Source organism: Pseudopodoces humilis, chromosome 7, assembly GCF_049639895.1.
Source record: "Pseudopodoces humilis isolate 2021_Gansu_Grassland_sample_001 chromosome 7, ASM4963989v1, whole genome shotgun sequence".
In the NCBI taxonomy this organism is placed as follows: Eukaryota; Metazoa; Chordata; class Aves; order Passeriformes; family Paridae; genus Pseudopodoces; species Pseudopodoces humilis.
In genome coordinates, this window is record NC_142206.1 from 39,252,569 (window position 1) to 39,313,637 (window position 61,069).

The following is a 61,069-nucleotide window of genomic DNA, read 5'->3' on the forward strand; positions in this document are numbered from 1 at the left end:
ACATCTCTGTGTGCAGCAAAATGGAAACAGTTTATCATCATTACCTTACACAAGTCAAATATTCAAGATGAGACTGAGCTCCCAGCTTAGCACCATTTTTGCACATGCTTAAAAGATGGTCTGTGCTTAGATACAAGATCATGAGTTAGCCTCAGTTCTAGTAATTATTGACCTGACCTAATGCTGTTTAGTCAATGGGAGCTTCTAATGGGTTTCAAAGGACTTTGGGTCAGGATTTTTCTGCATAGGAAATCTAATGATGCATTAAGACACCCAATAAATTTTGCTTTAAAACACTGACATTTGGAAAGGTCAGTCTGAAAGAACCTTTGAACTCATGATTAAGAGTAAGCAGAGCTAAAATAATAAATTATTACCTCACAAGGATCTTGCTGTATGCTTTAACATATTCAAAGTAAGATATTTGCATTCTTCTGGCTGGTAAATGGAGAAAAAACATACCTCATATTGTTTATGTTATACCTCTGTAAAGGTTTCCAGAGTGTTGTTGCAATTGTTGAGTTTTTCCAAGTACAATGCCTTAATTGCTTTTAACTTCAGTGATTGTTGGAAAAGAATGATTCAGTCCTACAGCTAGTACTTTTCTCTGACACATTTAAGGAGTTAGCACAGCCAGGAAAATTAGAAAACAACATAGCTCAACTAGGGCACTTGCTAGTCATTGCTCAATGAGAACAGCAGGCAAAGACAGAGCAGTTCTCACTACCTGTGAGATTTTCTAACATTTATAATTCACTACTTCAGTTGCAGTTCAGTCAAGACCTCCCATTTTAAGTTTCAGCACTTACTACACTAATGTATCATGTTGAATTCTGTAAACTCCCGAAATCAGCTGATTTTGTTGCTGTTGTGGTACTGGGACATGCAGTTACTGTGCCCTGACCTAGAGAGCATGTGAAAACATGCTCATCTGGGTGAAAAAAACAGTTTGTCTTAGGTCAGTAAAAAGCACAAGAAAAGTGATCAAATTCAGTCCCTGGAAGAATGCAAAAACTCCAGCAGTGTTTGTACTGAATAAAGTTGTCTTTCTCACATAAATAAACAATCAAAGATGATAGACTCCACATTTGTGAACATCACTGTCCAAGACAAACCAGATAAAGCAAACCCCATATTTTAGTTGATGTTACTATGCAAAGGAGAATAAAACAAGTTTTTAAAGCTTGCACATGGTGTGATTCTTGAGCTGTTCTGTGCAGGGCCAAGAGTTAGACTTGCTGATATTTTTGCATCCCTTCCAACTCAGGATTCTGTAATTCCAGTTTATACTCAGTTACTCCTTCAATTCCATCTGTAACAAGAGTGAGTTTGCTGTTAGGGAGAGCATTTAGTCGCATCTTCAGCCTCGTGGCTGATGGATACCTGGAAGTGAAGGTATAATGATGGCATGAAAGTGGAATTAAACTTTTTGGGTGACAACTAAAATCATATTTAATTAACTTTTAACTTTCTGTAACTTAGTGTCCTGGTTTCAGCTGGGATAAAGCTCATTTTCTTTTTTGTAGCTAGTACAGCGCTGTGGTTTGGATTCAGTATGAGAATAATGTTGGTAACACACTGATTTGGTTATTGCTAAGCAGCCCTTACCCTCTGTCAAGGATTTTTCAGTGTCTCATGCTCTGCCAGTGATGAGGTACACAAAAAGCTGGGAGGGAGCCTGGCTAGGACAGGTGATCAAGCTGGCCAAAATGATGTTCCATACCACAGAACATCATGCCCAGAATATAAACTGGGGGGAGTTAGCCAGGAGCAGGATTGTGATTGTGGTTCAGGGACAGGCTGGTCATCAGTCAGCGGGTGGTGAACAGCTGTATTGTGCATCACTTGTTCTTTGGTTTTATCTCCCTCTCTTGCTCTCATGTTTATTACAATTATTGCTATGTTCGTTTCAGTTATAAAACTGTTCTTATCTCAATCCATGATCTCTATTTTCTTTTCTGTCCTGATTCTCCTCCCCATCTCCTTGGTGGGGGTGGGCAGGGAAAGGGAAATGAGTGGGCAGCTGCAAGGTACTTAGGGTAGTTATTTGCCAGCTGAAATTGAACCATGACACTTAATTGCCTATATCATTGTAGAAAGCGTGACCTTCTAGAGCAATAAACTGGATGCATTCCTACAAGTAAGCTGTGCCTGGTAATAAGCATGGCCTCTCAGTCAGGCTGAAGATTGCTGCGTTGCTGTGGGAACAGTGGATTACCACTGCTGGCTCTGGGAGGAGCGATTACCCAAAATATGTGACAGGGCTGTAAACAGCTGAGATACATATTTTTCATGGACCTGCAAGAACCAGTTCAAGGACTGATGATGCCGAATGCTGCATATGTGGAAGAAAATTTCCTTTGTCGGATGCAACCCTGTGACTTTCAGCAAGTGGAAATAAGGGTGTGATATAAAAAGTGTTCTGACACACCCTTACCAGTCACATTCCAAAAAATTGCTGTGGTGAAGTAGAAACTGCTACTAAGTTGGAGCAGACTTTCAAATAGTTAACAGGCTACAGAATCAGGGACTGCCCTTGACTATAGAAAATAATGAACAATGAGTATGCTGGCTTATAATATCATGCTAAAAATATCATGAAAAATAAACTGAAAGAGAAAAAGATTTCTGAAGATTTGTTTGCTGCTTAATCCAAGTATAACTTTCTTCCTGAGAATGCTGTAAAGTTCTTCCCACAGGGAAGTAACTGGAAGTCAAGGTATAGAAGATGTAACATCCCACCATCAAATGAAATTTGAATTCTTAAGCAACTTCAGGATGGAAATAAATGTTTAAAATCATCAGACAAAAATATTAAATGAAGAGATGGTAAAACTTATAGAATCTCAGAATATAAATAGCTACTCAGAGCTGACCAAAAATGAAAAAATGCAAACACAGATGTAAGAAAACTGATAAATATCAATTGCACCTCAGAATGAATTGCACTTACGTTTGGCTACAACATTGCAGAATTATTCACCTGTTCTAAAGTTAATTTTCTACTGTTCCCTTTCATGTAACCCCTGTTCATCCCTCACATATCATCAGAGGTTGCATCTGACAAAAGAGGTTCCTGTTTAAGAAGCTTCTGCATCTTATGCTAAAATGTCTTGAATTGGTCCCTGTAGACTGCTGGAAAATTTGCCTGTCAACCACTGAGTACACTTCTACTCATTTCCACTAATACTTCTTCTTGGAAAACCTTTATTTCCCATAACTGATGGTCTCTGGCATATATCTTCTGAAGTTAGTACTGTCAGATGAGACGTAATTGGGGAAAAAAAGTGTCTTTTTTGAACCTCCACTGGCTTATGGCTCATGTCACCTTATTCACTGACCTATATGTTACAAGAACTAAATTCAGAACTGCAATTTTTGATGGTGTAAAAATACATTTTGGTACAGTTGGTCCTGGCAAACTTTGCATCTAGTGAGAATTTTTATTATGGAGACAGCATCACTTGTCATCAATGTAACTGACAGAAGTGTCAGCCTTTACCTCTTAACCAGTGCAATAGTAAAATCAAGTATTTACCATAAAGGCTAATTCAAGTAAAAAACATCTGACTTGCTGCTTTATTTGCCCTTTATTACTGCTATTGTAATTCAGTGGGTCTATCAAGTATGCTGACACTTCTGCAACATTAGGAGGGAGGTAGTTCATGACAACTGTACCTTAATCAGATGAAACTCATAGACAAAACTCCATTTCAGTGAGCACAGGGTGGATCACAGATGGCTTGTGGAAGTGCCCAAAACCACACACTGAGGTTTTGTTCTGTCAGATGATCGCCTCTCCTGCAAGCAACCTGCCATCCACCTGGGGCAGGTAAGTGGATGCTTGCATGTGTCACATCTCACCAGCAGATGCCCACCATGTGTCCCACACCTCATGCAGTGAGATTGCTCTTCCCTGTGTTGCTGATGTGCCAATGGTACTGTTTGATCAGGGAGCAAATACACATCTGGTCAGATGAGATGTCTTCCAGTGCCAGAATAAATCCATGTTTGGTGTAGAACAGGAAAGCCCCGAGTCAAAGGAGAGAATAGGCACACATCATCCTTTCATTTACATTACTGATCCTATTTCATACAGCCAGTGAGGAAGATCATAGTCTTTGACAGACTAAACCAGTGAAGCACCCCCCATTTCCAAGTGCAGTTCACATCTAATCTCTCTTCACTAACCAGCTCAGGCTGGTGTGGGTTGAGTTGGATTCATGAAGCTGAATAGCAGAGAGCCTTTCTTTTGATGTACAGTTGTGATGTTAAAATCAGTCAGGCAAGGGTAATTCATCAGTTCCCACTAAAGCTAACACAGCTGCACAGCAAGACCTGGAAGCATAGTTGAGACCATTAGCTCTCGTTCAGTTGAGTGAAAAAGCGATGCTCTCCAACCTGAGCCATGTCTATTCTGTTATCTTAGAGCTGGCACATACCCAAATATCTGCCTGTCCAGCTGGGCACAGCACCTAGCTCTAGCGTGGGGTGACTACTTTAACCCAGTCATATAGAAACTGGGCATAGGTGACTTCACCATTTCTGTTTACATAAATCTGTGGGCATTTCTAATGAGTTTATGCTCCAGCTGGTCTGTAAACTAAGTCACACAAGGCCAAGCAAGTTGTCATGACATCAGGCTTTATTTGATCACACAGCATGCAAGGAGATCAGACAGACTTTAATTTTAAACTTCTTGGCACGGGGTCCAGTAAAACATCTAAATGGTTATAATGTATTCATTGTCTAATTTTTTGAAAGGAAGCCTCTACAGCCTGTAAAAAAGCCAATTAAAGGATAAAACAAACCCAAAAGTCAAAATTATGATGATGCTGAAATTAACATTGTAGTTCAGAAAAACAGCTCAGTGTTTTGAGGACTGTCACAAAGCAATCGTGAGGGACCATGGAATCATGCTTGCATGTTCTTTTGACAACCTACAAACACCAAGGGAGTGCTGTATTTTCTCTAGCAGAAAAATACAGAAAAATTTTAACTTAATTCTTCTTGGTTTTGTCCTTCAGATAGAAATGGTAAAGTAGACAGTATTCTGAAGTTACAAGAAGCAGTGAGGCTGAAATTCATTCTGCTGGAAGAAAGATTTTTAAGGAAGCAGGAGCTAATCTAAAAGAACCACTTTATAAAAACAAGACTTCACAACTCTGAATAAAATGTATTAAACAAATGTAATTTTCTACACACAAGCTTGTCATACCTGAAAACTTTATTGTGTAGGCAGGCTGAACAATCAAACATGCATTTGTTTGCTTTGAGCTCAGATGACTCTTTGCACATGTAAATGATCATAAAATATGTGTCCTAGGAGATACTATTGAACAGAGAAACCCTTTACATCAAGATGCCAAAAATGAATGCTGAATTTCTTATTGCAGTAAAATCAGTGATGTTTCCCCCACTGGCTTCAATCCTGATAGAATTTCATTTTTAGATCTTCTTTTTCAAATCATAAAATCTGAAAGGATGCTTAGAATGTTCTCCTGGAAGAATCTGTACCGTGTCACTCTCAACTGGGTTGCTAAGAATCAGCTCAATTTTTGCTTTTTTCAAATGGCTGATTACAGCATTTGTACCTGAAGGGGAGACTGATGATTGTGGTCTGAAGAGAAGTGGGATATTTTTTTCACCGGCAACAAGCTCTGCTCCATATGTTTTAAAAGATCAATATGTGCATTTCCCTGCAAGGTGACAAGCACAGCCTTGCACAAGGAACTAAAGTATACAAAATACCTCTTTTCTTTATGTTTGTTATTCTGATTTCCACTTTCTAACAATTCTTTTCATTCCTACTGTGTGAGCAAACCATCATTTACAGGTGACCTCTAATGAACTAAACATAATACACTACTGAGTTTCAGATACCTGAAACCATTAAAGATATACTCACAAGGGCTTATTTCTAAAGAATTTCTAGCTATATCCACTCAAGATTTCAGCTGATAATGCATTACTTTTACATGTCTGGCTGCCTGGTACCATCTATAGCCTTATGGGCAATGGGACTCTCTATCCAGTACATCAAAGTGCCTGAAGAGAGGGGTCAGTAAAGTCAGAGTCCTGGAGGGGTGAGCACTGATAGGAAATACTGAAGGGACAAATAAGCTTATCTTTTCCATCTTCAGTAATAGAAATTCCTTAGAGGGTGAAAAGGCACTCTTTCTGACATTAAACAGCTATGTTAATTATGTTTTACCTCTTCCAGTTACTTATTATTGCTGGCAAGGTGTTCATCACTGTCCCTATAGACTGCCTGGGAACAAATGACACACTCATCTCCTTTGAGAAATCAGCTGGCTTCATTTAGATCATCTTCACTGACTTCATAATCATAGTCCTGACTGCATGAAGCAAATATTGGAGCCTTCACACAGCTGCTTCTAGTGGCAGAGCTGTGAAGCCAAGTTTATCCCCTGGAGAGGGAGTACCGGGGTGCTCCTACTTCCATTAGCAGATCTGTTGAAGGAGCTGTTGATTGTACAGTCGTGTATCAAAAATTCTGTCCACTCAGGAAATTATCTACTGCTTCTGGTCACATTCTGTCTCAGAATTTGTTGCTTCACACTCCCCTTTTGATGTGGGGTTGGGATGTCAGCATAGGCAGACACAAGCTCTCTGGACCTGCTGTGTAGAAGTGCCCCTAAACATAAGAGGTGATGGATTGCCTGAAAATTAAGAGTCCTCAAATCAGCATTTTTTTCATTCTCTTCAGATAAGCCTTCAAAATTGGATTTGTCCCAAAAAGGATGGTTAGATAGTATGTTGAATCTTGAGTTAATGGGCAAGTCCTTGGTGTCTGGTAAACCTTTTTGCACATGGCTTGAGAGGAAAAATCACATGTATCTTAAATTTTCTTGCAGGTTTTTAAAATAGTGGGTGATATTAATTATATTATTTTGTGCTGAATTTTTTGATCAGAGTTAATTCTTTCATAAAATGCTCTTTGTTAAGAGTTTTAGGAGGCTATGTTGTTGACATAGAGTACAAGCTGTTTATCAAAAAAACCCAGAAGGATGCTTGTGTGGGATAGAATGAAATGCTCTTTGTCTCTCAGCCTACTATTTCAGGTCTCTATTTCCTTCAGGAGCAGGTGTGAGATGAATCTTTTCTTCATTTTGGAAAGCAAAAGTACAAAGTTATAGTGTACCATTTACCTAAATGTTATGACTAATGGTATTTACAAATTTATGTTGTGCCAAAGTCACAATTTTTTACCATGAAGATAACTGTTCTGAAACAGTCTTTTAGTCATGAATAATTTTATATTTGGCTGACTCATTTTGTCTTGCAATTAATATGTTTTGATGTCTAAAGATGAATACTGGATATTATGCCAAGAAGTAATTGAATTATTTTGCATGTATTTTGTTTTTGCAATTCAGGCGTGTTTAGCTAAATAGAAGTTAGTCTTGTTAGTCTTGTTCTCTAATGGACAAATTTTATTTGGTTTTTAATGATTCTGCTATCTCCTTGATAGTGTGAGATGTCTCCTTTTAGGAGGCTAAATACTGAGACAAAAATATCATATTCTTGTTCTTAGGAAATAATCACCTATTGGATTGAGAAACATGTAGCTGACCTTCATTTTGAAGGTTGTTTTTAACATTTTAAACATTACTTGTCACTACTTCTGCTTAAAGCTTCAACCAGCATCTGCCAATGCACTCACATCAGGTCATCTGTTACAGTAACTTGGCATGGCTCTATCAGACCAATAAATTGCTCTTTTTCACCAACCTCAGATCTGGATCATATCTTTTCATTTTGCCATACTAAATTTTTGCTGCAGCTCATGCATTATTTCTATTGAAGTCAACTACTAAACACTCAAATTTTATGTTCTAAACATCCTTCATCTGGATCCATTATCTAAGCTTTCAGGTGTATTGTGTAGCTGTAGCATCTCTTGATCACTTCTTCTTTTTAGAGGTATGTTATAACATCCCACAGTACAGCTCAGTCCAAATCATGATTCATGTGTCCCTATTTTGTATAAAAGCAAACATCATATTAGTGAGCTTTTTCATATTCTTTTACATTTGTTTCCCAATCCTTTATTTCCTTTACACTTACCGCTTCATTAGTGGGCAGAAATGTATAAAAACACACATGGTATTTATGATTTTATGTGGAAATCCTGCTAGACCTTATTGATTTCTGAAAGAGCCTGACCCTGAGCTAACACCAAGTCAGAACATCAGAAAAATAAGCAAATGGTTTAGACCCTCCGGACACTCTACACATAGAAAAAAGAAGTGGAGTTAAGTGCTCCTGAGGAAATTCGGGAAAAAACCCAAAATATTTAGGCACCTTAAATGACAGAAAGCCTGCTGAAGGTCCAGTGAAAACTTAAAATCCAGTTCCCAAGGGACTTTTTTTTTTTTTAACTGAATGAATTTTACCTGCTGAAAGTTCTTTTGTGGTTATAATTGCATCACCTTCTATTTGTTGTTATAACTGCATCAATGAATGCACTGTTTCATGAGACTTATCTGAAATGCCTTCCTTCCTTGTTGGTGCAGAGGAAGTCTGGAAGAAGGTGTCACAGAGCTTGAATGTTTTTTCTTTAGTTTCAACTTCTGCCTGGCCATCTGTGAATAAAGAACTCACTGGACTCTTACACTCTTCCTCTGTTCCTCCATTTTGCTCCACCTTTTACAGGTTACAGAGGATGGGCACCCATCTGGGCCATGGAAAGAAGAATGTCTTGCTGTCCATTAATGCCCAAAGCACTGAGGTTATTTCAGCCCAAGCATGGTTCCAGTCTATCTGTAACATTATGAAATGGTCACCACTTAAAGACAAAGCTGACCATTGCTGTTTGAAAAATATTGTTTCATGCTGTCAAGTGGATCTCACCAACGCTATCAAATGGAGTAAGTAAATGGAACCACAAAAATAAGGAAATGCTTCATTTATAAACTCTGCATTTACACAATTCCTTTGCATTTACAGCAATCCCTCTGCATCACTGATGAACTTTTCACAGCCTTTGAAAATCAACAATTAATGCATGGCACATCAGTGTGAGAGGAAAAAAAGGGCCAGAATGCCTGTGGCCATTGTGGGTACAGAATGTTATGTGGCTGTTTTTCATCAGTGATAAAGAATTCAGACAGATGAAGAAAGAAAATAGTTGAAAACCAAGGCATTTCCTCAGAAGTGTGCATGGACACATGCACACACAAACACAAAAATGCTGCTCTTTTATCTTTTCTGGCTTGCTTTGGATTTTGTGCTGCTCCAGACTTCTGAGGAAGTACTTCTAAGGGAGTTGCACTCTTTTGTTCTTTCTCTTTCATTACTGATATCAGCAGTTTTTTAAATCCCATGTTATCAAAATTATATTAGGGAGAAGGTCTGGCATAATTAAATGCTGTATAATAAGTTTTCTCATTCTTATTTCACTTGATAATTCTGCTTTTGAGAGCTATTCACTGTAACAGAGAGAGAGAAAAACCAAGCTCCAGGAAAAAAACTAGACCAGACACATTCTCTTTCGTCAGAGAAGAACAGAGTATTCATCCACTTTGAAGTAATGTAGGTGAAAAAAAAATACTTGCTTAAATATGTTTATCAGTTTTGATTAGCTAATGACTTTTTCCTTTGGACAATATATATTATCCTGAATATATATTACGTCAGTATTATACATTTGAGGGGAATAAAACACTAATTAAGTATAGATCTTGAAAGGAGCAGCAGTCTTTTGAATTTACTGATGAAATATTTTAGAAAATATCAGGGAAAAGTCTTGACAATTTTCCCTGTTATTTTGTACTTACACATTTGGAAACCAACTAGAATCCAAGATCTCACAGTGTCCCACACCCACAGGAGCTTGCAATTCAGTGTCTGATACACTAGAACCGTTAACAAAGGCTCAGCAAGGAGAAGTGTTTTTTTCAAGATATATTTGTTTTAAATACCCTGACTTTTCTTTGGGGATGAATAGCTTTTTCTGTACTATAACTAAGAGGGAAACTATCCCAGTTATCTGAAAAACGTTGGTGAAAGAGCTTACTGACTTTAGAGACTGTGAGTTCTCTAAGAGTATTTAATATTTTTCTGGAGTAGAAAAAGAGGAAAGAAGAACTACTCTAGATTGTCTTACCTTCTGAGAAGAAACAGACTTGATTGTGAAGAATTTAGAATATTTCAGACCCATATTCATGGCAATATGTAGGCACAGATGAGATAAGAGTCCCATTTTCAGGGGATTCAGGATACCATGAAAACTACTTTTTGGATGCTCTGGAATAGTTTAGGCTTTCTCTTGTTTTGAAGGGCTTCTTGACAGATTTGTTGACTAACTCAACACTAAAACGATGATTTTCTGTGATTGAGATTGCTTAAGTGTTTCTTTGAACTCAAATACCAAGAAATTGTTTGTGCTTAAAAGTTCTAAACCAATACCATTGAAAATGTGGTCTAAAAAGAAAGCCCTTGTTTTATGTAGGAGTAGCAGACTCCATTTGATCAGCCAAAACCCCAAAACAAGAAAACAAGAAAAAGAAAAGGTTAAGGATGTACATCTACTGCTCTGTCCCACTGGGCCAGTTCATGTGGATTTTCCACTTTAGCCCTTCTTTTAAAAACTGTAGTAAATAGAAACCTTGGGTACAGGCTGCTTGAGGTCTGGATGGTGAAGCAGAGCCATGAAAGAAAACACACTCCACAAGCCAGTAAGAATGGCTCAGGAAAATGGATAATATAAGAATGGCACCACTGCTCTTTGTTTTTCTTGCCCTCAGGGACAGTGTAAATTCTCAGGTTATATCTGGGAATATGCAGCAATAAGTGACAAAGAGACACATCAGATTCTTGTTAGTTCTGCTAGTGTGTCCATGAACCCTTTGGAAGTCTTTGAACAAGTTACAGAGAATTTCCTCTCTTTCCTCTTCACTGTAAATAGGTGGAAGCATGAGAAGCTGTGCAGTGCTAAGTCTGTCCCCGGCCTGTGTGAATGATGAGGAAAGGATGTACAGCAAGAGCAGATCAGAGAGGTGGGAGAGAATTTTTCCTCCTGCTGGCACAGGAACAGGGGTGATCAGCTTGTAGAGGCTGAGTACAGCCTGTACTGGGGCCAGCTGCTGCCTGAGAGAGAACTGACCCTGTATCCCATGGAGCCCAGCCTTACCCCTTTCCTTGCAAAGCAGTGAGGGAACATGGAGAGAGGACTGCCATGTTCTGTGCACACATGTGTCCTGACAGAGGCTGCCTTGGTGGCTGCTCCCTGCTTGTACAGTATCTAAAGCACAATCACAAAATGAGTTTCAGCTTCCTCACTTAACATAAACTGGCATTTTGAGTAATGTTTATAAAATGCACATTCTTGCATTTAATATTTGCTAGTTTAATTTAATTTATCTGGATAAAATCTCACATGATAAATCATATTTTATCACTCCTCAAGGATTCAAATTATTTCTGCAATAATTTGTGCCTGCTGATATGTGAGTTTGGGGCCATTTGATCTGCAGGCTCCTTTGGAGAAAAGCATTCAGCATGGGAGTCTGGGATGCAATCTGTGCTGTGTCTTTTGCTAAGTTTCTTGATACCTGTGTAGTGGACTCTAAAACTCAAAACATTAAGTTTTAATTTAATGCAAGCTGAATTTGTTAAAGGGTTTGCAATGATAATTTAGCATTTTATAAACTGTATTTTTGTTAGCCAGTGCCCTGCAAAATCACTGATATTTGTGTGGAGCAAGGATGATATCTGCTCTGCACTTATGTTTAATATAGAAAATGGATCCTCCTCGGGCCAAGACCTTTCTGTCTGTTTTAAACTTCAACCTTGTGACAAACCTAGGTTTGACTAGCAAAGTTGTAGTGTATAGCCTCTGAATTTGCCAAGTTGAGAAACTGAGTTAACTCACAAGATAAAATCTTTGTTTGGTGACCCCATTCTCCTCTCCAGGGTATCATATGGCAAATAGAGGTGACCTCCAAGCTCAACAGAACAACAGAAAAGGTGTGGGTTGAAATCTCAAGAAAATACCCTTTTGACAGAGATATTTCCTCATTAATGCCAACAACAGAGAAAGCAACAACTGCAAAGGTCTTAGTTGCCAAAATAGAAAGCAAAAGGTACAGGCTTTTCCAGGATGAGGTTTAAAGTCCTGGACTGTTTCCCTTTCTGTAGCCTTCAGCTGCCAACATGAGAATTTGCACATGCAATTCCAAGGAATGCTGGCAAATGCACTATGTGTGGTTGGACTAATTGCAGTCAAGGTGTTTTGGATAACCAATTTTAACCTTCTATCAAACTACTCAGCAGGAAATCTGAAGCTAAGCATCATATTCAATCTTGTTTTGCAGTATACCTTTCTTTCATATTCCTAGGAAAACAAGGTGTCCCTTTTTTGATTGGTACTAACTAATAATATATATGTAATAATGTAATAACTGTCAGCTGGAGATGAAATGCAGTAAATTTGCACCAGTTTAAGAATTTCCTCATGTAAACAAACATACAGAACTGTCCATGTATCCAAGTAACTGCCACACACATCCTGGGAATTATGCATGTCAGAAAAGTCTTTTCCCTGCCTGAAATTCCTGATAGATCCACTTACAAGAAGTTGTTTCTTCATCACTGACACCTCCATTACCAGCTCCCAAACCACACAGCCACAGTGGGAATGTGAACCCTCCTGTCCTTATCATTTTCACATTATTGAAGAGGGAACTGCAGCAGCTTCCTGGAAACTGTGCTAGTGCCCTTTACTGTTTGCCAGCTGTCTTAGAAGCTCCCTGAATGAGACACAAATCAAAATGAAGTTTTTATTTTTGCAAGCTCAAGTAAGAAAAAAGATCCAGCATGTTTAGGAAAAAAGTAAACCAAGATAATACCAAAACCACAGCCCTTGAATATCTTTTATCTGCATTTTTATTCAGACCAATATATTTTTCTTCTATGTATTGTCATTCTGCGCTCATAAGTCTTTTTTTTTATTATTATTAAAGCTTTTGTAGCCTCTTGTATGTAAAGACTTTGCTTTCCATTTAAAAAGCACAGAAACATAATTTAAAGTATTTCAGGCTTTTAATTAGATGGTGAATATAAGCTGTATAAAAGAAAAACACCAATAAATGCATTTTAAGACTTTTACACAAAGGGTTATTAATTTCAATTAATTAATTGAAATAAAGGGTTATTAATTTCACAATTAATTTGTGAATGGATGAATTATATCTGGCCATTGATGGACTTTTCAATAGTACCTAGTAAAGCCTTCACACAGAGTTGTACAATTCCCAGTTTGAGTTCAATTAATTAAGTTTTCACAAAATACCTATTTTTCTGTTGTAATTGTTTTTATTCACTTTACCCTGCATTTGAGAGATGTGATGCTGTGGTCTGATTGTGGTATTCCAGCGCTGGGGCACCTTTAAAAGGAGTAAGCTTTCCCAAATTTTTGATTATCAAAAAAATGTATCAGTGGTAAAACTTTCATTGTGACAATTTGAAAGTGAAATCAGCGCATGAAACTTACCAGAAGAAAGTCAGTGATAGGACAGATGTTATAACCAAAAACAGCAGTAGAATATAATGTGTGGAATTGGGTCTCTACTGGATTTAATAGAACGTTCATGTCAGAGCCTTGAGGGCACTGGTGGCCCTAATGATGTTGAGCAGACTCTCTTGGGACTCCCACCCACATCTTCTGCCCATGGGCCTTGAAACCCAATTTTAACTCAGGCGGAGCCCCCAGTCCCCACACAAGCTGCACTGCAGAGATGTCTGCTCCCTGTCCCATTCCACACTTGAGCCCTTTGGACCTGTGTGCCCAGTCCTGCCTGCAGCCCTGTCTCCTGCTGCTTCTGATGGAACCCTCTGGATGGGGCTGTGGATGTTCCCAGCACCTGTCACTGCCTTGCTGTGCTCAGGTGCTGCAGGATGGGGTCCTGGTCACTGAGAGCACTGTTCGGGCTGGGACCTCCCTCAGTTCCTGGCTCACTCTTCCTTAGGATCCTGTCCTTGCTGCTCCATGACAATCCAAGACAGGACAAATTCTTTTTTCTTTCCTAAATTGCTGTGTGATCTATACATAATACTCAGAAAAGGATAAAAAGCTGAGTGTAAGTACTTAAAGAATGCCCAATACTCAAGGGAAAGGCAATCCACTCACTACTTGGAGACTTGGAGCCTGCAAGCAATAATACTGTGTCTGACAAAAGAGAGGCAGATGAAAGAGAGAATCAGGATAATCCTCTCAACTGCTGAGACCTTTATCATGTAATAGGAGTGCTCCAAACAGCAGGAAATATTCTTTATTCTTGGTTAATGTTTAAAGGCTTCAAAGTGTGATACTGCCATGGCTGTGATTGAAAAGGACAAATTTTGCTCACGAACCTAGCTCCAGGTTTTCTCTCTTAATTTCTATTCAACTTTTTTCTTTTATCTAAATACTGACAAAATTGTTACTTTGAGAGACAATGACAGCAGTTGAAAACAGTTTGGTTGACTCCATGAACTCAGGTCATATCACAAAATACCTTTCCTTGTGTGGGTTGTAACACCCATGTCTTTGCCACTTTATCGCTGGAAAAACACTCACTGGTAGTGTAAAGGTGGGAAGCCTGCACAGCTTATTTGAATTCCCAATTTCCATTTCCAGGAAACCCTGATATTAGCAAAACTATATCTTATCTGGGAACCAAATCCATCAGTTTTTTAAAAATTGCTACAGACACAATTTTCTGTAAGTGTTCCCTTTTAGAAATAATTTCTTTGATTAGCTGGGGTATTTCCCTAAGAGAACAGAAACAGCTATACTGATTTTTAGATGCTGTCAGTCAGGAAGATACTTTAGATTCCTTATGATGTTCCTCACTCCTGGGAGCAGCCCCAGATCTGGCTCTCTACAGAGGAAGTAGGAATCTGAGACTTGCTGTGACATAGCACGAACAAGTAAGTTCAGAAACTCCCTGGAATCATTTCATTTCAGCAATGATTTAAGGAGGTAAAGATTATTTATGAAGCAGCATTTCCTTAAGGAAAAAAACGAACCCAAACAGCACTGACCCTCCCACTGCACTGTGTTTTCCTTGGTGCTAGCACAATAACTGCTAATTACTCAGATATTAATGAGTAGTTAATTATTTATACAAAGTGACATGGCTTCATCAAGAGATACTCTGGTGTCAGAATACAAGGTGGGATTCAGTCTGTATTTTAATATAAAGTTTGGAAGGTTTGAATATGGGTCTCCTGCTTTCCTGTGACATACTTAAATCCCTGTGAAACAGGATATTCTGGAGAGGATCCAATTTTTTTTTTTTTTAAAGGAGTTTTTCTACTTCCAAGAAATGTATTTAGTAGGTGGTGCTTGAGCAGCAACAGGCATATCCCACAGGCTTGGAGTCAATGTGAACCCTCATTCCAGAGACAAAACTTGCTGACATTACCCTTGATCATCCCTGGCTGTTTCTTCTCAACTCCCTGGCTTCTGGAAATCCTCTTCTTTGATTGCATGTGTTTCACTCTCTGTTGTCCAAGGCATGTGAGCACTTATTCTGAATTCCACGAAACACCATGACAGCAGCTCTACTGGTGTCAAGCATCTCCCCATGTCATTCTGAGAAACTAAGCCCATGTCCCTTGTTGAACAATCTAGGATCAGACCTGCAAAGGAACACAAAAAATCCCCAGAGGAGTCAAATTACTCAATTGAGTCTAGAGAGTAACTAGAGAGTAACTAAATCATTAGACAGCCTCCTCTCTCAGGTACACTGCATAAATGGATAATGTGCAATAGGTAGTTATGGATTAATGAGATTCATCTGGAACATCAAAGAGAGGATTTTCCCTTGAGGATTGTGCATAGCAAATCTGTACCACCTTACTCTCTTAGTATTGTCAATATTGGGCTGTGGTAGCTAATTAGGTAGGAAGTAGAATAATATATCTATCTGTACAGTTCCTTTTCCCAGAGGAAAAAAAACCTTTCTCATCCTATTCCATTTGGATGTCCTTTCATAGAATCTTATTACTATTATTTGCACTTTTCTCACAAATACAATGAATGACACCTTCACAGTAAGCTGCTATTGCCATTGTTCACACTACTTCTTGATATTTGAGAAAAATATCCATTTTTAAGATAATAAAATAACAGCATAGTTATATGTTTTAACATCATTGGGTGATATTTCAAGCTTCAGAACATTTTATGTTTCTTCAGTGGTCTGCTTTCCAGGGTGATTCAGTTCATTTTTGCTCTTGTATTCCAATAGCAACTGTAGCAGAAAAGCCTATTACTAATTGGACAGGCTAAAAGGCAGCAGCTTTCTTCTTAAGATGCAAATTTACATACGTGGATTGATGGTGACATCTTTGTCACAGGAGGTAGAGATGCCTGCTAGGACCAAGCATTTCAAGCAGGATTCCTGCAAGCTGATTCAAAATGCAGCGGTCTGCCAGAAAAGATAGATGAAAAACATTATACTAATCTCTAAATTGTCCATTGGCTACCCATTGGAGCCTGGTTTTAATTCAGCGCACTGGTCCTTGTCTCTAAAGCCTTAATATTTGGTTGACTCTGAGAACATCTATTTTCTGCCTGCTTGCACGAAAGCTGCAGCTGGTGAATTTTTTATACTTTTCAGCTCTAGACTGAAAGATGAAGGGGGCAGGGGCACAATGTATTAGTTACTTCCTTCCATTTCCCAAGTTTATAATTTTTCCCTTTCAGACTGCAATATATCAGTTCAGATTTCCCCATCACAGAACATGATCAGCAAAATCCTCCTCCATATGCAGTTATGACAGTTTTTTTCATTACTTTCCTGTCAAAAGAAAACCCCATGTTGGCATTGGTAAATGTATTATTAATTTTTTTCATGAAGAATTCTGCCAGATATGTTGCTAAGAAATGTTTTAAAAATGTCTCTAATAAAAAAGAAGCAGAGATAAAAAAGAAGCATTTTAGCTGAATTCACAATGAAGCCTAGTGTTGACATATCTGATACATTTATGCCATCCAGCAGCTCTTTTATTTCATAAAAAGTTACCAACTGGATGCAGCAAAAGGATAACTGTACCTCAAGATTTTTTTGGCAGAAAATGCACTTTGAATGCCTTACAAGTACCATACCCTTTTTCTGCAAGCAATGATAGATACGAATGTAGTTTTGTCATTTCAGATTTCAGCCTCAGTCCTGAAATTATTATTACATGTGATTAAATTTGTTAACACTTACAATCATAGTGAAAACAGTGGACTTACTAAAATTAATTGTATGCTTAAATAGTTGCAACAGCAAAGTCTTAAATGGGAAGAAGCTGTTTATTATATCTATTCAGGTTTTTGTCATAAGGGGACTTCAGATACTGTTTATATGAATAAATCTTTGTTTAGCATGGTTGTTGCTGCATACAAATGCTAAGTTAAAAATATAAACTGCAGCAACCAGAGAAGGCAAAAGTCTATATAAGATGGATAAGGAAATGCATTGAGATACCAGCTCCCATTTGTGCTGAGCACCCATCTACCTTATGAGTTGAACCACGTTCATATGCAGAAGAGAGAAGGCTTTGTGTCAGAAATAAAGCAAACTTCCCCCCCATCACAGATTCTTTTCTTTGGATAGTGATGAAATGCACTGACATTACAGCAGTGATTAACCATTTCCTCCCAAGCATCTTAAAACTGAGTGAACAATCTGAGATGGAACTTGCCCTATCCACAACAGCAGATATCCTACACACGGTGTCTTATTAGAAGGAAATGGTTCAAGTGAATCTAGGCTTGAGACAGAGGATTCCCACTTCTTGTGCAAGAATTTTGGTCTATATGGCCATATTTTAGAGCAGGTTGGCATCTCTGAAGAAACTCAGTCTTACAGCACATTCTAGATTTTTCTCTCACAATTTAGAGATGATATCTGTGTCCTTGCCGGGAGATCTCGGGAGGCCTAGGTAGGGGAACTGCTGAGTTGTGGAACCCTGCCAGCTTTGACACTAGGCTGGGAAACTGACTGAAGAGATGGGACAGTTCTGTACTTTTGCATGGGAAAGTTCCATGTATCTGGAAAATTTTAATGACTATTTTTATAATACCGATGTATTTTTTATTCTCCTACATAGTTACAGAACAGTTGCAGGAACTCAAGTCTGGTCTTGCTGGTATATTTTCTGCTTCTAGATTTTGTTTCAGCTTTTGAACCCTTTCCTTTGTCAAGTCATTAAATACAGACAACCAAAACCCTGCTCAGTTGGTGCCTAACTGTGAAGAAGTCTAAAATTTATGGATAGGTGAGTTTTATTATTAAATGTCTTCACTGTATCTCATGAAGCTGAGCACACTCACTCTGTGTTTCCTTTAACTGGTGACATCTGGTGCTAGTCAGGTTTAATTGTAACTGCTTTGGAAAGCTGCAATCTCTCTTATTTCATTTAGTCTGAATTAATCTCCCTTAACAAGCACTCAGAACAGCCCTTTTCCCTCTGAGTATGTTGGCTACAAAGCCATTGTTGTGACTTATTGAGAATCCTTTTTCTGCCTAGCAAAATTGAGACAAAGGAATGCCTCATCAAGTTTTTACTGTTCTGCTGCCTTGCATTTATAAAGCTCGTAGGAATGGGCTACATGCAAGTGTCCTTCCTGTAGAAGGTCACCCAACAGAGAGCTGGTGCACAGAACCATTAAGTTTTATTAATACAATCCTTTGGCTTAAACTATTTTCATCTAAAAGCTTTTTTAAATTGCTAGCAATATTTTTGAGTATAATTGCAATTAATTTACAGTAATTAGAGAAATTATGGATCTGAGTCTTATATTCCTGTGTATATTTAGCTCACCAATATTTCAGTGTATAAATATCAAAATGTCTTTAAAAACCCAGTGCTCATTCACTCATTTCTCCAGCTTCTTGAGGAATTTGTAATGCTCTTCCTCCTTCTGCTTTCTGTCATTTTGGAATGTAAATTTTTGAGGCTAAGAATTCTGTTTTATTGTGTCTCTATGCAGGATAATGGGACAATGTCTTTTTCTCAGGCTCACTGGATATTAGTACAGTCATTACTAAAATAATTAAGACCCCAAAAAGAGGCTGTAATTAATGGCTGCTCGCTTTCCTCTGTCTGGATCGTGTGTTACTGTGGAAGGTGGAAGAGGCTCACCCACATCCTCCCCTCCCTTTTCAACTCTGTTATGGTGGGAGCTCAGCATAGGAAGGGAGAGTTGATGCTGTTGGAGATGACAAAGATGTTTTCATGGATTCATAGAGTCACTCTAGGACAACACCCCACAGGGATCAGGCAGTCAAACCTCCTGTTGAACAAATAAGTTCTCTATATTCAAACCACAAAGCATAATTAAACTGAAGTCTTTCTTTGCTCAGAACTGTTGTATGCTATGGACAGAGAAGAGGAGACCATCAAGCACTGCCAGTTCTGGAGTTTACAGTATTTTTGTATCAGGGAGGTATTGATGTGATCAAAGAAGATGAACACCTTTAGTGTTGAAATTAAATGCATAGCATTGAAATGCAGAGAAAAAGGAGAATTATCCTTTTTTCTGTTACTTCTGTGAAAATAATGTATCAGTTCATCAGATATGGCTAGAACACAGAAGCAAATCTGATAATCTCAGGTCTTGGGAAAGTTGTGCTCTTCTACTCCATGCTCTATGTCTTTCTACAGATGGCATAATGTTTTACAGAAACATGGGGAAAAAATTGTGGAATACATGTAGACTGCAATGGGGGAAAAATTTCTTATTTCTGATCTTTGCCTACAGGGACTTGGTGAGAGCTAAGCTTTTCAGGTAATTTAAAAAATATATTTAACTTCTTATTTAATTGGCAAGTCATAAAGATCACTTGAATGATTGTGCAGCACTTAACTACCCCAACTGCCTTCATAGTGATAACACAATATTAGGATATAGGAAATCTTTGTCAGCAGTGAAACATGCTGTGTTTCATAATTATTATTTATAATTAAGGAATTGGTAAAAGAGTTATAAGGGCATGCTGACAGCAGTTAACTTAGTAGCAAACCTGAAATTGGCCGTAATTGCTGTAATAAATCAATTTGACCAGGATTATTGCTACTGTAAAACTAATAGTCTGTAAGAGCAGTATGTGATTAAAGACAGCTCCCTCTCAGATCTTAGTGACTAGAAATTCAGAATGTGAAACTAAATTCCTAACATAGAATATAAAACTAATAGAGCTGCTGATAAAAATTGAGGTTAAATCTTTCCCAAAATTTCAACAATCAAGGAACAAATGAAAATGAGTAACAAGAAAGCTTGGTCAAATTTTGAGGCTGACAAGAAAACACAAACCAGCATGCACCACCCAAAGCTGGCAGCCTGAATGCCTAAAGCAATCTCAGTGTCATTAAGCTCCCTGCCCTGACAATGCTGTGGGAGTTGTGTTTTTACATCCTTCCGGGAAGAACAAGACAGACTGCTGGAATGATACCACAATGAAACAATAAGCATTGCCCTTTCAGCTGTTCTACCCAGAACACTTGATTAAAACTGAACATTAGGATCAATCAGTACAGTAGTCAAACTGTATCTTCAAATTTCTGTTTGTTCCAAACAAATCTTTCCAGCACAATATCTGCATTTTGTGCCAGTCATGGCTTCTTCTCTCTAAAGTATCTGTAGGACTTTCGGCCAATTTTGTCATGAGAGTACACACATCACTCTTGCCTTCAAGGACCCATATTCAAAAGCAAAGGATGGCTCTTCTTGGGCATGTTCCTTGCATGCAACTGGACTCTAAATTGTGAAAATACACATGACTAATTTCTCTTGCAGACTACCTTCTGTTTCATGTTGCCCTGGCAACACTGGATACTTTCCTGTAAAGATTTCCGAATTCCAAATATGTCAGAAGATGAGTGATGAACCAGTGACAGATCCATGAAAGCTTACACTACATGTTTCACAGGCCTATTTTTACCCTACCCCTTAGAAGTGTACCCCAGGGTACACTTCAAAATATTATCAGTTTAAAAAGAGAAGAAAGGAGACCTCTTGGTGTGTGTTTATTGGTCTCTAAAAAACAGTAAATCTCCCTCCATCCATGTACAAGCCCAGTAGATCTAGTTCATCAAAGTAAGAGTTGGCAATATTAAGTAAAAACTCAAAATGGTTTTAAAAAGTTAAGAGGTTAAAAATACCATTTCCTATATCTATCTTAAATGCTTTGAAAGTACTGACACATTGGTTTGTAGTGTTTGTTCTATATTCATTTAAAATAAACTAACCCATAGTAAAGATTAAATTCTTTTGAGTAAGCCTTTCAGAAAAGGACAACAGGAAACGTGTTTGCACGTATATGTAAATTCAAACTGCACTTAGGAGGATTATTTATGTGCCTTTCTTATGAGAAAGAAAATAAATTCATGCAGACTCTAAAATCATAAGAGTTAGGGACTGAATAGATAAGAAATATGCATTGAACAAAGCTTAAAGTGAAGCAAGAAGCCACTACTACAGTGTTCACCTGATTCATAACCCACTTCATTAAACTGCTAAAAGGAGAAAGGTCAATGGTTGTTGTTGCAAAACCCATCTCCCTTTTACTTTATTCATAATTTTTTGAAGAACAGCTCTTCATATTATCAGCTGTTACAGGAGCACATACCCTTCTCTCTCACCAGCCCATTCATGTGCATCTTAAAATTCTGACACTGAGAGTTTTCCACCCACCCCAGCTCAGAATAGAGGTCCACAAATTACAAGACCACAGGACTAACACCACACTAATGCATGGAATGTATTGAGTTTAATTAAAAATGTACAGATGATGAAATCATCTTTTCATTCTTAGACAGGATAGCAAGTCATGTTGAAGCTAGCTCCACCTTGTTTTCTTGGAGTGGCCATGTATGGAAAGGATGGAAAGTTTGCCATCCACAGGGAAGCTTGTGTGAATGATGACTGCTGAAACATGCTGAGCAGGAAATTTGGGCCCTGGCAGAGGAAAGCCTGGGTGTATACACTGGATATCTACATAGCTGCAGAAAGAAACAGCATTGCTTTACAATGGCTTTTAATTCAACAGACCTGAAACAAAGTGGAATGTATAATTTAGTAAATCTCCAACCCTGTAATCTTAGCAGAGTAGATAAAAATTAGGACCAAACTGGGAAACTTAGATTGGCCTGTGAAGTTAAAGATTTATTGTGATACTTTTATCCATTAAGATGTCAGATCCTGGTGTCACTCACTATTCAGCAGAAATCTTATTCATTAATCAATACATAGCTCACTTTGATGATATCAAAGATGGATATTCCTCCACAGAGCTACACGCCTGAAAATAACAACTTCACAACTTTAAGAGTAGTATTTTATTTCTAAAAATACTATCCAAATAACACAGGTTTTAGGAAAAATTTTTGGCAAATTGAGTGTTAGCAGCTTACGAGAAGTTAAAAGATGAGGCAGGCTTCTATAACAATCTCCTGCCTCTCTTTTATATCTCTTTTATGGAAGAGTTTATTTAAAGATGATAAGACAACACCTTTAAAATTATTTCAGCATATAAGCATTAGGAGTCTCCAAAGATGTTTTTTTTCCCTCCATATCAGAAAATGAGTCTGGTAATGCTTTGACTGAAGTCAGTAGAATTGTCCCTATTCAATTACACCCTAAACCTGCAATGGGATTTGCTAATGTATAAAAAGTCAAAGCCAATACAACTGATATGCAGAGGGGTTTTATGATGCATAGTCAGTAATGAACATTTCTTTTTTTCTGGAAGGCCTAATTTCAGAATCAGAGGAATACTCAATACCAAATACCAAATTGAAAAGGGACAATTCTGAAACTAGTACTCAAACTAAACATTCAAAATCTTTCAGAGCAGCTTCTGTGGCAATAGATGATACCTGAAGTGCATGAAGATTGCAGCATCAGGGCTGATATGAGTAAGGACCAGCAATGACAGGAGGAAACAAATAAAGGCCATTCAAAAGAAATGCCATCAGAAAATTCCCCCCTCCCTGTGCTTCTGTAGTTAGTATTAAATAATGTCCTAACTTTATGACCAACTCAAATTCATAAGTCTAAAAATAATTCTGCCTATTCCACAGCATGATAGAGGTCCATGGCTACCAAGAACTAAAAACTCAGAACTTTGCTGTCCATCAGGGTATAGCCCACTGTTCCCTTAAACTGTTCCAGAAATAAATTCTGAGATAGAAAGGAAGGGAAGGAACTGCAAGTTCCTTGGTTTTTTTCACCACTGCTATACTCCAGTTCAGACTTTTCTCCACTCATTCTCCCATGTTTACAGATAGCTGTTCAGTCTGGGGAAGCTAAAAAAGCTGCAATGTGGTATTGTGGTATACTATATCTACATTCTCTCTAGTTTAATTAGAAAACCCCATCTTTATAGTCATGGGTTTCTTACCTGATAATCATGCATTAGCACTATGTGATGTGTTTATTTCCATCAGTAGAGGGAATGTTGAGTTCTTTGTTCATCCTCCGCAGTCTGCCTCAGATAAAATACTGGCTTCAGTTAATTCAGTGAAAATTTTACCACAACTGGATCAGCATACCATACATTCTGTTTTGAGGACTTTAAAATCATAAACATCTTTCAGGCATTCTAGATTTTATAAGGGAAAAAAGTAACCACATATATAGGTTTATTTGCCTTCTTTTGCATGGGAGTCTTTGTGGGAATCCTGAAAAACCACAAGACAAAACATCTGCTCTTATCTGGATACAACTAGTATTGCATTCTAAAAAAACAGAGTTGTCTCACAGTTCTCATCTCCTGTGTATGTCTGCCGGTGTCTGAGCCATAGGGTAAAATTTAAGAGTCTTGGCCATGCCTAGAAAACACATAAAGACCTCTGCTCCCTGTGGTTTCCCCTAGACTTTTGGAGACTGGCAGCCAGATAACCTAGCAGCTAAAAGCAGGAACTGCTGGCTACTAAAACGCATGCTGACAAACCAGGCATGGCCATAGCCCCCAGGGCTTAGCTCACAGACCCTGCAGTAGTGATTGCCATTATTCATTCAGACAGCAAAATATTAGATTATATAGGGCATTCCTAAGGCAGCTTTCACACTGCACAGCTCTTAACTTTCTGTTATTGGCGCATTTGATCTCAGAAGCACCAGTAGAAAAGTAATCTTTTGGGGGAAATGAGGGCCTAGCATACTGTGGACAAGCAAGTTTCACAGGATGAGAAGTATGTTAAATATATGCTTTGTCCTATTACTCACCAAATCCAACAGTACAAACCCCACAGACTGTATGGCACAAAAAAGGGAATGATGCAAACTACTGGGGAAGAGGTGTACAGCATCATAGCGAAACAAGAAAAGAGAAAAAATGAAAGAAGTTGCATCTTGGTGGTGGTCTAAAATTTTTGTTTCTCAGCACACACTATTTAAAAGATTGAGGGGTGCAGAGAGTGTCTCACATCCCTTGTATTAATGCTAACAAACTTCCTGTTCTAAACAGTGTTCAGTATATATAAAATCCAGTGCTTGCCTTTAATATTCAGTGGAGCATGTCATACCGTACCAAACCCCTCTGGGCATGTCTAAATCAGTGGTTCAATTTGGATCACTTTTCAAGTGTATTTCCTAACATCACTGTTCAGTTCTCTTTTATTCACACTGCGGACTGGTGCCTGAGTGCAAAAGCTGAACATGTGCCCAAGGAACGTCACCACAAACAGGCACTAAATCAGGGGACTTCATTTGTGCTTATCCAGGCTCTATCCCACTACTAAAGGATTAGTTCTGAATGAAGCCAAAAAGTATGTGAGCCATTATTAACATAGGAAGGTAAACATGGATGCTATCTATAATATTTTTCTACTTTTCATACCCTCTCGCTAATCCAAGAGCTCAAGACTGAACATCTTCTAACAAGTGCAGGCACTTAAAAACTGCCTTCTTTTCTGTGTCTCATTCACATATTATCACACTCAGCTTGCACTCTAAGGTGATGTAAGGTACATTATTGATCATGACACAGAGAACAGACATTTACCATCCCTGCCTGCTCCGTGATCTTGACCTAGTCATCGTCTCCTTAGATAGTTTTGGAAATAGCAAAATGCATTTCCTGTCTAAAAATTACAGCAACTGGATAAATAAGATGGTAGCTAGCATGAAAGAAGTGAAAACAATTTCTGTTTTGTGTGTCAAAAAGAATCTGGATAGGTAAGAAATGTTTTAAATTGAGGTGAAAATAAAATAATGGAAAAACAGGGACACATATGTGTGCAACTGCCTGTGAAAATGACTAATAGTACCTTTACTTAAGATATAGAAATGTCTTCATTCCCTTTGACCCCTGTCCACATTATGAGGCAGCAATGTGAATATATGTGTTAAATAACACGGTACAATTTATTGTTTCACACTCTGTCATAATTTAACTCCAGTCAGCAACTAAGCATCACAGAGCTGCTCACGGACTCCCCACCCCTCCAGTGGGGAGAAGAATCAAGTAAAATAAAAGTTAACTTTGTAGGGTTGAGATAAAACCAGTTCAATAATTAAAACAAAATATAATACTAATAATAGCAGTAATGATCATGATTGTAGCAATAATTGTAAAGAACAGGAGAGTGAGAGAAAGGAATAAAATGCAAGAACAAGAGATTCACAATGTGATTGCTCAGCACCCACTGATTAATGCCCAGCCTGTCCCCAAGCAGATTTCAGCAGCTCCTGGATTACTCCCCCAGTTTATATACTGATGGAATGTCCCTTTGGCCCATTTGGCCACCTGTCCTGGCCATGCTCCCTCCCAGCTTTTTGTGCACCTCCTCATTGCCAGAGCATGAGACATTGAAAGGTTCTTGACTCAGGGTGAGGAACACCTAGCAATAGCTAAAACATCAGTGTGTTATCAGTATTATTCTCCTACTGAATCCAGAACACAGCAGTATTCCCTTCTGCAGTAGCATTGGTGGCTGCTTAAAGCACAGGGCATGAGAATACTGGATAACAGATTGAAAAAAAAAGAAAAATCTGAAATATTTTCAGTGACTGTCAGGTGTATAAAATAATGTTCCCCAAATGCTGAACCATTTCCAGAGGAGTACAAGTAATAGAGATAACCAAAGTTAGCTATAGGATTAGGCTTTTCTTCAGTCAGTCTTGTGCAGCTGGACTTGAACTCCAGGCAGCACAAACTAGATGGGTGCTGTGTGACATGTACTGCAACTTCAGTTGTTAGTAACAATATTTCCCTTTAATTGTGTGTTATCATTTCTATTACAAAAATAGCTTCCCATTTCTCTCAAGTGAAAAGAAACAATTACACATCAGAATATGATGAAAATCAAATTTTAACAAGATTTGTGAGTTTAATGACTGCTGTATAAATATGTTTCAGAAAGCTGAGAAGCTATTAATCAAGAAGATCTGTATCATTTATTCATATCACCTTTAAATGAAAGCTCACACTCTGAGGACTCTTTCCACAACCTATATGAAATAAGTGATAAAATTTAACTGGGTGCCATACAACATCTATGGTTATCCTACAAATTTACTTTGCTCTTTTCAATCATAGAACTATTTATTGATTTGTTTAAAGTTATTCGCGTGCAAACAGCACCTCCCCTTCGCTCCAGCCCACCCCATTCATAATTGATCACTCCTCATTTTCCTCTTACATTCAGTGCAATATTTATACTGCTAAAATAAATACTTAGCACTGGATAACAGTATCCAACCAGCATACATTTAAATGTAACAATTAAAGATTCTGCTGAAGACTAACTGAGCCTTTCAAAAATCAGGCTGAATGAAGCAGCAGACAGCAATATCTGCCCTAGGGAAACATCTCAACAAAAGCCAAGAAGCAGAAAACCTAACAGCTTTTGCTTCAACAAACTCTTGCCCTGATCCAGGCACATTTTAGCTAGGCATGATGAAAATCTGCTAAATACAATTTGTCCTTGGCTGTGTTTACAGCCAAAACTCAGCAGCATTTCAGTTGCTCCTGCTGCTGCTGACACTTGTCACTGAGTAACTTTTTGACAGGAGACAAGAGATGGAACCCAAGATCCAGCCACTTACACATTTATACACATTCATTTAACTACCAGTAGACAAAATTATTCAGATTTGAAAAACTTTGTATGAGATCAGATTTGGATACTATATTATATCTTATTTGCTGGGGCAGCTACCTTGCTCTTGAGAACTTGGGAGTGTGCTGTCAGCACATGTGTACAGCCCTCAGCCTTCATGAAAAAGAATTAGTGGCAGAAAGCACTTTGTTGTATGCCTTCTGGATAATTGATTTAAATAATGGTGCCTTGCGCCAATCATTAACTCCTGCAGTAGAAAACATGATGAAGTGGGAAGAATTGCAATGTAACACCATCTGATTTTAACTTTTCAGCAGCTAGGTTTGAAATAAATGCAACTGGATCAAGACACAAAGATTCAGTTATGCGTTCTCTAAGCAACAGCTTGACTCTTTCTCTGATGAATATTGTTTAACACTTCTGTTTTTAAAGAAAAATTGTTCCTTTCTCAATTAATTGTAAGGTATAAATGACAAAATTTTTCTTTTAGGAGAAAATGCTTTCTAACATACTACTGTAATGAATCACTTCCATCTGTCTATTTGCACTTCATTTTCAATCATAACTAAAACTGATGTAAAGTTTAGGCCCTCTGCTAAGAGTAAAATTACAACCTGAATCATGACATCTACAATACAATAGCTGTATTAAAAGGGAAGCTTTTAAAAATACCTTGACGTTCTAATGAAAAGTTAAAATCTCTGCTGACTCATAGCACATCTAATGATATCAGTCAAAAAGTAAGGACAGAATTTACATCTGAGTGGTTCAAGCAGCACAAGATTTTCCATCTTAATCAAAAGGTCATGAAAAATGTATGACTTTCAAAGATATGCAATTGAAATGCGTACTGAATGATTTTTAACAAAACTTGAACAGGTTATAATTCAATTGATTACCCAAATTATATGACATTTTGCTATTTTGTAGAAATACATGGTTGTAAAAGAGTGTTCACTCATTAATTTCTCAGCAAGATTTATGAAACGCTTGGTTTGAGTGGTGCACAGGGTGTCTACAGTCTGAATAGGAGACCCTTTACTGAATTAGTCAGTGGGACCTTGTTGAAATGACTCAGCCCACAAACACTCTTGAATTTACTTAGAGTTCATGGCGTATGCAAATTAGAGCAGTCTCATGCGCTACCACATCATTGTTGTGATCAAAAGTTGAAAGATACTGAAGAAAACTGTTCATATGCATATGAAAATGTTCATATTCAAGTTTAAATATTTAATGAATTACCATAGGCCTCATTTTATGTGTCATGACTGTTTCCTTTTTCTTGCCACAATACTCGAGACACATTTCACTAGCTGAAATGTATCTTGACAGAGAGAAAAGATATCATCTGCCTTGTGAGCTGTTTGTAGGCTTTTTTAAATTGGAGATTTTGAGTGTCAGCTTTTCGCCACCATCAGGAAAAATATTTGCCAGCAAGCTACTCTAATTGCCACTGGCACTCTTGCCTCAAATACTTCAGATAGAGCTGAAGGGATTGAGCTCCGATTATCACTGGGAAGGGCTTCATCATGAGGAGCTCTGGGCTTTGCCTCACCTAAGTCTAACCCTACAATGTGCTTGGAATGGACCCTAACCTGACAACCTCACCATTTCCTGTAGGAGAATGTGGACAGGGGAAAAAATATTGCAGTCTTCTCCTCACCCTTTAGCAGCCCCTATTAAAGTTCAGCTCCCTTGGAGCTCTTGGCTTTGTCTCCTTTCTAGCCCCAGTCCAAGGGTCAGATACAAGCAGTCAAAATATTTACCCTACCCAGAGTCCCCATCCTATAGCACAGGGGAGAAAACTGTTAGGAGATAGCATCTCTGGAGTCTTCCCCTACCTTATTCAGCCTTTAAACCCTTTTCAACCCCTTCCAGCTGGAGCTCTTGGCTTCATCTCTGTCCTGACCTTACCATAAGCATAGGCATGGGATGAACTGTAGCCTGAGATGCCCAGTGTTATCCCAGTGGCACAAACAAGTGTTCTGGTATGAACTCTTTGCACAGACTACCCCTCCACTGATCCTCCCCCTTGCACCCCCACTGGAGCTAAGGGCTTCTTGTCTCAACACTAATTCTAACCCCAGGCACAGCCTAAGTCTTAGTCCTAGACTTCCCAGCATGACCCAGAAGTTTATTTGTATTTGAGAGATAACTCTTTTTCCTCCCATCCATGAGAGGCAGGTGTTGCTACAAAAAAAATTGGGAAGCATCTGTGTACGTCTTTGGCCAACCTGCAGAATGTGTTAAGAATGTCAAGCTGTCCTTCCCCATTTTGTGACAAGTGGATTTTAAACACAAGTTTAGGCCTCTGGCCCACTCCTTCCAGATAAAGTCCTTAGGCAAAACAATAAAGTCTAAGAAAATAAAATTTCTAAGTATGTTCCCAAGTTAGAATTGGTTTATGTCAGAATTTCTGCTTTAAAAGAATCTTTGATTGTGTTGGACTCGGTGATCTTGGGTTGGACTCAATGATCTGGGTTGGACTCGATGTTAAAGGTCTCTTCCAATCTAGTGGTCCTGTGATTCTGTGATTTATAATGACAGTGAATCATTACTGAGATAATAAAATGTGTTATTTCTGATCAAACATTTCTGCTTTATCAAATAGTTGAGGTTAAAAATCTTGAGCAACACTGAACATTTGTAAAGATCAATAGCTATAAATTCTCAGTAAATTAATACCTATAACCTTTGTTAGAGGAATCGATCTAAGTGACTAAGCAGGCGCTCAAACAATTCCTTTTTGGAAGGTGGTAACATTCTCTGTTGTGAAATATTCCATATCCAAAGGAAACTTCAGTGAATGGAGCTATCAGACCTTCTCAGTGTATGCTATAACACAGGGTACATTATTATAATTATGCCTATGATAGCATTTCTTTTTCCTGAGCACTTGTGTCAAGCAGGTATGTGTGTGATGCCTAATGGGGCTAGTACTGTTGCAGGAATTACAATTTATAAGTGATTTATTTTGAATAAATGCAGTAAGAAAGAACACCATACCCATATCTACTTCAACTCAAGGGTTTTTACTGACCCTTTTGGGTGCAGGGCATGGCCAGATCCAAGCATGGCAAAGTAATGTGGAAAAGGGCAACAGCATTAATAAAATGTCTAAATGCCAATTTATAACAGTATGAAAGAGGAAAACCCTTTGATTTGTGTTCCATAAGTAAATGACCCTTAAAACAAATGTTAATGTAAACCAAAATTGGATTATATTTGAACTACAGGTTTTCAAACAGACTAAAGTGCTGAAATCAACCAGATGTTCTTGTTGATGAGTTTGCAGCTATTGACTTCTGCTCCTTCTCATATCAATGACTGAAAGCTGATTCATATTTTCTCAGTATGTAAACTTTAAAGAAGATAATTCTTCAGCTGAATTTATGTAATTTCAGAAATTTGAGCAGTGTCAGATAGCACATTGCAAGAAAAAATTTTCCATGGTGTTAAATAATTTTTTTTTTCTCTGTATGCTGGAAGCTCTGATGCTAACACATCAGAACATACAGCCTCTAAAACCCCAAATGTAAGTATGAATTTTAATTTGTATGACACCCCCAAGTGTTCAAACATCTAAAACCCCCATATACAGGAACAGTCCTAGGAATGGTAAGAACATTTGCAAAGGCTGCTCAATAAATGCATTTCTATACTAGAATATAAACAAAAAAAGTCCTCAGAAGTCACAGAGAATCATCCAAATAGAATGTGTATGCAATTCCTAAAAACTGAATAAGGTTATTTTTATAATGTGTAGGGGTGTATATATACATCTATATGTATTCACAATCTGCTCTTTAAACACAGAAGAAAATGAAACAGCTTGGTAAGGGTCATGCAAAAGTGTGCATGTGCTAAATGTAATACCCTTGACAAGGTGTCAAACAGCACATGCCCATCATATGGGAGTGCCTAGGTGTGTATGACTAGAGGTGATGACTGGTATGAGGAAAGTCATACAGAGAGGTTACATGCATGTGTTTGAAGAGATGCTGGTGCTAGTGAGGGGTATAAGGATATATATGGCTCTAGAGAGAATAAATTCCTGATGATTGGTTGTAATCAATTGATGGTTATGCTGCATGTATCTGCATATTAAAGTGGTGGGTAGTGATAATATGCATAATTGTGATGGTGGGCAGACGGTGATAACAAGATGTGTGAACAGTAGGAGGTGATGGGTATGCATGGTAAAATGCGTAGGTTGCAAGGATGCGTGTGTGATGCTGAGTATAGTGGTGCTGTGGGGAGCATATAGCAGCATATGCACTGTGGTGATATTTGTGTGATGTGGACCTGCTGTTCTCGACAAAAGTGGGTGGTGCTCTCAGGCAGCAGTTCATGCGAAGAGACAGGTCATTACCCATACAGGTGTGCTTTGCTCACACAGATGGGGGTCTCCAGCCAACAGAATAAATAAGCATTTACTGAGTATTTTGTGTGCATGCCTGCGCTGAGGGAGTGTTGATGCAGTGAGTGATGCAGTGAGAGTGAGGGTCTGTGCGCACTAGTGAGTAACCATGTCTAGTTAATACAGAATGATCAGGTGGTATATAAAGAATGATGGTGGTGATATATGAAAATTGATTTAGTAGTTATGTACAAGCATATTAGGACAGATTGTATACTCAGAACAATAGCATATTGGGAGAAGAAACATATTGCCCAGAAAGAGAGGTGTATGGGAAGGTCATGCTCTTTTTTAAAGGAAACTTTGCTTGCCAGGGAACAGAGATGCAGTATTAGGACTATCTGAAAATTTCATGTGTGTTTAGAACTAGTGGTGTGGATGAGGTGTTTAAGGTGTCAGTGTCTGCCTAGAGATGACAATATGAGGCAGTACTGGTGCATGTGTGCTCATCTAGAATCAGGGTGTATGTAAAAAATAGCACAGAATAGGTCAATGAATGGAAGTGGTCAGTGGGTACAGCATGGAAGAAGTTATGTAGTGACAGGGAGATGATGCCAATGGCTTGTGTCACTGTACAGGCTCAGGAGGGTTTATAGACTCCCCTGGTGTGGATACAATCCTATCAGGGATATACATATGTTTTAGGTACAATATTAAGAGAGACGGCTGTAACACTGGTGAGGCAGCATGTACTGGTTGAGCTTGATTGGATTCCTATGACTGGAAGCAGATGTGTGGGGACAGAGGAGTGGACAGCATGAGATGGTCTTGGCACCACTGTTGTGTAAATAGTCGTGTCAAGCTGCAGTGTGCAAATTCACTCACTCTTGGATGTGACAGACAGAGGCAAAATGTGCCGGGGTGTTAGAATATGATGGGGGGTGGGGGGGCATTTTTTGGGACAGAATATGTGGAGAGGGGCAGGGCTGCTCATGCGTGATATCTAGTGGTGGTGGTGGTGGGACAGGACAAGGTAGGGGGCAAGGAGCTGAGTGGTGTTAGGAGGCACGGACAGTACTGTGTGCATAGGGTTGAACGTTTGTGCTTTATCGGTCGGTGCCGTGCTTGGTGCCAGCACTGTGAGGTGGGCAACGCACATGGTGCGGTGACAGGAGAGGGTTACAGCAGCTGCGTAGACATGAGGCATGCTTGTCCAGGTAACACTGCCCCCCCACGCAAGACACAGGCGTTTTTCTTAACGGAGAAAGGACGGTCCCTTTGCCAGGGGTGCCCCTGGTCTGGACCTAGGTGCCGTGGAGGGAGAGCAGCGGAGAATGGAGGGGAGGAGAGGATGGTGGACGGAGGGGGATCAGTGGGAGGTGGGGGAAGCAATACTGGGTGGGGAGAGAAGTGCTGGATCGGGGGGCACTGAGTAGTGTGGGGCAGTGGGAACAGGGTATAGGCTGCCCTAGAGCTGTCGGATTTGCGAACAGCCGGAGGGCGGGATGGGAGGCGGGCAAGGGGAGTGGGGGGTGGGAAGGGACACCCACTTACGTCTCCTCCTGCATTTTTTTTTTCTTTCCCTCCTTCTTTCCTTAGCTGGTGACGCGCCGCTGCTATTAATCATTCACCAGCCGGGGAGCAGCAATTGCCGCCTCTCGGAGCGAGCGGCGCTGGCAGCCGCCTCTCTGCCGATGCCCGCGTCCCGCAGCCGCCGCATCCCTGACGGGATGGTGCCCAGCGCAGCCGGCGGCGGACGCCTGCTGCTCTGAGCCGGGGCGGGGGGGTCCGGGCAGAGGATGCTCCCCAATGGCACCTGCCCCAGGCTTCCGGGCGGTGCAGGCAGCGACAGCGGCGACAGCGACAGCGGCGGCAGCGACAGTGGTGGCGGCGGAGCCGGTGGCGCCTCGGAGGAGGCGGCGGCGGAGGGCATGGACTCGGGCGGCAGGAATTCCTCCGGCGCTCCGAACAGCACCCTGAGTGAGTCTCAGGGCAGCGCCATCCTCATCTCATTCATCTACTCCGTGGTGTGCCTGGTGGGGCTGTGCGGCAACTCCATGGTCATCTACGTGATCCTACGTTATGCCAAGATGAAGACAGCCACCAACATCTACATCCTCAACTTGGCCATCGCGGATGAGCTGCTGATGCTTAGCGTCCCCTTTCTGGTTACCTCCACCCTGCTGCACCACTGGCCCTTTGGCTCCCTGCTCTGCCGCCTGGTGCTCAGTGTGGATGCCATCAACATGTTCACCAGCATCTACTGCCTGACCGTGCTCAGTGTGGACCGTTACATCGCTGTGGTGCACCCCATCAAGGCGGCCAGGTACCGCCGACCCACTGTGGCTAAGATGGTCAATCTGGGTGTCTGGGTGCTTTCCATCCTCATCATCCTGCCCATCATCATCTTCTCCAACACAGCAGCCAACAGTGATGGAACAGTGGCTTGCAACATGCTCATGCCAGAGCCCACCCAGAGATGGCTGGTGGTCTTTGTGGTCTACACCTTTCTGATGGGCTTCTTGCTGCCTGTGGTGGCCATCTGCCTCTGCTACATCCTCATCATTGCTAAGATGCGCATGGTGGCCCTGAAGGCTGGCTGGCAGCAACGCAAACGCTCAGAGCGCAAGATCACCCTCATGGTCATGATGGTGGTGATGGTCTTTGTCATCTGCTGGATGCCCTTCTACATTGTGCAGCTGGTCAATGTCTTTGTAGAGCAGGATGATGCCACCATCAGCCAGCTCTCTGTCATCTTGGGCTATGCCAACAGCTGTGCCAACCCTATCCTCTATGGTTTTCTCTCAGACAATTTCAAGCGGTCCTTCCAGCGGCTGCTCTGCCTCAGCTGGATGGACAATGCTGCAGAAGAACCCATCGACTACTATGCCACTGCCCTCAAGAGCAGGGCATACAGCGTGGAGGACTTTCCCCCAGACAACTTGGAGTCAGGGAGCATGTACAGGAATGGCACTTGCACCTCCAGGATTACCACCCTCTGAGGAAGCATTCCTGTCCCCCAGCTCCCTTACTGCCCCCCAGCTGGAGGGTGAGCGAAGCCAGGGCTGTGGCATGGGGAGGCTGGGAGGGAGGGGATTTTGGTCCTGCCCACTGCCAGCAGTATTTGGAGCAAGAAAGAGCGAGGAAAATCCCACATTCTTGATTTGCTGCCCCCTGCACCCTGGTTGCTGCCCTTGAAAGCGGGTGCATTCTCTGATGCTTTGACATCCACATAGTGAATTGTGGCTCTCATGGGTTAGGTTAGGGTCTGGTAGCCTGGCTGTGCCACTCCTCTCTGTCTGACAAATGGCTGTAAAGGTCCTGCAGTGACTCTCCCTCCATCTTTTGTACAGTTTGCCCTTCCCCTTGGCTGGTGGGACACCCCAGGCCACTGAGTCGAGCCTGCCTCAAGCCAAGCCCCAGCATTCAGGTTCAGACTCCCCCCAGCTGCAAAAGACCCTGCTCAACATCTGTCAGTACACACCTCCCCTTCAGAGATTAGAAATGCTGGAAAAATTCCCCCCAACACATACCTTGCCCTCCCCCAGGAAGGAGTGTGTAGCATCTCTCTGCACCTACCCTTCCCTCCCCTTGGAATAAAAAAGAAAGCAGGGAGCAAAAAGTCCCCAAGAAAGAAGCAGCACAGTCACAGAGATATGTATTTGCTTTGCAGACAGCTTCCAACTCACTGTGACTTTGGCTCTCTGTGCTACTTGGCAGAAGCAGAGCAGGAAAGATCTTAGAAAAGATCTGATTATTGCTGTGCTTTGGAGCTGCGTGGCAGGTTGCTGATAATGGGAGATAAGCAGTCCTGTGACACATAGGGAGGAGAGAGCTGGGACTCACTGAGATGTAAGCTGGGGGGACCTCTGAGCTGGGAAATGTTTGATTCTGTCCACACACACAATGAAGTGTGTTGATAATAAAGTTTAAAGGGAGCACTAGTCTGTGAATCTGCTGTGTTGAGCCTGCTCACACATCAGCTGTGACACAGCGATGAAGGGAGTTGAGACAGTTTTTGAATGACCTGGGTGATGGAAAAGTCACTTTAGCCTATATGGAAAAAGGGGGAGTCATTTAAAAATCTCCACCAGTCTCTGAAATAAATACTTGACAGAAAAAGTAGCTGTTCAGTAATAGCTATTACCCTAGCTCCAGTTTCTTCTGTTGCACTAAAAAAACCCCAATAAAATGGGTTTCATATGTTGCCAATGTAATATACTGACCCAGAGCTTCTTAATGTTTCATTTCTGAGAATTCTTGTTTTTAATGTGTGCCAGATGTCTTCTTGTTTAATTTTTTATTTGATTCTAGTGTTGTGAATGTGTTTTTCTGAAGCAATTTATACTGTGTACTTACGTCTGTGGTGGCTACTTGCAAGGTTGCATTTAAAAAGGTTGATGCTCAAGAAGGCTCCTTTCCAGATAAAAACATTGTCATTTTTTCTAACTCTTTCATTTACATTGTCTCCTCCACAGAAATTCTCTCCTGAATTTTCTCTCCTCCTCTTGTGACAAAACAAATTTCATATAGATTGATGAAGCTTTCTTTGGTAAATGACAGCTGATCAAACTAAACCTTCTATCCATCCCTACTCCCTCTTACCCCACACAGAAGAGTCAGTATGGACTGAGTTGAAATAAGCAGCTACGTTTTTTGCTTTCTACCACCTATGCTAACAGTGTCACACAGTGGCAAGTGTCCCAGTAGCTGTGAGAAATCACTTCTCTAGCACAATACTGTGGTTGTATTAATTATAACTACTGGCAATTTCAAGCAAGAGACTGGAAAAAAATCTCTAGTAGCAGCATACCCATAGCATTGTACTCGTAGCTGCAGTGCTTAAGTACAGTGTTAAGTGTAAGGTTGACAGTTAAGACATCTAGTATTTGTGGTGGTGGACTTACTACAGGTTTTTGTTAAATTATACCCTTTAACTTTTCTCAGCAGCAAAAAGCAGGATGCTACTTTGTACATTTCTTTCACCAAAACTTAGGTACTGTTAAATGAATGTATAAATTTAGTATTTTAAAGTTGTCTGATTCAAAGTCCATCAAAATGAGAGAAAAAAAAAATCTTAATTCACTTCAATGGACTGTGAGTCAGCTCCTTTTAGTCTAAAAATTGCTAATGTGGAAACTGTTACATCCTTATTAAAATATTTCATGAAAAGCTTTGACAATTGTACAGTTTCTTTTCTTTTACTTCCTAGTGGTCACAATTTAAAGAAAACTTACAAATACTAAATTTTGTAATGTTTTGTATGTACATATGGTGAAATAAGGATGAAATTGCTTTATTAGCACAATTAACTTTTCACAGAAATCAAACATCTGTCAAAACAGTAAAATGCCCCATGATATCCATGATGCTATTTCCAGGGCTTCGCTTGAATTTTCACTCACAATATCTTCAAGATGGCATAAATCTCATAATCTTCTGTGATCCTTTTCACTCAAGCATATTCTTATGTATGGTCAGATTAAACAGAGAGTCAATCTACTTTTTACTGTCAAATTTGTTTAACATCAGACACAATGAAGCAAGAGTGAAAAACCATGAAGATTCATACTGCATACTCAGTTTTGATTAAAAGTTGAACTGGGTTTTGTTCTTTCATTTTTTTTTTTCTCTTTGCCTTGTAAAGGTTGCGATGGAAGCCTGCACACCTACCAGCATATGCACTTTGGTTTCAGTTCTGCCAGGCACATCGCAGAGGTTGGGTTGGGGCTTCAGTAGATGGCAGGCTTGCCTTCAGATGGATGGGCTGATTCACTCCCAGCCAGCACTGCCCCTATGGTTCCTGGCTAAAACACTCTGTGTGGTTTCAGCTGGAAGCAAAATCTGTTTATCCCAAACTAACAGTTGTTCCTGCTATTTTTCACTCTGGGAGAGGTGATCAACAGCAGTAAATCATTCAATTTAGCTAGAAAGAAAGTTAGGTAGTTCATTCTGTGTTACTATTCTAAACAGTAGAACATAACTACCAAGAAAAAAAATCTCATGAAATAATATGTACCAGAAAATAAACAGAACTCTTTTTAATGCTTTCCAAATGGCAAATAAGGGCATTCAGATTTCATATGAAAATCATTTCAAGTAATGCCTAATTCACTGAAAAAAAAAGAGGGCAGTGGTTTACTTCTTGGTGACATTTTGACTTGTTATACAGCTGCAAGTGGGCGAATTACAATTTGTAACCAGTAGCATTTTTTTTTGCTTTTTCCCCATGAGTTTTGGTTTATATTTTAAAATTTCTATTTTAATATTTTAAAAATATTGCATTCACTTTGTTATGGAAATTGGCCTTGTAGCCACTGAACACAGGCAAGGTTTGCACTTTGTTGGCCTGAGATCTATACCCAACAGTGGGACAGCTCTAAGCAGTATCCAGTCAATGGCCTGGACCGTTTCCTGTGGCATGCATCCCAGAGAACAGTCTTCACATGGAACACACATCAGGTGGGCAGCACACAGCAGCCGCAGCATTTCCCCACTCAAACAAAGGTGCACAAGAGATCACTTCTTTTTCTCACCAGGCTTCCCAGTGCAGTAGCAAAGACAACACATCTCAGAATTCTGAGGCTGGCTGCTATCTGCAGTTAGGGGACTTGAACAAGACTGGTCACAGAGGCATTTTATATCTGGGCACTGCATGAGAAAGGTGATGGCTGCACACAGATGTTCTGCCTCTTCAGATGGTCCCTACAGCAGAGAACATTACACAGAGTGTGGGGTTTTTTGCATTTGACACTTGAAAACCCCATTTGATTTCTTCACAGAGAATGAGAATCAGTTTTCTGAATGTGTTGCAAGAATTTCTGAAATGCCAGCTTTCCAATGAATCAGAATTTTAAAAAAGACTTTCTGGTTGTTTCTGGAAATCTGCATTTCTAATGTATGTGGCATGTTCTATTAACACTGTGACTATTCACTCTATTTTAACCTGTTTCCAAAATCAGCATCCTAATTCTAAATAATAAACTAAGTCTTATTGAAATAAAATAACTCAGTGATGTAATACATTCATGTTATGTAAAGTTTGACCTTATTCTGCCATATTTCTAGAATAGTGACAATTTAATGTCTTATAGTCCTAATTAAAAAAAGAACCAAGAAAAATAATTTCAAAAAGTCAGAAGAAATTAACCAAGAAAGAAAAATATTCCAGTGTTCTAAACTCTGTGATTTCAATCCCTAGGAACCTTACTTGACACCAGGGCTCTACAGACAAGAATGTGAATTATTAATCTCTAGAGGAGAATAAAATATTTCTACTGAATTGTGTATTCAGTACTTCCATCCTCCTCAACATAGCCTTATTTGGTTGATAACTTCAGGCTAAGCCATGGGAAGAAAGGATGGTTTATTAATTAGATTTCTCTTTAAGAAAAGTGTTTTCAGATATTATATTTTGTGGAGAGAAATGGCAAGAAAAATTGGCAAGAATCTGAGAGTGTTTCAAAGTATACCACTAGAAGGCTAGAAACCAAGCACAACTTTGACAAGACAGATGCTTTCCAATAAAAGTAAACTATGCCCACTCCCTTCCAACTTTGTTTCTCCAAAAGCCTAAAATCTGGGTTTGGCAGAGCAATAAGTAGATATAAAACAGAGACAGCAAGGTGATGTATCCTGCCTGAGGTATACAAGTTTTTGGGTCCAGTCTGGATGGAATACATTCGTCCTTATATGATTATCATGTCTATGATGGGTAGAGTCACCTTAAAAGCTACAAAAATGTACAGAAAATTCCTTCTACTCTCCATTCCTGTGCCCCCACACACCCAAGCAAAAAAAAAAAAAAAGTATTTTCTTTACAAGTTCTTACACTGTCTAAGATGCCTAAGGGCTGCTTTGTGGGCTCTTGAGCTTCCTAACTAGAAAGGCTCAGATAGAAGTGCTCAAATTCACTGCATTGGGAGTTTGTAGGACAATTACCAGATTTCTGACTTGGGATCTGAATTGTGTTGCATTTATGACTTGCAACTGGGTTGTATTGTCTGCACTTACCTAGTTGGTGATGGTGCTGTTGTCAGTGCATGTGTCAGCCCTCCCAGCCCAGGGAAAGCTTCTGAACAGTGCTGCACTGCACTGCTCTTCCTAAAGCTGAGAAACGCCAGGCAACACCAGCCGCTGCCACGGGCTGAGTACGGCAAAAGCTGGGCTCATTCACACAACACTTGTCCATGCTCAGATTCACAATGGAAAGCCCAAAGGATTGCTGGTCAACTGGAGAGGTCCAAAAAGTGGCAAAGCATGATATTTGGGGGATATAAAAGAAGGCAAAACTGGTGGATATTTGATACTGAGCAGACTGAGAGAGAAGGAATCTGAAATGGAGAAAAATCAAGTATGTGATGGCCATTTTGTTAAGAACAGTGGAAAATAAGTAGAGTCCAGTTCAGGCATTGTAAAGCAGGACTTGGCTCTTTCACATAACTAACTTTCACTGTTTAAAATACAGCAAATACATGAACTTTCAACTCACCAAAAAATATGAAGTTGTGCTTTTTATGTCAGCTGCTGTTTTCAAAGCTGGCTGTTATTTTTGAAGGTTATAAAGTCTCTAGACATTTTTTCTAAGAACTAAATGACAATTTAGGTCCTTTATGGAATTACTAGAAATTCAGGAAAACAAGGCAGAAACAGATAGATAATAAAATTTTCTGAATGTTAATTTAGCTTGGATTTTTCAGATGCATTGAATTTCACAGACGTTTTACTTTATCATTAAAATAAAGTCTTAATTTTTTGCTCAACACAAACCAAGAAGAATCCAATATTGACAAGACAGAAATTGAATACAGAAGAATTTTCAGTGCTCTTTTACCATCATAAAGTAAAATTTACAGAATTTCTTACTTGAAAAGAATCTTCAGTACAATGACTGGAAAAAATCCTTTCCCTTAGAGAAATAAATACTCGTAAGAATGAAAAGTAATGTAACACATTCCTCTGCACAGACATTATGGACTTAGATCACTTAAAATCTCACTCAAGCTATCTGTACTTATGATCTTATGTTATGTTCCAGAGAACAGTGTAAATTATTCTTATCAACTAAAAACACAAGGCCTGCTGATTATATTCCAAAAACAAAAACAAAAACATGCTTTTATGACAGGTTATAGCCCATGTGCTGCTCCTGGTTTAATGACTGAAAATGCTTATTTGCAATCCACCACATTTTGAGTAACACCTGAAAACATATGCAGCAAGATGGTTAGGACATATACATCCTGGTAAAGATGGGTGCTTGCCTGTCTCATCTTTCCCTCCTCAGCTCCTCATCTCTGTGGACCTGCAGTTTCTTTCTCTTATATTATCCATAAAATACATAATAGTAATTGTTTTCCCATTTTTCTGGCTCAGAATGCAAAAGGACTGGCAAGTGGAAGGAGGGGGAGGACATAAATGCAGGACCACCACCACATCTCTGCATTCTGCAGCTCCACTGCTGCCTCCAGCCCACCTCCAGTACCGTGTTCTCCTCTGGGGCTCCCAACATAAGAAGGATGTGGACATGCTGGTGTCCAGAGGAGGCCACCAAGATGATCAGAGGGTTAGAACAGCTCTCCTACAAAGACAGGCTGAAAGAGTTGGGGTTGTTCAGCCTGGAAAAGAGAAGGCTTCCAGTACCTACAAACAACCTTCCAGTACCTACAAGAAAGCTGAAAAAGAACATTTTCCTAGGGCTTGTGGTGATAGGCCAAAGGGGAGTGGCTTCAAAGAGGGTAGGTATGGATTAGGTATGAGGAAGAAATTCTTTGCTGTGAGAGTGATGAGACAGTGGACCAGTTTGCTCAGCAGATTTGTGAATGCCCCATCCCTTGAAGTGTTCAAGGCCAGGCTGGATAGGGCTCTGAGCAACCTGGTCTAGTGGAAGGTGTCCCTGCGCACAGCATGGGGGTGGAACGAGATGATCTTTAAGGGTCCCTTTGAACCCAAACCATTCTATGATTCTGTGATTCTAGTCAGCAATACAGAAAAGGGAAAAGACTTGCTAACAGATGACTCCCTTTACACATCCACCTTCAAGTCTTCCAGTCCCAGACTACAAGCCCAGAAGACAAAGACAAGGCTGCATATTGGAGAAAGAAGAAAAAATATTAATTTTTAAAGTTTTGAAGCCCTGGGAATGTGGTTACTTCTCTGTTGCTGTACTGTGTTTGCCTTTTGAGTCAATTATGTATCTTTAGTGAAATAAATGAATCGCCACACTACAGTCTTGGTAAGTGTCCACATACTGAAGAAATAAATAATATTATTTCTAAAAGGAATTACATTGCATCTACCAGTGATTGACCTCCATGTAATAACTGAGGAAAGATAACTGGGATTTAAAACATGAAAAAAATAAAGTGATAAGAAATTTCCAGGGAAATCACAGAATCCATTAGACTTTTAATATTCTTTAATCTATACGATACACAAGGAGAAATGTCAGAAGTACTCAAATTTTTCCCATGCCCTCTTATCCAATGCCATAGAGCACCTAATTAAGCCCTTAGCAGCATAAATCATTATTTTTAAAAATATGTAGAAATTAAAATTTTATTTCTGATTATTTGATGAAACAAACAATTAAAAATTCATCAGTTTTTCATAAATAAAATGTGCAGCTGAAAAATGATACGCCTACCAGTCAAACTATCTTTGAAAGAATTAAGGAAATCCAAAATTGGCAACATGGGACACTTTTTGTATAACTGTGATAGACAAGAGATCTGGACATTCCTATTCTTTGAAGGAATCACATTTTCAAATGTAGACTAACAGTTTCTTGCTATCACCGTTTCATTACATATGTAAACATTGTAAAATTCACAGTTACAAAATTTATATGTGATTTATATGGTTCAATATGGGATGAAATAATATTTTTTCCTATGCTGGAAAAACAGTTGGATTATAATATGCTTATATAATGTTTAGTCAATGGATATGTATGCAACATGAGAGAAAAGTCAAGATTTGTCTCTATCCTGGCCATGTCTTGGAAAAATACTTGCATTTGATTATGTGTTTTTTACATGGTGTTACATTTTTTTAAAAAAAAAATTGCATCCACTTTCATAACCAGACCCTTTTGTAATCTCAGTATTTATTATGATTATATGTATTCATTATGATATTACTTATTCTCCTTCTATGAATGTAAACAGCAAACCCTGCTCTGAATCTGCCTTGCAGAACAGTGAATCACAGTTGTGATATGAACCAATGGTTGCATGACAGGTATGTGTTGGTTTCTTATTCACTAAAGACCCAATTTGATCAAGAATGGAAAGCAAAAATGATCAATTCTTTCTCCCAAACCATCTTCTTTTTGGTCTGAACCATTAGAGAAAGAAAAATTCATGCATTTCAAACCTGCTCAGGTTCCAAACAAATCCAAATGCTATTTGTTTTGTACTCTACTGACTGCAAAAATAAGGTAAAGAACCCCAGATATACTAAACAAGAATCTCTAACATGTAAAAGCAATAAAAGCAGTAAGAAAATTATGACCATTTAGCCATGCCTTGAAGAGACAGAAGGCACCATAAGCTTGCTTTTAGAAAAGTGACTTGCACAGATGGAGACTTAAGTGAGCTGATTTTTCTGATTTAATTTTAAATGAGTATTTTACAGGCATTTAAATATAAGTAGCCTCCATATGCATTCTTTACAGTCAATGCAGAGAAAGGGCACTTTCAGGATGTAATTCATTGGTCCTGTTTTCAGCATCTAGTCTAAAATGAGATTAATTGCAAGCACATATTTATCTCTATAGGCAGTAAGACAGTCCAGGTAAATAAAAAAGTCTGTATGAATTGTTGGCGATGCCTACACATGATGGATCCCATCTTTAGATGCAAAATAGTCTGGTTTCAGATAAGCCAAATTATAAGCTGAGGGAACATAGTAGAACCGTTGTGTATTCCTCTAGACAAATGTCCAATGATCCTGAATTGTGTGAGAAAAAGAACTCTCAAATCAAAACATGATTTCACAGGAAGAGTAAAATGGAAATTATGAGACAGTTGAATGGCTTGCAAGGGCCTGGACTTGTATATTTTAACTAAATAGCCTGAGTCACATACTGAGAGATGCCAAAATAAGTAGACAGGTGCTTAACTCAGAACTTAATTGTGTGCTCGGTAAGACTCCAGAAACAGAGAATGAGAGAGTTCCTAGAGTTTAGAAAAACACACCTGGAAGGGCCCATCAAGAGTTCAGCTATCTGTGAGAAAGACTGAAACATAGAAAAAAAAATAATTTATTGAGGCTCTTATTCATCTTAGTTGCTACTTGCTTATACAGCCCCTAATGGAAGAGGAGAGCTCCACATACACCACCCCATAAAAGAAATTACTTACAGTGATAGCAACAGGAGTGTTATTAAGAAATAAGGCATTAATGGCTAAATCATTTTCCAAATCTGTGAACATCTGAATGTAGAATCAAGCCTCCTGCCTTCTGAAATATAAATTCCAGATAAATAGATTAGAAAAAATATGCAGATTATGAGTCACCTTGTAATGAGCAGCATTCTCACCTAGCTGTATTTAATTCCTGTCATGATACAAATGAATTTATGGCTACAGTCAGTCTGATGGCTTACAAACATCAGGGACCTCCTTACCAAAAGCTAAAGACTGTTTCCCAGATAGCAACTGCCTATCACCATTAAAGGGAGAGTGAGGGAAAAACAAAAAACTTACAGTGCATAGTTCTTTATCCTTAGCAGATGTTTACACCATATTTATCATCAAGTCTTGGCTTGCAAGAAAAACAGGTAATAATAACAACATTATTTTTTGAAACAGAGTTCTTCAAACTCAACAGGAAAGTGTCAAAATTAAAGCAGTAGTCAGAATGTCAGCTCTTAAGAGAGGAAAACAAACAAGTATATTTAAAGAATCACTTCAGAGTTTAAAGTCCTCCTAAGGGAAGAAAATATTTCCCTATTCTCCCCAAGAAGCTTGGATGAGACCAGTTAGCTGTGTATAACTGCACTCAGAAAACTTTGAATCAATATTTAATATTACAACTTTAATTGAAAACTAACACAATAATAATAATAACAATAACAATAACAATAATAATAATAATAATAATAATAATAATAATAATAATAATAATAATAATAATAATAAAGTGAGCAGCACTCTGAACTGCACAGAAAGCAAGTTCTGCAGCCAGGATGAAAGCTCCTCTACAGGAATTCCCAAGGGAAATCACAGAGGAAGTGTTTACCTCATTTAGAAAAGGGCACTAACGGTGAATCTTTCCTTATTCTCAAGGGACTCCATGGAAAACAATATATCTGACTAAAAAGAATGAGATTTGCATGATGTATTTGGACTCACGTTAACTCCTCTTGCAGTAGAGTGTGTCAGCGCCTTTTCCGATTCTAAGGGAGCCACATATTGCATACAGAAAGCAAGTTTTGCAACAACACGACTTAGGATAAAAACTGTAACAGAAAAATTTATTCTCTGCTACAATGAAAACGAGTATGAAATAAAAAACAGGGCAGTGATTTACATCGTCCTTTATTCTTTTCGTCAGCTGAAGTATAAAACTGACTCCCCATTAACCTCTCACTTCCTCAGCAGTTTTATGACTTTCTAAGTATAGAAATGCTCTTTTATTTTTAAAGTATGTCAGTACGAAAGTATATGGGTTGCAGTTTCATCTAAAATTATGGCAGTTCACCTCTCCAAAAAGTTCCAGCAATTAGATTGAAAACGAGAGCCTCCAAGTAGCACTCGGGCAAGGAGTGACTTCTAAATTACAAGATGCAAGTGCTCAAACTGGTCCACTTTATGCTTGCTCCAAGTAAGGCACCCGAAGAACAGTTTCTGAGAGGATAAAAATGCACAATTCTTGCAGCTGCAATCGCTCTGTCGGCCAGGCTGATCTATTTATATTTAAGTGAAATCAGCACCGAAATAACTGTTTTCCAGACCGACAAAAACTCATGACTGTCCAAAGACTTCAATCCCCTCAAAAGAACGTCGCTACGCGCTCCTGCGTCTGGCAACGTGCAAGCCCTGCCCAGCCAAGTCCCGCGGCGCCTCTCCCTGGGCTCCCCGCGGCAGCAGGGCTTGGGGGCAGGAGGGACGTGGGGAGCCGAGCGCTGGCCCGGGTGGGAGCAGCCGCTCAGCGCAGCCCCGAGGGACGCGGCCTCGGCGGTCCGGGGCTATTCACCGCCCGCTGCTCCGCTGGGCTCCGCGGAGCCTGTCTCCGTCTTGCTGCCGGCCTCCGGCGGTTCCTTGTTCCCCCGGCCCTCGGATTTCTTGTTAAAGCAGATTTTGAACACCCCCAGGACGGTCATGACCAGGATGATCAGCACCACCACCGCGACCGTCACCAGGATGAAAACGTAGTTGGAGGAGGAGGAGGGAGGCGGAGGAGCAGCCTTCTCTCCGCCGGCGGAGGCCGTGGTGGTGGCGGGCGGCTCCGTGGAACCGGCGGGTGTCGGGATGGAAGGATACCGCCCCTCCCCCCCGGCACTCGACGGCTCCACGGGGCCGCCTGCAGCGGTGGGGCCCGGCCCCGTGGCCGGGCAGGGAGTTCCGTCCGGGCCGCCCGTGGTGCAGGCACAGGCGAAGCCGCCGCCCGCATCGCGGCACCCGGCGGCCTCGGCGCACCGCCCGCTGTCGGAGCTCTTGCCGCCGAAGGGGCAGGGGCAGAGGGGCTTCTCTGTCGCCTTCCAGGCGAAGCCGCCCGGCTCGGGCTGGCAGGTGAGCCGCACCTCCCCGCCGGGACACGCCACCGTCAGCACGGTGCCCGGCGGGCTGAAGCCGGGGCCGCCGCTGCGCTCCTCGAAGGGGAGCCAGTAGTCGAGGTGGAGGGCGCCCGCGGGACTGAGGTCGGGGCAGGCACCCTCGTACTGGTACTTGCAGAGGTAGCCCGGGCTTTTCAGCTGGCAGAGCCGCTCCTTCCAGCCCCAGCTGCGGCCGTGCTCGGGGTGGGCCGCCAGGTGCAGCCCAGCGCAGCGGGCGGTGAGGCAGGACCGCAGGGGCTCCTGCAGCCACCGGCCGAGCGCCGCCGGCACCTCCTGCGGGTTCGTCCCACCCCCGACGCCCTCCCAAGAGAAGCCGCGGAGCGGCTGCTCCTCGTGGGTGCAGGCGGGGGCGTTTCTCTTCAGGCCGACCCAGAACAGCGCGGGCGCGGGCACGGCCGCCTCTGCCAGCCCCAGCAGCAGGCGCAGCTCCGGCTCGCCGCTGACCCAGGCGAGGCTGCCCCGCCGCTGGTCGCAGGCGCCGCGGGCCTCGGCATACGAGACGTTGGCGAGGGGGGCGCTGAAGCAGGCGCCGGCGGGCGGGCAGCGCACGGCGGCCCGCGGGGGTGGCGGGCTCCGGCCCAGGGCGCAGGCCGCAGCCAGGAGCAGGCACCAGGGCCCAGCCCGCCTCATGCCGGCGGCGGGACGCGGCGGGCTGAGGGGCGCGGGCTGCCCCTGCGGCTGTGGTGGCGTTCGGTCCTGACTCGGGCTGGCCTCCGCTGCCCGCGCCGGCCCCGCTCCCACGGCCCTGCCCCGGACCTCCCGGAGGAAACGTGTGACCTCGGCATCCTCCGTTTGTGTTGGAGGGCCCGGGGCAAGCAGCTCCCTGCGCTGCCAGGAAGCGCTCGCCCAGCCCGGCGGGCGGGTGTCCAGCCGCGGGGTAGGACGGTGCCTTCTCCGCTGTCGGAGGGGCCGGAGGGTGGCGAAGCCCAGAGCCGCAGCATTCGGACAGGGGTCACTGGCCTTGTGTCAGGCCCGAGGTGCCCGGGCCAATCTTGTTAGCTTGTTGCACAGCGCTTTCCGTTGAAAAGCGGTCCAACCTCAGTTATTTCTTCCTCGAAGGTTGGTGGTTTCTTGGTGAGGTGAGGCTGTGCAATCAACCCCATAGCTCCCGATACAGGGGCGATTTAACAATCGCAAAAACTGATTCAGCTCACGGTTTTCCAGCAGGCTGGCCTAAATGCATCATACGTCAGGTGCCTACTCTGACTTCAGTAGTTCTTGAATGAGTTTCAGTGATCCACTGCATCTGTTCCTCTGCATCCTACTCTGAATGTAGTACCCATGTTGCCTCAGTTTCCTACTCCTTACTGTTATTTCTGTGTGCTGTTGCCTGATGTGTACGGTCAGATATAGCATACATCTGAGTCTCTTCCAGGTATTTTACGTGGCGTGAAACTGCAAGCATACATGTGCATTTTGTTTTCCAGATATTACTTTGGAAAAACCCATGCCAATGTTTTTGGTTTTGTGAATAAAAAATAATACAAATTTCTAGTATTTGAATACCATGGGTGGCAGGCGTGGGAGAAGAAGAAAAAAGCAAAAAATAAAAAAATGTATCTGGAGTTTTTAAAACGTATGATTTCTCAGTAATTGCAGTTCATTTGAGTGCCAGTAGACTTGGTTTTATGGAAAATAGGTTTTTAGAACAAAACAAGATCTTGTTGGTTTAATTCTAGATGAAATAGAATTTTTGGTTAATCAAGATGTCGAGATGCCTATGGCCACCTAAGTTAAAGTATTTGGTGTTGTAGCAGCTGTGTATTCAGACTTGCTGCCTACTGGAATTTTAACTCCTGCATTCATTCTTCTCCACAGAGCACCAGGGCAGAGGCATTGAGCCATGTGCCTGTGTGGATCAGCACATGAAGATTCTTACTGCCTGCCTGCATTTTAATCCAGAAATACGCAATTAATTTTGCATCAGGAGGCTTTATCACTTGCTATTCACATCCCTAGTTCTTCACTGGTTCTAGTCTTAAATGTGCCCAAACTAAACAAATTGTTCCTTAAGCCCCCTGCTTTTCTTGATGATGTGCAAGAGCTGTGCTTCTGCACATACCTGTCAAGTTAGTACTTTGAGCCGTTTTCCCCAAATCTGGATGATAGGTTAGAGAGAGAAGAGAGTTTGCTACAGTTTTACTTTGGCCATTTTACCGGGGAATGCTTACAAGGCTTTGCCTAATATTCCACTGCAATCCTACAGCTTCACTTTGTTTTCTCTTTCAAAATTGAGTTCATTTATTATAGCTTAATAGAAGCTAAACTTTATAAATAGAAGGAATAATGTTGAAGCCCCAAAATTTTCATGTTATTCTTCAAACCTAGGACTCTGACCCTGAGGAGGAGAATGCAGCTCAGTCCATGAAAGCATTTACTCCCTTGCATCTCTTCTCAGCTGTCAGCCAGGGCATGATTTGAGCTGCCTGGGCTGGCCTCTCTACCAGGTAATTGATGGCTATTACCGACTCATTTCACACAGGCCATGACTTTAATTTCCTAGGCTATATATGAACCAGCAAACTGGCAAACCAGTTTAGAAACAATAGGTTAGCCACCAGTGCCCTGGGAAGTCCAGTCTCATTGGAAGAACTTGTACTGCACAGAAAGATGAAAACACTGTATCGCCAAAGCTGAAGGCTTTTGTCAGCTGAAAATAGAGGCAGTGGCTATGCATCTACTCGACCTGCCTGTATACCTGCTCTCCTCTCCTATCACTACTCTTGAATGTCCTGCAAAATATTTTAAAAATAACAGGTCTGCTGGATCTCCAGAAAACAGCTCTTCCTCTGTTTTTTTCTGTTGTTCTTTCATTTCTTACGTTTACCTAAACATTCATGTTCTTACATTTAGGTAAATAAGAAATCGCTCTTCATGGGTTTTTTTCTGGAGAAGTTCTTTTTTTGAAAGAGAGGATTAACTACCCCCATGCAAACGCTGGTACCAGTCTGCATGTGAGGCAGCTAGAACTTCTACATATAAAGAAGGCTTTATTACACAAATGTGAATGTTAAACTGATGGATGTATAAGCTCTAATGTAGCTGTTGCTTTCAATAGTTAAAGCGTTATTTAGATGTAGTCATTCCTTAGTCTTTTTCCTGTAAGATCTTAGCCCTTGAAAAAAAAAGGCTTGCTTTAATTGTATTTTAATAAAATCCATTGGGGCTTTTTATTTCATTATGTAACTGTATCTATCTTATAATAACACATATATTTTTACTAAGGAGCTGTGTGAGAAGTGCTGAATTAATAAAACTACTTTTCTCTTTTAGGGTGGATTCATTTTGTATTTTTATAAGGTAAATTACAACTATTCTTTTTGCAACTAATCAGGAAATATGTCATCCGTATATCAGCACATACTTAGCTACTGCTAGGGCCTAAGGGAGTGTATTTTCATCAGAAGTAGTCTTGTTGAGGGATACAGTATCCAGATCCTGCTAAAAGCCATATTTTACTTCTCAGAGGTAGATGGATGGTGCAGTAAAAGAGATCTGCCTTGCTTCGAAGGGGGCAAGTAAAATGATCGTGTCACACTAAAATGTGTAGAGCATAAGAACAGTAAATTTCTCTTCCCCAAAGGGGATACAGGAAAATGTCTGGAAATAGATTTGTCTAGCTGTTATGCGACAAAACCTGGAGACACTATCTAATAACAGAAGCAGCTATCTTTTCTGCTAGTGTAAAGGAGGACTGCTGATGTGCACCTCCATTTATCACCTGGTTTGTTACATGATACCGATTTGTTTGGGGCTGGAAACTATGGACAGGGAGCAGTAAGTGGAGATCAGTGTTCTGGCAGCACTGCCTGTTTGCACAGCTTCGGCCTTTTAGCTTGCTGCAGCCTTGCAGAGTCTACAAGTGGTCAGGCTGTACAGTCCCTATGAGCTCTCTCCTTCCCTCTGATCCAAACTAGTATCTCTACTGTATCCAGATATCCTTCTGCTGAATTTGTTGTGGGTAAAGTTAAGACTTACTCCCCATATTTCAGTGTTCTGCTAAGATAACGGTAATAATTTAAATAACCTAATGTAAACAGGCATTTTAAACAAGTGAAAATTGCTGTCACTTGGCAGTGTGCCTCAAAAATTATGCGTTAATCCTCCTTTTGTCACTAGGTGCTCCATGAAACAAAATCTATATTATATAAAAATAAATATTTATATTTATATTATATAAAACATGTTTGGTTTAATTTTATATGTATATATTTATATTATATAAAATAATATATATGTTATATTATGATATAATAAATATATTTATGGTTTATCAAATAAGGCAGCCCTACATTTCACATATAACTTGCATTTAGCCAAAGTATTTTCTCACTAAACAGTTGTATTATTCTTTAAGAAAATACCTTAGTTTTAAAAATAAGTCCATCTTGGAGTCAATGAGAACTATCTCGTTTCAACAGCGTGACAAGATTTCTCATTAATTTCTCTGCATTCAGTCCAACAACTTGAAACAATGAGTAAAAATGCCAGGTGGAATCCAGCATGCTTTTGTTACTTTTCCAGAGAACAAGATAGGAAATGAAAATAAGAATTTCTGCCTTACTGTAACAAATTACATGATAGTAAGAATTTAATTATTCATCTCTCAAAAAGACTTTGTCGATTACAAGGTTCATTTACAGAGTTTGGAAAAGACAACCCAGCAGGGGTCATGCAAGTCCCTGTCTACTGTAATAATAATTTCCAGTGACATTATCACATAGCTATGGGACTTAATAACAAGGAATGATATTTAACTGCTGGTATGAACACAGTGGTATATCTGTTACATTTATGACATAGGCGTAAAATATAACTAATAACTAACCTGCTAAGGGAACATTTAGTAGATGAACTGCATTGATGTGGCTGTACCATTACCCAATATGCATATGTTCCCCTTAAAGCCTGATCAGTTTATATGTTCATGTTTCCATTGCTAAGTATGTGAGAAAAAAATGTATTCTGTTACCACTTGCATTCATCTTTAATGAGTTAGTAAAGAAGATTCCCATTCTGTAATTAGCTAGGGAAAATGAACTCCAGAACTCTCAAATTAAATACACTAAATCTTTTCCAAAAATACTGTAGAGTATAAATATTTTTCAATCTCACTCTAGCTCCCTCCCTTTTGTTGACTGGATAATTCATACTAGTTTAATCCCAGCCTCCAAATTCCTCACATCTCCTGTGCTCATGTAGCACTGTCTTGTCCTACATGAGCTTTGTGTTGAGTATACATTGGCATGAGGGGGTATGGCCATATGGTCTATTTTGCAGTAAACAATTTCAGAAATAGTAAAAGCACTGAAATGCATCATTGTATCAAAGCTCCCTGCATCATCTTCTCTTTTCTCCATATATTGAATAACAGACACCCAGCAGTGGTCAGAGCTTTGAGTGGTTCGACATATCCTATAGGTCCATTTGTTGCTTGCTGCATTGTTTTGCATGTTGCAAAATCTGAGCTTTCAGTTCTGTTTTCGTGTGTGCCTATCTCGAGAGGGAGAGGGAGAGGGAGAGGGAGCTGCAGCACAGAAAAAAAAAGAGTAGTCAGGAAAATAGGAAAATAGGGAGTATACGCAAAAAGAAGAAAACAGGGAAGAAATCGAAAGAAAAGAGAGATTATTCACCAGTGCCAAAGTACCAGAGTGGCAGAGGGAGCCGAGGGGCTGTGATGTGCTGCCACTGCCCAATGTGGCAGCACTGGTGTGTGAGCTGGTGCTGGTGCCCGCAGGTGTGTTTGCACAGCTGGGCAGCCCCCACAGCAGCCTGATGCCACGTGGAGCAAAGGACAGTCACAACCAAAGAGGCAGTTACCACATAAAGTCAGCATGTGGGTCTTCAAGGCATCTTTTAGGCATCTGCAGGAGACACACTGTGTCCTGAGGGATGTTCAGAGCCTTGAAGCTACTTTGTGGTTCAAAGGTCATCCTTAAAAAGCATTATTGTGATAAGTTCAATACCACCTTTATGCAATTTGCTTCCTGGTCCACAGGGGTACTATCAGTAGCCAATGTAAACCATAGGTTTTGGAGTTCTGATGTCCTCTTATCCTAGGAAAAAAGCAAACAAAAGAGGAGAATTAGAGACTAATTGAGATTTACCCCAGTACTCTTACATGTTTCTAGTATTTTATCAGATTTTGACCTAAATAAAAGCATTTTTGAAAATCAGTGCGTTTCCATTTGAAGTGAGAAACACCTACGTTTATAGTAACTTCCTATAGTATTGTAATTCTGCAACAAACTTCTAGGACTGTCAGGCTTTTTGGGATGAGACAGAATTTCCTAGGGAAATAAAGGAAAATAGAAGGAAATCTATTGGTAAAGAGCTGATTTCACTTCCTGGCCTTTTGCCCAGACTGACTATTTCAGAGTGTCTCGTAGTATTTGCTTGAAAATGGGTAAGGGATACAGACTAGTAAGAATAAAAGCAAGAAGGAGCAGCTGTGAGATGGAGAGGCAGCAGATGCTTGTCTACACAAGCAGCTAATTCAAAATGAAAAAAATAAAAGGAAGGAAGAAAATTCTGAGCCTAGTGAAATAATTGTTGTCATGGAGATTATGGGAGGTAAACATACCTTTTATGGAAATATTTATTGCCATTCTTTTTGTGAGACTAGACAGACTAAAAAGGCTTTAGTTCACTTTATTGATGCATTTCCCTCCTTTCCCTTTTTATATAATGGCAATTCTTAAAGCATTTCCTTCTCAAGAAAGTCTGTTTTAAATGTTCCTCATTGTTTGCTTGCAAGACATAGAAGCAGAGTATCTGTATACTGTTGAAGGGGGAAAAGAGAGTTTTGCTGCATGGCACACGGCTTTTTTCCTCTCCTGTTTATTATGGTGAAAAGGCCAGCAGTGCTGTCCTTTACGCTTGTGTGCTAAATGTGTGTTGAGCAGTACTTACTCTTGCTATCCTAAATCGTTCTATACTCATCAGTTGGTACCTAGGAGCCTGAAATTTTACAGGAAATAAAGACAAGGGAGTTCTTTATATGCTCTGGAAGAAATCCCTTTTGAATGCAGATAGCCTGAAGGAAAGAATTGGTGTCTGACTTTTGACTTCCCACACACTAGGGCATGGAATAGTCAGGACTGGGGTGTTACTCTGTGTCTAATTAAAATAAGAAAATTAAATTAATATCTTAACTTTATTTTCCAGAAATGATTCATGTTCTAGGTAGTGGATGTGTCTTACCTGTGTTTCTTTCATGTGAAGGTTAAAATCCTAGCAGCTCTGGTAGTTTTTCCCAATTTAAATGAAGTGAATATCTCTGTTATGACATATGAAGATGTTTCACAAAAATTGAGGTTTATTAAAACGAAAGGCATGGGAGAAAAATAATTTCAGAGCATAGTCTCATGTTCCATACATTAGCAATAACACATTCAGAAGGTAGACTTGATCTACAATTTTCATCCACAAGCAGGTTCTGCTATTTTAATATAGTTTTTAAATTTTTGTATTATAGCTGTGTGCTAGGCCAGGTTTGATTTATTTATATTTCCATTGAATTATATGATACAGTAGCAGCAAAGATACAGTCCTTTTTCTGCTGTTATGAATATCTCAGGGCTGCAGAAAACACATGAACATCCTGTGTCTCCTGTAGATCTGTGCAGACTGAGTCCCACCTGAGCCTGTTGTTACTCTGTTCTGTGGTGGTGTGTATGAAAAAGGAAAAGTGCTCCTCTGCAAATTCTGTACCCAGTGGTGTATGCCCATTCTGTCCATATCCAGACACTTGTGGTTATTCTTCCCCTCATATTCTGGGAACACTTGAGAAGGATATGCAACTATTCATACAGTAAGATAAAGCCCAAACTACTCTTTAGCTGAAGACAAAAAACAACCCTTGTATCCATATAATCATATTTAAAACAAGCCATGAATAATAGGATGTGAAAACAAAAAGTGGCCTCATTTCCTGGCGTCATTTAGAGTGATGCCAGCCAGAGGCTGCCCTTGAAGATCGCCAGGGTTCAGGGATTGTCCGTGAAGGGAGGGGCTGTCATCACTGCTCTGCTGGTTTCAGATTTCAGTCGTCGTAGCTTTGTCTACTTCTATGTGGTATGAAAACAGAATGACAGTAATTTGTGCTTGGTGCTCATCAGAGACACTGTAATTGGGGGGAGAGGTTAGTGTCTGCAGGAATCTAATTTAGATACTCCACCAACACGCCAAGTTCCCCTTGGGAGGTTGGTTTACATTCAGCAGTATTTTCCCAGGTGAGGCACGAATGAGTGGTGAATGTTGTTTGTTGTTGCTTTAGCTGCCCATAACTCAGGACAACAGGCAGCCTGCAATCCAGCTGCACCACTTGGCACTTGGGTTCAAAGGGCCTTGGTTTCATATTAGTTGAATAGAAAAGGTCAATAAGAGGTGAGAGACAATTGAATGTAGATAAATAATACAGGAATGAGGGCTGCAAGTGTTTGACTCATCTCTGCTGATGTGATATTGATCTGAACTAGAAATGTCAAACCCTTCTCCACCCAGAGGTTTAGAAATGCTTCTGATGTGTGTCAGTAAGAGATAAGAATCAGACCAAGAATATATTAGCAGATGCCACAGGGAATAAAGCATAAACAACCCAAGAACAATAGTTCCTGTGTGTCAGCTACAAATAAGGTGTTCTTACTTGGCAGAGCACGTTCTGCTTATGCCTGATCCTTCAGGGCAGTCTGGGCATGCCAAGGACACTTCTCCCGGGAGGAGAGGTCAGGTACAAGGAGACTGTATAAGGATGAGGTGGCAGGTTGATGGGACTGCACCTGTGCCCTCACATGGAGGGGTGGAGAAAAGGATTGTAGTCAATGGATTTGTTCTACACTGAATTTCCACCCCAAGTATTTTCTGACTAGCCTTCATATTTTACCCAGAGAGCACCCAACTGGATTCATAAAGGATTTTAGGCATCATGCTACAACTTCCAATTAAAGAATGGACCTTCAAAACCTCTGCTACACCATAATTTAACCCTCTAGAGGCACCTCCCCAGCATGCTGATTTTCCTTCCTGTAAATTACTTTACATTTTTCCCATTAGTGTGCAGCTTGACTTTACACTTGACAAGAATTGTCCCTTCTGTATTATGCTTATTCTTTGATCTCAGATGAATAAAATCAGCTTAATTTGCCTTATGCATAAAGCCTTGCACAAAATGCAGTCAGATCACAAAAGGACAGAGAAAGGAAATCCTGTAGCCTGGAGGTTAAGACATTTTTCATGACAAAGCAGAGTTACTTCTGCTGCAGTGATTATTTCTGTATTTTATATCCTCTGAAAAGAAAAAAATCTGTCAGGAGAGACAGATGCAGAAACCCAACTAAGATTGACTGATCTTCTCCTCAAGCACAGGGTTTTGCTTCACATCCCTGCTCCACAGTCTGACAGAAGAAGGATTTGAACATACATCTCTGACATTCAAGTAAGCATATTAATCACTGAGCTGTCTGACTTTTTTCCTTTTTCTTATTTAGAGAGACTGACTACATACCAGTTTTCTGATGTATTGGAAAGCAACCAGTGGGGACTTGGACTAAACAAACCTCTTTTCCTTCCTTCTTCCCTGACAGGAAGGGCGTCAGTACGCCTCCATCTTCAAACAAGCTAGGAACATGGAACGTTTGACAGAGATTGTTCCTTTGAAGTCAATACTAAATTGAGGCCTGTCTGAAATATTGAATTTGTATTCCAAAGGAAAGAGCTCTTACAAAAATATCTAGAGAAATCGTGCTTTTGCTGAAATGTTCTGTGTTAGTCTCTTGCTACATCAGAACCAAGGAGGCAATGTTGCTGCTATAAAACCAGTGAGAATAATCTATTTTTAAACGTATTGGTTTTAGTCTTACCCATGCTTTCCACCAATGTACAAAAAAAGGGATTTTTCTTCTTCAGAATTTAAATATTAAAGGGGAAAAAAGTAATAATTACTTACTTTAGTAATTCCGGAAGGGTTTCCACATCAGTGTAAGAAAATTTAGGGAAATGAAGGAACTTAATCTTAGCTAAAATATCAACACTATATTTTAACAAAGATTCCCAAGTAATTGTGACTTCAAGTCACTGCTCACAATGGATAACATTTCCAGGGAAACAGGAATGGGGCTGGGTTGGTGTTTTTTGATTTAGCCAGACTCCTCTGGTGGGAGAGAAGCAAGGCAGAGAGAAGATGAGATAAACCTTCAGACTCTGAATTCTCTTGCCAGACTGGTCATGTAAGCCACTACAGAGAGAATTTATCCTGTCCTCTGACACTGTAAATATTAGCTTACTGGTTTAATTATAATTGGTCCAGCAACATACACGTGTTTTTTTCTTTTCTTTTTTCTTATTGTTTTAAATGTGAAGGGACTGTGCTATACTATTGTGTAAGCACAAGACAAGAGCCACTAGATTTTCAGTTTCTATCAGGAAAATAAGTTAAACAGGATTAAGGAACCTTAAAATAATTTAAATTGCTTCTTTCTAGGTCAAGCAAATATTATATAAAACACCCTTCCTTGAAAAGTAGGCTTTATGTAGACCTTTAACTTTAGACTTTTATAGTTACACATATTAATGCATGAATCTATGCAATGACAGTTCAGAGATGTGCTTGAATGCATTCATTGCTGGTATTCTGGATTTATGGCAACTGGACCAGAGGTCTGTGAAACTTTGCTCGTCTCATTCCCAACAGGATTGAAATGCTTCTGCTGTTCAGTCGTCTTGTATGCTTGTCACCATTAATGTTCCCTCTAATTTATTTCTCTGTGTGTGACAAATGACCTCCTGAATACCAATGTGAAACTTGTAACCCTAATTCACACAGTGCTGGAAATGGGACAGCAAAATAAATGAGTGTGCGATCCTCTTTCTTTTTTTTGATATTCTCACTCAGTTCATGGTGTAAGTTTCTACAAATTTATGGCTTCATCAGCTTAGAAAGTTGAAATAAGTTATTTTGCAGTGCAGACCCTCAAATTAGAGTGTCCAGGGAAACACAGCTGCATCACTGATAGACAACCCTTGTGCAAAAACCTTGAACAGACTAAAAACGCATCCTCCCAGCCAAGTCTTCCACTTTGAGTTCTGTCATTCCAGTAATTGGAAAAGAGAGAGAGAGAAGAGAGAGGAATTCAGAGTATTCAGAATTGTTCTTTACATACTAGGACGAGTAGTGCACTGCCTGCTCAGGAGGAAAATCCCCAAGAGAAGCAGTTTGCCATTCTGGATCTATCTCTGTGCTCCAGAGTTCTGGGCAAAAGATATAAAGGAGAATGATGGAAGTGGAATCTGGGGCTGTGGGAGCACTGGACCATCTGGAAGATGTGAATCACATCTCAGCATACCCTGTCCCAGTCCCTATGTTTGCAAGCTAAGGTTTTACAGATGGACTTACAGGAATCCTGAACTTGTGCTGATCTGAGGTGTTAGCAACCTCCATGCACATCCTTCCTTTTGCTCACTGCCTGGAGGCAAAAGCTGAGGAGCTGCCACAAATTCAGGGGTGCTGGTAACAGCCCTGTCACATCCAGATGTCCTGGCCATTGCAGTGGTCACTAGCAAACCTGTTTGTATCTACAGCTGTGCCTGGCACAGACTGCTCACTTTTATGGCTCCTCTTTCATGGCACAGCTCAGAGGGTGGAAGCCCATTGTTGTGTCAAGCAGCTACATGCAGTGTGTAAAACATCTCAAATAGTCAAGCACACAAGCACAAAATTAAACTTTCCAGGAGTAAAATTTTATTGCTCCAGTGATGACATTAATTGAGTTCAAAGAGTGATCAGGCTTGGGTGGGATGGCTTTATTCTGAAGCCTGAATGGAGAAAAACAAATATTTCAGAGTCACGTACAATTCTTTTGCTATAGTGCCATGTTTTTTCAGGTGATTTATTTGACCCTAGTTTGTACTCCATGGTGTGGTTTCTAGAATATTGTGGTGACCCACCCTTAAGGGGAAGGAAATTCTCTGGACCTCTACAGTTATGCTTAGTGTGCATAAGCAATACAACTTCTGTCTGAATTCACAGGGTCTCCTGCATGTAGATTGTGACACTTTAAGCAGCAACCCTCTGTGTCTAAAAAGCAGGGTAAGGGGCTGAGTGAGCAGGGATTCTAGAAAAACAATACTTGAACACTGAATTAAAGTGGTCTACCTAAGTGTGTGGCCTTAAGAACACTTGTGTAAATATGCATATGTGGAAAAGAAAATCCTTTCCCCCATTAAAAGTAGTGGGAATTTTACCACTAGATTCAGAAAGGTTTGATTGCCATCTAGGGCATATTGGAAAGTATAATTAATGGTTTCTGGAAAAGTCATTGAAATGGAAATGTCAAAATTTCCTTAAAAAAAAGAAAACAGCATTTTTATTTTAGAAGAATGCATTTGGAAAAAAATCTCTTAAACTGACATTTTCTTACTACCCACATCAGAAATGAAAAGTGGCTATTTTCCAGTGACATAGAAGTAGGTTACTGAAATTACTGGAGCTTTAGTGTTCCAGCTTGCCTGACACTAAATGTGATGTCTGTTCTTTAGATAAAAAGATTTTATATGACTGTATAGAGTAACAGGCAACTTTCTTATTATCTTCAGATTATGAGCATATGCAGATTATAGGCACTAAAAAAACCCTACACATTCTGGAGAGAGACTGCTACAACAGTATTGATGATAACCTAAGATTCTGCTTCATTGTCCTGTCATAATTCTTAAATTGGATAGTCTCAGGATGTCCTGCCCATGTCTAGGCAGGAAATTTAGCCTAATTCTCATTCCTGCAGTTATCTGCCTGATGATGGCTGGATGAGTGAGGAGCACCATGCACTGCAGTTACCTGTGATGTATAAAATCAGCTGAAAAAAGCAGGCAGTTATTTTTCCAGCAGTATCTGCTTGGCACATAACTTCAAAAAGAAACTATAAAGAGAGGAGACAGACAAAGGTTGCATTTATCGTCCTGATTTTATGTGTATCAGCCCTTGGCAGGACTAAATGACAGTGAAATCAACAGTCATAAACAGAGCAAGAACAAAGGTCCTTGGTATAAGCTGTTTCTTTTGTTCTTTGTTTGCAATGCTTGTGAATACAAAATTAAAACACTAAGTAGCTGTTATCTCCTGTTTGTGGCTTAGAGCAAAAGCCCAGCAAAACCCAGAATTTTACATAGTTCCACATCAAAATCATGATTCAAGCCTGTCCTGATCCAAACAAAACTCCTTCCTCAAAATACTGATGCAAATGGGGCAAATTTTACTTCTGGGTTTTTCTGTTAACTCTACAGGTTGGGTGCACTGATAGCACTGTAAACATTTTTGTTTATCTCATCTTTCCTTAGCACAGTCTGAAAACCTTAGCAGAATCCTCATGGGGAAATAACAGTATCCCCCTTGAGGAATACATTCTATTGCAACCATGTTGTCCATTTGTCATTCTATTTGTCTTTTAAGTTGAAACAACAGAATTGCTGTCTAGCTTTCTTCATAGTCTTGAAAAGGACTGTGAATAATTCACAAACCTGTTGAGACCTAAGGCAGCTGTACTGATGGTCTGTGAGGGGTCAGAGAGAAACCATACCTTGCTTTCTATGCTTAGAAATCAAACCATAGAGTCATTCAGGGGGAAACCATTGCTTTAGCATGGTCATGCTGAAAGTTGCTTAAGAGCACATGTTGTAATTGGATGTAAACATAGACATGTGGTAAGTCTTCCTCTAGAAAACACTTGTGAAAGCTTTAACCAGTCAATCTGCAATCCTTTTTCAGCTGATTCTTGCAATCTATGCCCTTTGAAGCCAAGGCTCTGCACGTATCTAAAAGTTTATTGCTGAGTGATGGTCCAAAATCAATTTGTTAAACTGTTTCAAAGTCTTTTAAAAATACAGTGAAGGAAAATGCTGAGTTTTAGTGTTAAAATTCAAAAGGTTACATCAGAGAGAGAGGAGACAGAGACTTCTGTTGCCTTAGTAGGAATGCATTGTAATAGAACAGAATTCTGAATGCCAAGTTTAAGTGTCTCAAATACCAATATCAACAGATTTCTCCAGAGATCATAGGCAGATACATTAACTAAAAGACTAAAGCACTGTTTCTGAAAGTTGCTGAATTTCCCTCAACTCCCTTTGAACTCAGTGGGAAAGATAAGGGTGTCCAGGGCAGGAGAAATTATAAAGGTATTGGGTAATGACATTCATCATCTTGCGTCCTAAAATGCACTTTGGGCTTCCTTTTGTCTCTCATCACTTCTAGATTAAAGCTCAGGGAGAGGATAGAATATTAAAATATCATCCAATTTATAATTTCTTACTAAAGTAAATTCACAGATGACCTTGAAAAATAATTAATACAACAAGTTTATAAAAGAGGATGACCCAGTCATTCTGAATAAGATCAGAGCAGGTGATAGAACAGCAGTGTGGTGGGAATGAAAGATGATCAAGAATATTAAAGCACCCAGTATATGAAAGGATTTCTTCAGGAATTCCCGCTTCCCTTGCATCCTGAGAAAAATCCACAGATTCAAGCTGACTGTATAAATATATTATAAATTCAGTATCTGGTCTTGCTACATGTAAAGCAGGCAATTTAAAATTCTGTCCAAGTATTATAAGCTCATATTTTTCTGTATTAGGAGAGTCTTTCTATTAAAATGTAACCCAAATTCATAAACATTCAAGAATTTAGAATTTATTTTTAGATGTATTTTCCGTGTCTCTTAAAGCAAACTTAATGTGACGAAAACTTGTCACTTTACCTTGGGCAAAGATTGTGAGGAATAACAGACAGCTGGAGGATGGTAAGAGAAGGGGGTTTCCTCGGCATTGTTAAAGCAGGATAAAACTGCATGGCCTTAAATGAT

At 40.2% G+C, this 61,069-nt stretch overlaps 2 protein-coding genes across 2 annotated transcripts; one reads left to right on the forward strand and one right to left on the reverse strand.

Annotated features, from left to right (window-relative positions):
* Window positions 1-32,702: 32,702 nt before the first annotated feature.
* On the forward strand, window positions 32,703-36,617 carry SSTR1 (somatostatin receptor 1). The gene is made up of 2 exons (XM_005520282.3): window positions 32,703-32,743; window positions 33,035-36,617. Exon 2 carries the CDS (start codon window positions 33,235-33,237, stop codon window positions 34,435-34,437), a length of 1,203 nt encoding a protein of 400 aa, XP_005520339.1. The 5' UTR covers window positions 32,703-32,743; window positions 33,035-33,234; the 3' UTR covers window positions 34,438-36,617.
* Window positions 36,618-44,590: 7,973 nt separating this feature from the next.
* On the reverse strand, window positions 44,591-47,320 carry CLEC14A (C-type lectin domain containing 14A). Its single transcript, XM_088058066.1, has 2 exons — window positions 47,255-47,320; window positions 44,591-47,114 (listed from the first exon to the last, which is right to left on the reverse strand). Exons 1-2 carry the CDS (start codon window positions 47,318-47,320, stop codon window positions 45,630-45,632), a joined length of 1,551 nt encoding a protein of 516 aa, XP_087914192.1. The 3' UTR covers window positions 44,591-45,629.
* Between the last annotated feature and the right edge of the window lie 13,749 nt (window positions 47,321-61,069).

Bases quoted from the DNA above. Each gene is read 5' to 3' on its own strand.
- CLEC14A (XM_088058066.1), bottom strand. From the start codon at position 47,320: ATGGGGTTGATTGCACAGCCTCACCTCACCAAGAAACCACCAACCTTC. The intron at 47,115-47,254 runs GTTGGACCGCTT...CCCCTCCGACAG, and splicing joins TCGAGGAAGAAATAACTGAG to CGGAGAAGGCACCGTCCTAC.
- SSTR1 (XM_005520282.3), top strand. From the start codon at position 33,235: ATGCTCCCCAATGGCACCTGCCCCAGGCTTCCGGGCGGTGCAGGCAGC.